The sequence below is a fragment of the Gobio gobio genome (genome assembly GCF_949357685.1).
Source record: "Gobio gobio genome assembly, chromosome: 5".
Lineage (NCBI taxonomy): Eukaryota > Metazoa > Chordata > Actinopteri > Cypriniformes > Gobionidae > Gobio > Gobio gobio.
In genome coordinates this window covers 11,639,957-11,711,804 of record NC_137101.1, presented here as the reverse complement: position 1 = coordinate 11,711,804, position 71,848 = coordinate 11,639,957, and the positions used below count along the sequence as shown (strand labels likewise).

At 38.4% G+C, this 71,848-nt stretch overlaps 5 protein-coding genes across 8 annotated transcripts; 4 read left to right on the top strand and 1 right to left on the bottom strand.

Annotated features, from left to right (window-relative positions):
- Positions 1-2,759: 2,759 nt before the first annotated feature.
- Positions 2,760-14,245, top strand: adm2a (adrenomedullin 2a). The gene is made up of 3 exons (XM_079816370.1): positions 2,760-2,860; positions 3,135-3,353; positions 10,972-14,245. Exons 2-3 carry the CDS (start codon positions 3,274-3,276, stop codon positions 11,378-11,380), a joined length of 489 nt encoding a protein of 162 aa, XP_079672496.1. The 5' UTR covers positions 2,760-2,860; positions 3,135-3,273; the 3' UTR covers positions 11,381-14,245.
- A 10,914-nt stretch (positions 14,246-25,159) lies between these two features.
- Positions 25,160-38,551, top strand: fbxo18 (F-box DNA helicase 1). 3 transcript variants are annotated; one of them, XM_079817712.1, is made up of 22 exons: positions 25,160-25,287; positions 26,375-26,420; positions 26,642-26,800; positions 26,875-27,344; positions 27,437-27,567; positions 27,920-28,052; positions 28,734-28,924; positions 29,100-29,174; positions 29,621-29,703; positions 29,795-29,963; positions 30,085-30,304; positions 30,468-30,555; positions 31,762-31,848; positions 32,025-32,161; positions 32,272-32,368; positions 32,468-32,631; positions 33,286-33,361; positions 33,573-33,776; positions 33,911-34,036; positions 35,811-35,917; positions 36,035-36,169; positions 37,526-38,551. In XM_079817712.1, exons 2-22 carry the CDS (start codon positions 26,402-26,404, stop codon positions 37,691-37,693), a joined length of 3,039 nt encoding a protein of 1,012 aa, XP_079673838.1. In that variant the 5' UTR covers positions 25,160-25,287; positions 26,375-26,401; the 3' UTR covers positions 37,694-38,551. The 3 variants fall into 3 exon arrangements, with proteins under 3 accessions (XP_079673838.1, XP_079673837.1, XP_079673836.1); XM_079817711.1 differs by lacking the exon at positions 25,160-25,287 and having other exon boundaries at positions 26,301-26,420; XM_079817710.1 differs by lacking the exon at positions 25,160-25,287 and having other exon boundaries at positions 26,302-26,420; positions 35,808-35,917; positions 37,526-38,550.
- Positions 38,552-39,339: 788 nt separating this feature from the next.
- Positions 39,340-48,485, top strand: LOC307127177 (glycosyltransferase 8 domain-containing protein 2-like). Its single transcript, XM_079818276.1, has 10 exons — positions 39,340-39,541; positions 40,739-40,773; positions 42,348-42,413; positions 42,496-42,688; positions 44,709-44,826; positions 45,139-45,226; positions 45,363-45,475; positions 46,719-46,885; positions 46,971-47,083; positions 48,204-48,485. Exons 2-10 carry the CDS (start codon positions 40,755-40,757, stop codon positions 48,368-48,370), a joined length of 1,044 nt encoding a protein of 347 aa, XP_079674402.1. The 5' UTR covers positions 39,340-39,541; positions 40,739-40,754; the 3' UTR covers positions 48,371-48,485.
- Positions 48,486-48,552: 67 nt separating this feature from the next.
- hsp90b1 (heat shock protein 90, beta (grp94), member 1) lies at positions 48,553-55,253 on the bottom strand. 2 transcript variants are annotated; one of them, XM_079818274.1, is made up of 18 exons: positions 55,049-55,253; positions 54,077-54,179; positions 53,602-53,743; positions 53,402-53,518; positions 52,513-52,844; positions 52,330-52,441; positions 52,134-52,250; positions 51,940-52,056; positions 51,715-51,852; positions 51,552-51,629; positions 51,016-51,081; positions 50,625-50,894; positions 50,293-50,538; positions 50,062-50,198; positions 49,617-49,695; positions 49,370-49,525; positions 49,185-49,286; positions 48,553-48,828 (listed from the first exon to the last, which is right to left on the bottom strand). In XM_079818274.1, exons 1-18 carry the CDS (start codon positions 55,095-55,097, stop codon positions 48,802-48,804), a joined length of 2,388 nt encoding a protein of 795 aa, XP_079674400.1. In that variant the 5' UTR covers positions 55,098-55,253; the 3' UTR covers positions 48,553-48,801. The 2 variants fall into 2 exon arrangements, with proteins under 2 accessions (XP_079674400.1, XP_079674401.1); XM_079818275.1 differs by having other exon boundaries at positions 49,185-49,270; positions 55,049-55,213.
- Positions 55,254-55,775: 522 nt separating this feature from the next.
- On the top strand, positions 55,776-66,495 carry LOC307126038 (putative tetratricopeptide repeat protein 41; the record flags this gene model as incomplete). Its single annotated transcript, XM_079816372.1, has 15 exons — positions 55,776-56,437; positions 56,553-56,650; positions 56,985-57,165; positions 57,248-57,465; positions 59,438-59,589; positions 59,664-60,120; positions 60,228-60,467; positions 60,651-60,810; positions 60,934-61,082; positions 63,606-63,733; positions 63,807-63,987; positions 64,098-64,248; positions 64,517-64,666; positions 64,748-64,866; positions 66,365-66,495. 15 exons carry the CDS (start codon positions 55,776-55,778, stop codon positions 66,493-66,495), a joined length of 3,177 nt encoding a protein of 1,058 aa, XP_079672498.1.
- Positions 66,496-71,848: the final 5,353 nt, after the last annotated feature.

Here is a 71,848-nt window from a genome sequence, read left to right as displayed (position 1 = left end):
ATTTTAAGTTATAAGTTTAACAGTTTGTTAAAAAGTATAAAACCCTGCAAACTGTCCCGTAGGTACATGTTTTGCCACTGTCTGAGTGAGAAAAGAATTGATGTAATTTGAAAGATGTATAGTGTATTGATGTTGTCTTTTTTTAATCTCACCTATTGCAATTGAAAGCAACCATGTCATCATCATATGTTTTGGGAAAATCAGCACAGCTTAATCATAGGCGGCTTGTGCTTGACGGTTTGAACTGGATTCGTTGGCTGTGGTGAGTTACTAAACTAATTGGCACGTACAGCTGATGAGAGATCAGAGAGGGACACCAATTGCTCTCGTCTGTTATTTGGCTCCAGTTCACAGTTCTGTTGTCACATGATTTTCCAGGATTATGTAAATGGAGGGACTTGCCAACCTGGTTAATTCCCAGACACGTACAACTCGCTGGTCTCTCTGCATTAATCAGTCACCTTGGTTCTTACTGTATATTCACTTTAGCTGTGTTTTCCAGTAACATAAAGTAGTGGTATGCATTTACTTTACATTTACATTAAAACTTTAATAAATGTCCAACACTGACCTGAATAAGTGACATATATTCCCATACCCACTGGATCCGTGAGACATTTCTAAGGAGAAGCAGAAGAAATGTGTCACCATGAAATGAAAATGGACAATTCTTGTTTTTTATGGGATATCACCTTATTTATTATAAATATTTATCGTCTCTTCTATCGTCTCCTCTCTTATCTGATGACATGTTTACTGGCGTGAGGGCGGGGCAACCTGTCGCTCACATGAGATCGACCAATAGCAAACCACAACCGTCCAATCAATTCCCCATGGACAATGTCAAGTCCCGCCCTACATTATTTCTTGTTCAAGAAGCCGTTTCATTCAGATATACAACTTCCATTTCATGCTGACTTTAACCTTTAGTTTACCTTAGAGAGCTGATGAAAATCAAGCATCGAGTCAGTTCGGGCAGGTCACGTTAGGCTGTCGTGACTGTCAGCTGATCACGTCTACCTATAGGAGTACGACGTCTATCACAGCATAGGCTCCTCCAGAGCTCATTTACCCCTCTCCATCCCCAGCTCCTCCTGTCGTCCAGTCAGGATTTGGTATTCTGATTCCCCTTGAATCAGACTAAATTCCCAAATTATTTTGTACATTTAGTCGACATTAATGATATCTGCAATACATTATGTTGGTTCTGTTCTGTTGGGGGGTTATTGCTGCTCTCCCTGCTCTTATCCATGCTAGGCTGCATGGATGCGCAGGGACTTCTTGCCCAGAACAGAACCACACCGCCAATCCAAACTGTATGCTAATAGTCAATTAATCATCTTCGACGATAGTGGTGGCCCTGACAGAATCTTAAATGTTATTGATGGCATGGTTGCTGCTCAAACATAGGCAAAATTACATCAAATCATTCAGAAGCTACAAGAGCTCGTGACAGCTTTTCAAGGAAAAGGAAGAATACCACAAATAGTTGAAGGCGTGAGGGCGGGGCAACCTGACGCTCACATGAGATCGACCAATAGCAAACCACAACCATCCAATCAATTCCCCATGGACAACAAATCCCGCCCTACATTTTTCATTTAGATATACGTCACAATAGGGAAGAAAATACTATTTTAAGAAAATACCATTTCATGCTGACTTTAACTGTAGTTTTTACCTTAGCTGATGAAATCTTAAATCTTTTATGTGTATGTGTTATTGATAGCACGGTTGCTGCTCAAACATGGGCAAAATTACATAAAATCATTCAGAAGCTACAAGAGCTCGTGACACCTTGATTTTTCAAGGAAAAAGGAAGAATACCACAAATAGTTGAAGTTCAAAGTTTGTTTGTCACATGCTCATCTGGCATTGAACTTGCACCATGACTGTGACGTAAGAGATCCAAGAAAAGAAAAAAAGAGTAAGTAAATAAATACTAATTATTATCATGATATAACCATTTAAAACAGTTTCACTATTCATAATAAAACATTGCTGTGAAATGAATGCATATTAGATAAGCATATTTCATCCTTGCGGAAGAATACTTGCACTAAACCCCATTCAAACAAAAGAAAGACTCACAACAAGTGTACAATTCTCCACCCAAACACATCATGATATAGGTCTCAACACTTTGCAGATAATCTCACAACAAAAGTGCAAAATAAAGTGTTTGCTTTCTGTGACACAATTGGAAGAGAATGTCTTTCCAATCAATTATCACTAAAATGCACATTGATTAGTAACATGCGAGGGTGCGTCCTGCCCTCCTGAATTTCTGGGGAAGTCAACCGGTCTCTAGCATCCTTATCCCCTCTGCACACTCACCCCAATGCTTCGAGATAAACACAAGGGAAGGGGTTTAGTGAGAATGTTCATGAATTGGTAGGTGAGGTGAAAAGTTCTTGTAAATTCAGTTACTGTTACCATTTAAAGGGTTGCATTTTGTTTTTGATCATCATAATGTGGAAGGGAAGTGTCACCAAGCAATGCAAAAACTATATTGCTTATCTCAGAAAGATAACTATAATTTTTTTGCCTATCAATGAGCAGCCCTAAAAATGCAGTATAAAGCAAGTAACGTTGAAAGTAATGACTGCATTTGACACCAATCAAGTTTGCCCATATATAACAATGACTCAGAGTAGCTGCACGCTCCAGTGTGAATAAGGGATCCGACACACCTTTGAAAAATCGCACTGTAGTCCCGCCCAGTCCATATTTAAACGCGTCAATGACAGCTGAACCTCAGACTTCACGAGAGCTTGATCTTGGCGAGCGCGTGCGCACCCGTGGGAAAATTCTCAAGACAACTTTTGCGCGTGGCACCAGATCTTAACCTGAGATAAAGGTCAGTAAAGTTTATTTGTGTGATGTACTAGTATACAAAAATAACATACTCAGAATGTTGGCTATTTAAAAAGGGAATAATGGAAAGGTGTAGGTTGTAATTAACTAATTAGAGCTGATGGACTCTTTGCAGCACTCTATTTTTGTATATAATATTTAATCACATAATTGTTTTACCAGTACCAGTAGTAGCCTATTTCATGCACAGCAAGTTATTAATCTGTGGCTCTAATAGGCATTCATTAACATTTTCCTTCTCTTCATTTTATGAACAGTTGAAACACCACAGTTCCTTGGAGTTGGGATTTTGGTCTAACTTGGAAGTTTCAGTAGCTGGAAATTCAATAGCCTACTGACCAGGTGCATTGGAAGCCCCCTCCTGACCAAGGGGGCGTGAGAACATATTCGGCCACGATGAGGGCACTTTTCCCGGTTTTTGTGTATTGCATCAGCCTGCTCTCCTCACAACTGCTGGCGCTACCGGTGAGAAACAGGTAGGAATCCGCCTTTTAATTGTCTCAGATTTGTTGTACGGTCCATTTAACGTATGATTTGGATGTTCATTATGTAATATAGCAGGTAGGTAGTTTGCCTAAATGTGTTTTTGTGGTGAAGTAATCTAACCAAGCTCTGAGGGATGAATAAACGGTTGCGATGTCTATTGGAGGAATCGTTCTTTTGAGTCGAATCTTTTTTTAATGAATCCGCTGAACCGGTTTACAAAACCGGTCTGAACGATTTGTCAGTAAATCACTGATTTTAAAGCAAAAAAATGTCTGAAAATGCACGTTTCTTTGCTTTCCGAATCGCATACATTTTACAAATACAAACGGAGTTGGCTTTGATAAATAGCATTTTATTAAAATGGGCAAAAAACTTTTTTTTTCAAGCAAGAAATGTATATTTATTTCAGTATTATTTCTTATAAATGTAAATTATATTAAGGACTTTATGTTTTTTATCAACTAAATAAGATACATAACATTACAATAAAACGCATTAACAGCAGCAAGAAACGGCTTTATTCGACGAGTCTTTAAAACGGTTTGTTCAAAAGAACCGAGTCGAAAGCGCAAATCCAATCTTTTCTTCTTTCAAAAGTTAAACACCCGTTGAAAGGCACAAAAGTTTCCGAAATATTGCGAAGTAGGTTGTCACCAGGGCTGTATTATACACAAAACGAGTTTATTACACAAAGAGAGGATGTTGTGTCGCGAGAGATAATGGTAGCAGTGAACAAGGTCAGTTAGGATGGTAGACGTGACTGTATAAACGCACGCATCCCACAATTCATTCATCAACCTAGTTGGCCGCATGCCTCTTCCTAAAGCAAACTTTTACAGTAACACTTTACTAGTCGTTTATAAATATAGCCTACAGATAAGAAGTTCATATACATTCTCATATACAAAGTTTGCATAACAGTAACTATATGCACATTGAATGCTGATGTAAGAGTCACATGAGTCACTGTTTAATTCATTCCAGTTTGTGCCTGAAAGATGACGGCTGTGTCAAAGCTCTATCAGTACAAGCATGAAACAAAATCTTAAAGGGTCTATTGTTAATATATTTTTAATGATTATATAAATCATGCCCACAAGACATAAAATTTGAGCAGTCGAATGTGTGACCATTGGGGAAGCCCAAAACCTCATTTTGGATAAGGAACTGACTATCACATTGTGTATTTATTATCGGATTTTCATTTCCTTTTCCCCACAATTGCCTGATGACAAGAATTTTTTTTTTTTTTAAGTTTCCAAATTTTTGTTATATCTTATTGTGGAACGTTTTAACTATGGTATTTCCCGTCTGTGACCAGGAATAAAACACCTTGAATCAACCTTTTTTTAGAAAAGTTTGTTTTCAAAGAGTAAATACCTAGATTAAAAGGGTTCAGATAATAAGACAGTGCCCTTTTCCATATAATGTAAGCAGCGAAAGTCATTGCATCATACAATTTTTGGCTCCTACCCTGACAGAACAAGCCGTTAGTCAATTTGTGCTCATCGTGTGATTAACAGAATACTTTGTGACCGCCATGCTTTCAGAAGCGACACAAATTAATGTACAATGGGTTTTTCTTTGAGCGGTGATAAACATTTGTATCATTTCTGAGGTTAGGCGAATAAGAAACAGCCTGACTGAAGAGTGTAGGAAATAGAGTATAATTCCTCAACAAATCTGACAAAATGGTAGTTTTTTTAATGGTAGTATGATTTTTTTTTTCCGAATGCACATTTGATTGGCAGCAAATCTCTGAAATGAGATATTAGGGTAGTTATTCTTGAAAAGCGCAATTTAAATGTATTAAAGCTATGACATGCTTTGTCAACTCATTATTTCTGGCTGATGACTGATGACGGCAGACAAAAGGAATGAATTGCAAAGTTTGAGTGTCTGTGTGCCCTCTTCTGGCTGACACCTGCATACTGTGCTATGAATTCTCCTCATCTTGTAGGAACACACAAACAAAAACTGATACTTAAGGCTTTGAAAAGCTGTAATAGAATATTGTATCCCTCTCTGTCTGAATGACAAAATTTAATGGGTAGTTTTTTCCCAGAATTTTTTTTTCATAGCAGCTCATTAATATCTTGTGTCACTCTTTCCCACCCAATACTGTCACATGACAAACCATAATGTCAAGAGAAGGACTGTATTTGTCCTTGACATACAGTATTTACAGTATAATTGTGGCGCATGCATTCCTGCTTTTCTGCTGGTCTATGCAATGGTGAGGACTGATACTGAGTCACAGACGTCTGACTAGTCGATTTACAGTTACAAAGCGACAATAAACAGCTGATAATACTGTGGTGTCAGACAGTTTCTGATTACTGCAATTATGTCAGGTGTCTTTAAAGAGAAAATTCTGTCATCATTTATTCACCCTCATGTCATTCCAAACCCATATGAGATGTTTAGTAGGATGTTCACACTGCTCTTCTGCATGCAATGAAAGTGGCCGGGGGCTTCAAATCTCCAAGAAGCCTAATAAAAGCATCGTAAAAGAAGTCCCTATCTCATCTCTGACCTTTCAATATCTCTCCCTCTCAGTTCTTTGTCTCATCTCAGAGAACTCTACGTCCTTTATTGTACAGAGAACGTACAGCAACCTTTGCAATATCAGTCAGGGATTTTTATTGTTTAACATGCTGTGACATGCTGTCCCTGAATCAAACATGGCGGTTAGTGAAGCCCGTTCTGGTGGTTTAAACATGATTTTGGTCTCTGAAAAAAGCTACGCACACATAGCCTATAGTTTTCTCTGTTACATAATATCTCAAGGTTTCGTTTCTGGGAGAAAATGCGGAGACAGGAGCCAAGAGACAAGTGGAAAGTAGATTTTTTTGACACAGCAGTTGGAAATCGGATCGCTTCACTATGGTGGGGTATATTTGCAGTACACTAAAGGTTCCAAAAGGTAGTTTCACCCTAGATATATATACGATATATACGCTATACGTAAGCCGTCCGCCATATTGGAACAGTCAATGCCGGTCTGTGAATATTTGAGAGCATCTTCAACCATACTATGAATATCGATCTGCAATAGACTTCAGTAGATGATTTTGCTAAACTAACACAAGACGAAGGCGTCACAACATTAAAAAGGTACCAGAGTAAAAGTAAAAACTTGCAATATCGAGTTAATGCATATAAAAACAGGTTATGCCATTTCTGCACGTTGACCGTTCCAAGATTGCAGGCACACCGATGTGTCTGGAGCGGTCAATTTTTTTTTTTTTGGTTTTCAAAGCAATATAGAACAACCATTTTAGGTTCCCCAAAAGAACCTTTCTGAGATCAGTTCTAAAAAGAACCATTTTTGTCTAATTGTGAAGAACATTTCAATAATCTGAATTTACACTATAAAGAACCTTTGTGCATTGGAAAGCTTCCATGAAGGTTCTTCATGGAAGATAAAGAACCTTTATTTTTAAGAGTGTATCATCTGCGTTCCATGACTGAAGAGGATATGCTCTTCAGAAGAGGTAATTCACTGAAATATGGGACATTTGAAAAGCTATAAATTTAAGGAAGTCGAGGTTACTGTGTGTTATGTTGGGCATCAGAAAAAGCAATGTTCTTCTACTGTCAATTAAGTAAAATGCTGTTTGGTTGTCATATTAAACTACATATTGACTTCCAATTGTCAATGCTGGAGGAAACAAGTCCTAAAGCTCACTCAAGTGGAAACGTGATGTCTATGATACGTTGGTTCACACTCAATGGGAAACTGGGTCGGTCATGTTTGGACTTGAGTTATGCAGTCCTCCGTTTACAACATAAACATTAGCATTTTACACCACGCCGCTTGGTCATTATTGTTAGAGGCGAGAGGGAAAACTCATCCGTCAGGCAGAATTCCGTTGTGGATTAGAAACTAAGACCTGAAATCCTTTCTCCTCATCCTCATGCGGCATGTTTCCACTCTGAACAGAAACCATAAAAAACATAAAAACAAACACACAAGAGGAGGGAGGACTTAAAAAGCCCCTAGTCAACCCCACACGCTAACCATTAACAGACTTAAATCACTTTCACTTTTTTGAGTTTCACTATTGCTATGCAGAAGAGCCTTAAAGTGCCGTCCAATCAATATCCAAGTATTATATGGATGCCTGGAGCATGCAAGGTTCATTTTCCTTCAACTTTCCCTGGTTTCATGAACTAACATAGAATTGGTAATTTAATTAGCTGTCTAAACATTTTTATTTAAAGGGAATTTCAATCTATTTCAAAGGAATTTCTATTTCAGTTTTATCTGTCGCCAACCTCCCCACCCACATTTACTGAATGTAGATTATCAGAGTGGTGTATGTAGCGTATACGCACATTATTAAATAATATTACAAAAATATTTGACAGCCTATTGACATTGCAGGTCCCCTACAATACTGAGTATTTGTTTTCATCCTACTGTTTCTGAGCAAAACATTCATATTATGTGCATTATTATATTATGTCATTATGGTTTGAATGGAACAAACATCGCATAGTAATTCGAGAAGGTCACTTGGTCACTTGAGAAGGTCATGGTCACTTTTCCCATAAAAGAGCACAGGTACTGTAATGACTTTTTTTCTGTCCAGCTAAATGTAACCAGCTGATGACCAATTCACAAACAGCCATGACCAGTTTCAGAGAGGTGCAAAAATCCCAGCCTTACGGCAAGAACCAACAATAATACTGGATTGATCTGGTCTGGAGACATCTGACCTGCCTCTCTCAGTGGAGGATCACAATCACAATCAAACATCAGATCTCCTTGTTTTCCCACAAAGGCATCAGGTTTTCGTGGCAGTCCGCCAGTACCAGGCCCGACAAGAGGTGTGCAGCAACGGGCATGTTGCATTTCAAAAGATTAAATCACTCAGACACAAAGTCCACCAGCAAAGACTAACCAGGTCGATTGCTCATTTGATAGAGCCTCAACTTTTATTTGACACAAGACTCGACTGCTCCTCTGGTTTCTGGGAGTGCCTGATCTTTTCAGCGCATTGCAAACAGAGTTTCTGCAAAACATGATTACCACCTTTATCCCAAGATGGGTTGAATTTCGAGGGGCAGGTGCTAATTTTCCTGGCTGAACACTATGCTCAGAGTAGAAATACCCCAGAATCACAGATCCTATTTCATTGTGGTCTGGTGGTTAAATGTCGCCAGGTGAGATTTTTAATTAGCACGTCTGTTCAATTATATGTGAAGTGGCTGCCCTTATCAAGTTTATTCACAGTATAACAGATGGATCACAATAGGATGGATAAACAGGACATTACTAGAAACAACTTACTCCACATCTAAATCTCTTTGGCCAACGTCCAGGCAACCTCCCTAGCGAGTGAGTTTTGCTGATGGCACATTTAGGACGAGCCATGAGACAGGGTGGTCAAGCAGACATTTTAAAGGATTTGAGAAATATGGAAGTGTGATAATGAAGCCTCAGAGAAGGTCAAAGGGCGGAATGGATGAAGTCTACGGGCAGCTTATCTCTGCTTAAGCATCTAAAAGTCATAGTTGGATCAAGCTCAAAGAGAAACCGATTCTTAGCACTTAGCTTTGATCATGTGAAGCTGCTGAGATGAAGTTTTCAGAGTTGTGGAGACTTGTGGATGTGTGGAGTTGCTGAATTCGCAAAAATTGAAATACAGCATAACATATTAGACCAGTGGAATTACATTAAAACAGGGGTGAAATTACTATTCATACAAGCCGCTTTGGGCAGATAATCATTCTATTTTAGATGTGGTATTTTGGTTGACCAAAATGCAAAGGAAAAATCTAGCCGGCTGCATAGTTTGCACACTGAGCAAGTAATCTTTCTGAGGAAAGAAAAGATAAATAAATGACGGTGACGCATTGCTGCCACATACATATGATTTTTTTCCACTCAATTTTGTCGTAATAACGAGATGTTGTGTCGTTTTAACGACATCTTTTCTCGTAATAACGAGATATGTCGTTTTAATGACATCTTTTCTCGTAATAACGAGATGTTATGTCGTAAAAACAACAATTTTCTCGTAATAACGAGATCTTATGTCGTTAAAACGACATATTTTTCTCGTTAAAACGACATATATTTTTTCCTAATAAGGACATGTGTTGTACAGTGATGTGTACAAAATATGCCTGTATATTACGACATAAGATCTCGTTATTACGAGAAAAGATGTCATTAAAACGACATAAGATCTCGTTATTATGACATAATTGAGTGGAAAAAATAATATGTATGTGGCAGCAATGTGTCACCGTAATAAATAATATAAGGATATTATATATGTATTTTTTTATATATTTATATTATACTAAGAATAATTTAAAATATAATACCAAATAAATAATAAATAGGCCTAATTATTAAAGGAACGGTACACTTTTTTTGAAAAAAGGATCATTTTCCAACTCCCCTAGAGTTAAACGGTTTAATTTTACTGTTTTCGAATCCATTCAGCCGATCTCCGGGTCTGCCGGTAGCACTTTTAGCATAGCTTAGCATAGATCATTGAATCTGATTAGACCGTTAGCATCTCGCTCAAAAAAAAAAGTTAGCCTATTTTCAGGCGCTGCGTAATATCATTACCCATTTTTTTGAGTGAGATGCTAACGGTCTAATCAGATTCATTGATCTATACTAAGCTATGCTAAAAGTGCTCGGAGATCGGCTGAATGGATTCGAAAATGGTCAAATTCAACTGTTTAACTCTAGGGGAGTTGGAAAATTCCCTATTTTCAAAAAAAGTCAAAAGATGATCATTCTGGAAAGTTGAGTTTTTAAGTTTTCAAGAACGTGCAAGCAAAAATTCCTAACACATGTCTGTGGCAAAGTCAGCATTACTCAGCAGACCTTTTCGCTAAGTTTAGTATGACACCGTGAGATTAGATGGTGTGGTCCAACCTAACAATACACCCTGTCATTTCTCAAATTTCAGCTTTAGTGTTTTTGTGTAAATGGGTTGCTCTTTTAACATGCTTTCCCAGCTTTTTTAAGATCATTTGGAAAAAGTACAAAATTCAGGGGTCTTTACAAATCACGAGGCTTAAATTTGCCACCCTCTTAGCGTGCACCTGCCATGAGCTGCCAACTGCTGCTTGATAATTCTAAGAGCAAGACCTGAATTAGTGGCCTGTGCAAAAACCAAAGGCTTCAGTGTCCAATGTGATAATCAAACAGAGGGCAGATGGCCTCGGCCATTACAGGGAAACCGGAGTAAATCTAATGTGTTTACCGTACGTTGTGTCCCAAAGAGTCATACCCTTTTTGAACAGTGAGCAGTTGACTTATTCAGAAGTGTGGTTGCAGTAAATGTGTGCACGGTTGACCAAACTGCACATTTAGTATCAGCAGTAAATGATGCTTAATGTTGGATCAAGCCTTTTATGTGCAATAAATAGTTGCATAAACCTAATTCCACCATGAAATGTGCCTTTTAAATTTTATTTTACAGTTTTATACTATAATATCCAAATCAATTTTATTTTGGAGCAATATGATTCAGATTGACTAATCAGAATCAAGTATTCCAAAGTGTTATAAAATAACATTTAAATTCCTGTTCAAGTGCAATATTTATATGTCCCATTTCTGTCTCGTTGCAGGTTGGACTTCATGACAAGACTCCATGAGCTAAAACAGGAAGACCCCATCTCTCCAGATGTTACCGAACGGCCAAACACGGACCATGGCGTCTCCATCGACCGCACCATTCTGTGGAGGGCCATCCTCTCCAGACCACCACCTCCAGACCCAACAGGAAACACACTCCACGTTGGTCAGCCAAAAGCAGGAGAGTCCGGCAAGACGGGTGAAAACCCTAGGCAGAGAGGTCGTCGTAACACGCACTCGCGAGGCCACCACAACCATCGCCACGGCCAGCTGATGCGCGTCGGATGCGTCCTCGGTACCTGCCAGGTACAAAACCTCAGTCACCGCCTCTACCAGCTAGTCGGCCAAAGCGGACGGGAAGACTCCCCCATTAACCCGCACAGTCCACACAGCTACGGATGAGTCTAGGGGGACGTCCGGCCAAAACTAAGACCAAGAAAACAGCGTTACATGTATCTGTCCTGGTGTTTATCTATTTTATTGCGATACTGCTGTAGTACTCTTTCCTGCTCTCTGCCTTGGTTTTCTGGAGTGTATACTGTGCCTTTTTGGACAGAAAGAACCGCTTGTTTCTTGATGGCAACTTTTGAACTCTGTGCCTCTGAAACACTTTGACTCTGGCCTCTCATTTTACGGTACTCAAACAGATTCTTTATTTTGATATTGTCATCTTATTAAATCTTCACATAAGAGATTATTCCGGGTTATGCCGCATTGCATCCAGATTCATCTAATGCTGTTAACTTCTACACCACTGATCAAACCAGCTGAGCCTTTAATGTGGATTTCAACAAGGTGTGCGATCGGATTTCTGTCAGTCTGAGGGCCGTGTGTTCGAAAAGACTCTGAACTCACCCACCTCGTGTCTCCAATGCACTTTTAAGAAGAAAGCAGACTTTCTCTGATGGCTTCGGAGCTTGTTTAAGACCTCCACCTGATACCTTCTCACATGAATAGTTCCTGGCAAGTTTGGGTTTAAATCTTGGGTTTTAAACAATGGCGAATTGTGAATTTACAAACACAGTGGTCTCTTAATTGAACCCGCAAACAATACAGTAGCAATCGCCGCTGAATCCGGATTAACACATTGTTGCCTTTCCATGCACTTTGTGGTCTGGCGCCTGGAATATTACACTTCACGTGATTTATAAAGTCACGAGAATAAGTTATAATCCCCAAGGTCTCAGTTAACAGTCTGTCAGAATCCTGCTGGGCTTTGCCACATTTCATAAACAGAAGCAAGACTTTTCAGAGCATTCTTAAATGATGGCTATAATTCACCCTTAAATACCCATAACCAAGGTTACAGCTCCATAACAGAGGACAAAACTAGAAGAAGGGCTATATGAAAACCATTTCTCCCATCTTGATTGCCGAAGAAAAGTCATAATTTACTTACCCTCACGTCGTTCCGAACCTGTATGACTTTTTTATTCTGTGCAACACACAGGAGAAGTCTCGCTTTTGTCCATACAATGCAAGTCAAAGTGTTCAATGTTGGGTTTGGACCCCATTGACTTGCATTGTATGGACAAAAAAGCATTCTTAGAGAATGGCACAATTCTTAATATCATAAATGCCCTCAAAAATATCCTCAACACACACTGACTGGCGCATTTAAGCAGTTCACAAGCTCATTCTTGTAACTCTAATTAAAGATTCTAGTTCTACCAAAATGTGAGGCGCGAGCGTGCCAAAGTCTTTCGGGAACATGGCCTTCCAAAAACACTCTCCATCCGTGTCATGTATTTTAAGAATTCCCTTTTGTTATAATAATCATGTCTGAATACGTGGGTGGATACACACACCAAAAATACCCAGCAGACATAGGAAAAGTAGCCGTAAAAACCAAGCGATTTAAAACTTCTAGAAACTTTTCCTGGCTTTTGGGGGGGTCTGTGGATGTTGGGGGGAATGCTGTGAGACATCAAAGTGCATGTCTGAGGATTAAAATAGCAGAAGTAATCCTAAAAATCCTATTTAAACATCAAAAACTCAATTTCTACAGGGTGTCCAGCCAGGGCCAAACTCTCAGAAAGCATTAGGTTTCCCACTTTGTGCTGTATGTTATAGGACAACTTGCTTTCAAATCGCTCCAGAAAGGCAGAGAACCGACCAAAAAACCTGAATTTACTTGATACCTTTCTGTGCATTCACACTATACTGTTATTCAGTGATCTTTTATCTTCAAACAGGCTTGACTTTCAATTGGATTTGTTGGTGTTGATAACTGTAAAAGTCTTTCTCTTTGTCATGGCTGATTCTAATGATGATCATAGGAAGTAGTAGCGATCGCTGGTGCTTTGGCGCTAATATTCTCAAAGGCTCTCTATATATCCGACACCATTCTCTCTGCTGTAATCGATCTGATTAATGTCTCGTGACTGATCATTAAAAGGCTTTTAAACTGCTGAAGGCCTGGTTAATCTGTACTTTTTGTGTACATGCACAGGAAGAGCCTCATGTTGTCTTATATATTGATCACATTCCTTTGTTTTGACTATTTAACTATCTATTTATTTATTGTCGGAAGAGTTGTTGTGACCGTCTTGGTGACATGGGTTGGAACGGAGCAAGTGCGTCAGTATCTGGCCCTGATCGTTCTTTGTACGTGTGTGTTTTTGTGTGCTGCCCCCATGCATTGCGTGTTTTCATAACCTTTACCCCCCTTTAAAGCCTTACTTGGTTCATTAAGAATAACACAAGCATTAACTTTCACACTGGGCACAAACTGTCTTCATGATGAAGGAACACAAAGAACGTTATGAATCTGTGACTTTTAAAGATGTGTGTGTGTGAGTGTGAACGTCATCCTGACCATGAGCATAAATGTTTTAGTCGATACTATAGGTCAGTTGTGTTGTTGCTACCACGCAAAGCACTTTAAAGCAGAAGCATGTTTCTATGTTTGTCACTTGAACTTCAGATTTGTGAGTTTTGTGTTATGGATTTGAGCAGGATCTGTATGAATGTATTTTAAAGGGCGTTAGCACACTGAGTTAGGATGAGGTCAGTATCATGTACACAATCTTTTGTGAATTACATTATTAGGTTTGATATTTAAGTTCATGTATTTATGTTTGCATTTATGTATCTATGTCACCAAAGACGTTATTTATCACATACAGTGTTTTCTCACACCTCAGAGGCGTCCTCTGGGTACGAAAAAATATTATATTTTGGGAAGAGGATAAAATTAGTCTGTCACGCCCATACAGTGTTCTTTTTTTTGTCTGTGAAATAAAGCACTACATAGTAGTGAGATGAAATCTGATGTGTCGTTCTCTTTTGAATGTGAACAGCGGTTGTTTGTTACTTTGAAAGGACGCACAGACATCACAAAACACAAATTAAAGGGACAGTTCACCCAACAAATTGTGTCATCATTTACTCACCCTCAAGTTCTAAACCTGTATGAATTTCTTTATTCTGCTGAACACAAAAGAAGATATTTTGAAGGATGTTGGTAATCAAACAGTTTCTGGTCCCCATTGACTTCCATAGTACAGAAGAAAAAGAAATACCATGGAAGTCAGTGGGAACCAGTAACTGTTTGATTACCAACATCCTTCAAAATATCTTCATTTGTGTTCAACACAACAAAGAAAGGTTTGAGGGTGAATAAATGACGAGTGAAGTAACCCTTTAAAGGTGCACTAAGGAAATGCATCACAGTTTAAACGTTTGGGGTCAGTAAGATTTTATTTTATATTCTTAAAAGAAAGCTGCATTTATTTGATCAAAAAGCTTAATCTTTTTTTGTGGAATCCGTACATTATTAATGAAGTATTAATTTGATCTTACTGATTATTAAATCTTACTAACCCCAATCTTCTGAACAGTATATCGATAAACATGATTAAAATGATGTACAATCACATGGGTTGAAGTTTCCAGTCATACCAGGGGTCTAGAAAAATATGTTTAATCTTGGTTACTTGACCTACTATTATTCGACACTTTTAGCTGCAAAATAAATTAATCATAAGTGACAAATAAGCCTGTAAATAGGAAATTTGACAACCCAAATAATTCGTTTTTCTGTGATGCCACATTTACACAGATGGTGTTGCTATAAATCCAGGACAACTGTTGTATCGCTCATATATATATATATATATATATATATATATATATATATATATATATATATATATATATATATATATATATATATATATATATATATATATATATATATATATATATATATATATATAAATATATATATATATATTGCATTCATTTATTCTACAGAAATCAACCCAGATATCAAATCATGTTCACTTTTCACAGATTTGCTTAAAATATAACTCAGGTCCTTTAGTCACCTTTAATTGCACTTAACATTACGTTATATAACACATGACCGCCAAATACTAACTATTAGCAAATATGTCTGTGTCTGTCAGCAATATCTGTCCAAGCTTATCCATTATCTTTATGAATCTAAAGAGCACTGGAACCACTCGAGCATATTCCTGTAACTCACAACACCCAGACTTTATGACACAACATTTTCCAATGCACAATTCTGTGCTAATAAACCAGTGATGCCCCTTGGCATCAGACACAATAAGTTAAACATTAGAATGAAGTTAGAAAGCCAATAAAAATGCCCAAATTTCCACTCAGACATGAAAAGTTGGTTTCTTACAGAGCCATTAATAAGTGACCAGGCAACTATCACATGCACCACGCAACTAACAGCTGTGCAGACAGAAAAAGCAGGTCACTGTGAGATGTGTTAACCAATCAGCTGATCGTGTGATAGGGCGACCACAGTCCGCCGTCATAGGAAAAAAATAGTATTACTTACTATGATCATCTGAAACTGGAGAATGTTCAATACAGATAATCTGCGAAATAAACATTTCAAAAGCCTGTAAGTGCACAGTTGTGGGTACAAACTAAACTAAATCTATTTCAATACAGTAAAAGGTATCAATGTTTCATTTTCAGCATGAAGTTTTCAAAAAGCTCAATGAGATTGCACGACCATCTCCTTCAAATGCAATATGGCCAACGTACAAGTCCACCAAATGCATGACCAAATTCTTATATGTCATCTGACACCGTATCTCTCATATCTGTGGACCAGGAGTGGGAATGTCGATGGAAATTTCAAGCCAGGATTGCATCATTCTTAACACGTGACTTACGCTCAGACGGTTCTATTTCTGATTCATGTCTCAGGTTCTCATAAAAGATGGCCAATTATGTTTTAATGGTAAATTCCTGAGGCACCTCAAAGTAAACAAATGTCCTAAAGTTCAAGGTTACAGAGAAAGCTGACCTCCTTTAACCTTTCAATGATTCGCAATAGAGCTAGAGATGCTACAGGGTGTGTATGAAACACACTTACGAGAAGCACTATAATATATAGCTCCAATAGAATTTATATAGGCCTACTAAATATGATTTTATTCAAATAACATAAAGGCAAGTGTATTTTGCTATTAATTCCAGTTAAGTTTAGTACTTCATCATTAGAAATATTTATTTAGTTTAAGTTTTTCATTTTATATTTATATTTTAATTTATTTAAGCTTTATTTCAATGAACAAAAAGAAGATGTTTTAGGTTACAATAACAACACTGCATTCAATGGAGGGGAAATATTCAGAAGCAGATACACTGGGTAAAATCATGCTGAGGAAATTTACCAAATCTGGCCTTGTTAAGAAATGAACAAATATTGTTCAAATGTATTTATATTTTATGTACTTTAGGATCAGGGTGGTACCAGCTAAGTGTCCAAAGAAAATGAGTCAAATATAGACGCGCCTCATTTAACTAAAGTCATCAGAACATAAACGCGGCATGCTGTATTTTGCAGCATTTCAGTTTTTTCTGAGGATGAAATGAATAATTATAGTCATTTGATGTTTTATTTAAAAACCATCATCGTTAACGACATATCAGCATCAAGCAGCATGAATTTCCATGCTGTTCCAGGCTGGTTTATTATCACCAGCATCCAAAACTCAACATATGCTGCTCTTCTCAGCAAGGATCTCATAAGATTCACTGTGAATTGGCTCAATGTGTGGGAGGGCACTCAATGGAATTAGAAGTTTGCATACAGTCATTGTAAAAACTATAAGCTTGCCCAAACAAGCAGTCATGCGCACGTGGTTGTCAATGTTAAACCCTCAGTTAGTTTGATCAGAAGTTTCGTTATTTTGCACTATAGCCTGTTGTCAGTGTCCCAGTAGGGGAACACTTGGCAAGCTTTTTTATATAGCCTTTTTCTCCTATCAATTATTTTTTGTAATCATCATATATTAGGTGTCATTTGAAAGCTTAAAGGGTACTTCAGCGCTGGGAAGATGAATGTGTATTTAAACTGGGTCATTTATGTAGTAGAAATTATTTTTTTATTTGGTGCCTTCTAGACTGAGAAAAGTGTCCAGTCTGGTGCATTTTCAGATCGCATATGGAAGCTTAACTTTCATAAGAATTAATTGAAAAGTTGAAACACTCACTTTGCTCCGCACCACTCCGTTATTAATGCCCGATCCGAGCTGCCTCGCGCATTTACATTCTGTGAGTGAGATCCCTCCCCTATGGGTGGGTTGAAAACATGCGGAACAGCTCCTTCTACTGGCTGTAGTCTTTAGCCTCTGGCCAAAAAATTCTCAGATGACGCAAAATTACGATATTTGCGTCATCGGAGGATTTTTTCCAGAAATAAAATGCATAATTCTCTCGTCTCAGGGGGACATGAGGGGGGGAAAGTACCATAATTTTAATATACTACCGGGTTTCTGCTGATACAAAGATTAATGCTAAATCGCTGAAGTAACCCTTTAAACAATCAAAATCAAAACTGTTTTGAAATTGGACATTGCGTTTCCATACAAATTTTACTTTTAAAGAGGAACTGCATTGTTTTAATGTTTTATGTTTCCTGTGATGCACTTATAGTAGTATGTTAGTATGATTTTTACATCAAAAATTGTCATTTAGAAATAAAATGCATTTTCCTACCCTGATTCTAGTCCTCTGATTTGAACGCTCTGTTTGAAAGGGCATATCTGCTGTGAGACTTCAGTGTAAACGCCCACTGCTGTGATTGGCTGACATTTTGCATATGAATATAACATGTGGAACTCTCTAGCACGTTTTTTTATTTTTAATGTTAGCACGTTTATTACAGCTCTCAAGATTAATCATAAAAAGTGTTGATTATGCATTATATTTAGATTGTTGCAGAGATTTAGAAGGTTGCAGTGTTGAGCAGCCAATCACAGACATGTTGAGCGCATGAATGAAGCGATCTCCTCATTGCAACTCGATTTCTACACACTAACAAAATGCTTTCATCATAACTAACAGTGCAAAACACAGTGTAAATAAGAGATTTGTTGATTATTACGGGAGTTTTGGCACGAGTCCAGAACTCAGTCACTGATGAACTTGCCCTGTTTGATTGACAGGTCCAGCGATTGCAAAGGGAGTGTTCTTTGATCGCTTTCTTTATATAGCCTAATTTAGTCACAGTTTAAATAAACTCATCCTCATACTAAGAGAAACAAAGTGATCGCTTAGTCAGCGGTTTGATTTACTGACACAAATAACAAAGACAAAGAATATCTGACTGGACATGAATCATTCATTACATATCAGAAATTACTGAATGTCACAAGATCAGGCATTAGAATTAACACGGTTACTTACATGTTGTGGCATTACTGTCCACAGTGTAATGTACCGAATACAAATAAAAAATGCTCACCTGAGACATTCACATTGTTGAAAATAAATAAAATAATCACATTAGCATTAGGATCCTTTGGAAGGTAATGTTATTTGTAGTCCATCCTCACATCACTTCTTCTCTCCTCGTCATCTCACTAACACGCCAGTGGGCAGGGCCAAAGTTGCAATGATGAGCCATTCACCTATCGATCACACATTCCACAACGAGTCGTTCGCTTGGCTTGCTAACAATGAAAGCTGTATTTGGACTAACAAGAAAGTTTTCAGTTCTGAAACTTACCGGATATTCCTTTAGTATGATGAACTCTTATATGTTGCCTCCGATCCTTCGAATAGTCCGATCTATTATGACCTCTGACCTGTAAAGTTGCCAGAATAATAATCATACGCTGTTTGTTAATTGGCCAGAGGAGAACTGGCACCCCGACTGAGCCTGGTTTCTCCCAAGGTTTATTTTTCTCCATTAGGTCACCTGATGGGGTTTTGGTTTCCTTGCCACTGGTGCCTCTGGCTTGGCTTGCTCAGTTGGGGACACTAAATTTTTAAACTTAATTTTGAAATAAATCTAATTATTAAACTAAATGAACCCTATAAACTAAATGACTGCTCCAATTACTGATCTAAAGCCCACACTGTCACTGTATGATAATTGAAATGAACTGATGACATTTTTTCTCCAGAATGGCTAGATGGCTGAATAAAATTATGCTGCATTATTTTCCTGTTTAACACTGTAAAGCTGCTTTGAAACAATCTGTATTGTTAAAAGCGCTATATAAATAAAGTTGACTTGACTTGATTTATACTTTAGGGTGACCATATTTTGATTACCGAAAACCAGGACACTCGGCCCGACAAGGAGATACTCAAATGATACTCGAAGTTTACTCAAAGATTCCTTATTAATTTCAATACATTTAAAGTATTCCCCCTCTGTTGATAGAAAATTGTTATATTAGGGCCAGGACAGGACTTGAAAACAGAACATGTCCTGGGAAGACAGTTTGGTCACCCTATTATACTTTATGTCAAATGGCTCAATTTTTATGATATCAACTCAAATGGCTTATAAAACTTATAACGACATATGGCTTTGATTTTCAAGCAATTGTAGAGACCAATAAAAAATAGTTCAGTACATTTGCATTTGCTTTACAGCAAACTTTTATAACTTTTTAACACTTTCATTGGTCACTTCATTTTGGGGAACACATATTCACTATCAACTACGACTTTTGCCTCAAACTCCTTATTAATAGTTAGTACGGTAGTTGTTGTAGTTATTAAGTTTAGGTATGGAGTAGGATTAAGGGATGTAGAATATGGCCATGCAGAAAAAGGCATTAATATGTGCTTTATAATAAACAGCCAATATGCTAATAATATGCATGCTAATAAACAACTAATAGTGAGAATAGGACCCAAACTAAAGTGTTACTAAAGTGCTTTCACTACAGCAATAATCTGCTGAGTGTCTTTAAAAAGAGACTTACCTTTGTATTCATGAACTACAACCATTTATTTTCACATCTATGCTCAAAAATGGGGTGACAGTTAACAGGTTAAGCAGTAAAAGGCAAGGTTACTAATAACTTCTTTAGAAAGATTGCAGATTTCACCACCAATGTCTTGACGCATTTGCAGAAGCAATGAACGTCACAGTCATGTCAAATGCTGTGGAGCTGTTCAGGCAGTAGTCTTAAAAGAATGAACATGTTCGAGTCAAAATAATGGCTTCATGTGGTTAACATTATTAAAAAGGACTTTCACGTTCTGTTCTACAACATAAATTATACAGTCAGACCTCAAAAGTGAATTCTCGAACTGTTGTGTTATTTATAAATGTTAGTTTCCATATAAGGACTAGCTACATCTTAGTATGACGCACTTGTGCTTTGTACTAAACCGTGTAGTGTATGAATTTTATATGGTTATTTTGTCATCCACATCATACTTTTATAGCCCCTTACCCTTAAAGCTGCGACAGTTGAGAACATGAAATGTCCAACATTCCACACTTCGCATACTTCCCTACTATATAGTAGAAAAACATGTGACAAAAAAAGTATGTCCAAATTCACAGAACTCATAAGAGAGTAGGCAAACGTACCCGGATCACTGCTTCAGGCGAGACTCTGAAGTGTGCATCAATGGACACTTTACTATCCCATGAGGCCACGGGAGAGGATTTGTGAATGGAGGTGAAGCGACGCAATTGATGCTGGTAGGTCACATGATAATGACAACATGGCGAATATAGTGCATCCAGATAACACTACAGACTACATTCATATTTTTAGCGGTTGTGAAGTAATTACTAAATTCATAATAAGTACCTACTCAAAAGAGTGATTTCGGACAGAGCCTTTATTTTTTCAGGTTATTAAGTGCATCATCCATGTTTTTAAAGAGTACATTTTCTATTTGGAATTTTCAGTGGGAACGCACTCGCACTATTTATACTACAAAACATCATAGTCAAGTGCATAAATTCACTAATTATGACACACTTTATTGACTATTTGATCATCCCAGCTAAAAGGGAATGTTCTCTTTAGCAAACGTTCTGGCAAGGTTCTCTCAAAGTTATGAGCAAACGTTCTTCAAGTGTTTGTCTTTAATAATGTTGTCAGAACGTTAGCACAAAATCTTTTATGGTTTATGGTTTAATAGTTTATCTTTGTTGGACGTTCATAAATGTTACTTGTTTAAAATGTAAAAAAAAAAAAATGGATGTTTTGAATGTTGAGAGAACATTCCAAAATAACTTAATGGGAACATTAGAAAAATGTTCTTACAACATATTTTTGTAAGATGGCAAGAATTTATCTTTTTAATCAGAAAATGATATATAAAAAATGTTTGTTTGATCGAATAAAGCCACTTGTCTGGAGGTCATGTGACAATTATGCTGTATTAAACCATTTTAAACTGTAATATTGTTTCACAATTTTTTTAATCATATAAAAGATATACTAAATCCATCAAGAATGCCAGGAAGATCCAGTAATTTAAAAAGAAAAGCACCTCAGAATCAGATTTACATTGTGAAAAATTGTCTTGAGGAGTACATGCTAGGACACTCTTCCTAAAGGTGATGTCATACAGTCAGCCACGTGGGAACAAAGCCTGACTCTTAACACACACACACACACACACACACTCTCTCGACAGGATTCTGAGCAGAGCCGAGTGTTGGAATCATTCTGCATACGTGCAGCTTCACACGGGCAGGAATTCCCAGTCACGAGCAGCAGCATATGGAAAAAACGACAAAAAGGAACCAAACAGCACAGGGCAGCTATTAATATTATTGCTCGATTTGAATCCCCCCCCCCCCCCCCCCCCCACAAAAAAAAAAAATGAGGTTGGAAAGATTTGATAGGCTTTGGTTAAGTTAGCATGGTTTGGTAATGACTAAACAAGGGTCCAAACTTTCACCAGAATTGAATAGCTATAGATGTTCTGAGAGAATATTGACAAGCTTATTTTGTGGTTAATGAAAATTATGCGAGACAAATTTGTTACCTGGAGTATGACAATGATTTAGCTTTTTAAACCTTGAACTTAAATCAAATAAAGATTTTTGGAGTACGTTTTACAATACCTTTTCAGTGTTTCTACTTCAAAATTTTACCTACACAGGAACAAATAAGTAAAGCAATATTAACATTCTAGTAACCACTATTAACTAACAAGAATATTAAGTGTTTAGTTAAATGTGGCATGTGCTGTTCTTTCATACCTTCCATAGAGGACTACTAAGAAAATATATATAGGTTTATAATTAATACAAGTAATGCATAATGTAGAATAAATTCTAAAGTGAAGATCATGGTAACCCACTAGTAATGACTCGAGTATTATACCAAATCCATCGGAAGGAATTACTATATAAAAACCTTACAAAAACCTCAAAAGGTTACAATGACTTCTGTCATTACTAAGGAGTTATCATGCTTTTCACTTTAGAACACTGTTCCATATAATTAGTAGTTAACACTTGTTGGTTTACTATACAAAAAGGTTATAAGTGACATGTGAAGGCCAAGTATGGTAACCCACTGGGGCGATTGGGGGTTAGGTGCCTTGTTCAAGGGCGCCTCAGTCATTTTCTGCGGGTATTTAGAATCACAACCGCAACCTTCGGGTTGCCAGTCTGACTCTCTAACCATTAGGCCACGACTGCCCCAAAAGCTGACAACGACTTCAGTCATTACTTGGGAGTTATCATGCTTTTCACTTTAGAATACTATTCCAAATAACGAATTCATTCTAAAGGATGTAGTAACACTAACACTTATCATTAGTGGATTACTCCTAACATTACCGGCAACAGTAGAGTTTTGAACACAAAAGAAGTTCTGAAAAATTGTATTCACTCTTTTCCATTTAATAGCAGTGAATGGGAACAGTGCAGTGACCACTGACAGGTGAAGTGAATAACACTGATTATCTCTTCATCACGGCACCTGTCATTGGGTGGGATATATTAGGCAGCAAGTGAACATTTTGTCCTCAAATTCGATGTGTTAGAAGCAGGAAAAATGGGCAAGCGTAAGGATTTGAGCGAGTTTGACAAGGGCCAAATTGTGATGGCTAGACGACTGGGTCAGAGCATCTCCAAAACTGCAGCTCTTGTGGGGTGTTCCCGGTCTGCAGTGGTCAGTATCTATCAAAAGTGGTCCAAGGAAGGAACAGTGGTGAACCGGTGACAGGGTCATGGATGCAAGTGGGGAGTGAAGGCTGGCCCGTGTGGTCTGATCAAACAGACGAGCTACTGTAGCTCAAATTGCTTAAGACGTTAATGCTGGTTCTGATAGAAAGGTGTCAGAATACACAGTACATCGCAGTTTGGGGCTGCATAGCCGAAGACCAGTCAGGGTGCCCATGCTGACCCCTGTCCACCGCCAAAAGCGCCAACAGTGGGCACGTGAGCATCAGAACTGAACCACGGAGTAATGGAAGAAAGTGGCCTGGTCTGATAAATCGCATGGATGGCCGGATGTGTGTGTTGCTTACATGGGGAACACATGGCACCAGGATGCACTGTGGGAAGAAGGCAAGCCGGCGGAGACAGTGTGATGCTTTGGGCAATGTTTTGCCATGTGGATGTTACTTTGACACGTACCAACTACCTAAGCATTGTTGCAGACCATGTACACCCTTTCATGGAAACGGTATTCCCTGGTGGCTGTGGCCTCTTTCAGCAGGATAATGCGCCCTGCCACAAAGAAAAAATGGTTCAGGAATGGTTTGAGGAGCACAACATCGAGTTTGAGGTGTTGACTTGGCCTCCAAATTCCCCAGATCTCAATCCAATCGAGCATCTGTGGGATGTGCTGAACAAACAAGTCTGATTCATGGAGGCCCCCACCTCACAACTTACAGGACTTAAAGGATCTGCTGCTGACATCTTGGTGCCAGATACCACAGCCCACCTTCTGGGGTCTAGTGGAGTCCATGCCTCCACGGGTCAGGTCTGTTTTGGCAGCAAAAGGGGGACCAACACAATATTAGGAAGGTCATAATGTTATGCCTGATCTGTGTATATTTCAAGTCTTCAGAAGTGATGTGATAGCTTCAGTCCCCATTCACTGCAACCGCATGATCAAGAGAGACCACAGACTGAGCAACACAATGCACTTTTCACTGTGCACAAAAGTCACACTTTAACCTCACAAAAAGGCTAAACACGTCACTGTCCTTGTGTTCAAATGCTGAAACATGCCTACGTGCCTGTCCTGGACAGCAGAAATCCTCCTAATCTTCAGGCAAGACTTATCAAACAATACTTTGGACATACTTCGATTTGAAAAAAACCCTGTTGACTTTATTTGTATTAACTTGTAGTAGTTTTATTACGTCATGCCTCCTTTTTCCCTGGCAGGAATTGCATGCTTACAAATTGAATTCCACTTCTTTGTAAAAGCTCTGCGTCTCTTAAAGCATCTCCATGTACACATAAGAGTCTTGAAGTCTTATCTTCAGAATGGCTTTAAGACGGCTTGAAGTTCAAGTGCAAAATGAGAGCTTTTGATTCATGATTGGAGCAGCCTAGAGATGCAGACAGTATTATGTGGTGATGTTGAAGAACAAGAACCACCCTTGAACATTTACTGACTTTAAGTGGTGCGTTATGTTCGTTTTTTCATTTTGTTTAAAATGCTCAATTTTAAGTTTTAGCAAAAGCAACACTGACACACACACACACACACATTTTGTTGTATTATGTTTCATGGGGACTCTCAGACATACTTTTTTTATTCTGAACAAACTGTATATTATTTCCCTTTATACCCCTAAATCAACCCATCACATAAAACATTCTGCAGTTTTACATTTAGTATGATAAAGCTGTTTTTTTCATGGGGACCAAAACATTTCGGATTGGCCATTTTTGTGTGGATTTTGTACCCATAAGAGTATACCTGAACCACACACACACACACACACACACACACACACACACACACACACACACACACACAAGCAGGCTCAGACTAAGATCATTACTGCAAAAACAAACAAGGTCAGTGAACCTTTACAAAAGCCCTCGATTAAGTACACGCTCCACGTCTGAGGTAAGAGATTTAACATTGCCAAATGACAATGTGTAACACATATTTGCAAGAAGGTAAATAAATGTTTATAAAAATTTACTGTTAAACATATCGATAAAGTAACCAATGAGTTAACAGTTATCATAGTGTGTGTTGTAATATAGTCCACTGTAAGTAGGCTACATTGTTCACTTACACCAGTAATCAGCTCATTATCAAATGAGTTACAATTAAAGTTGATAAGCGTTTACCTCGATTACAGCCTGTACAGAGTTGTTAGTTTAACAATGACAATTTATAGAAAACGGCATATTGAAATTGTTGCAGTATTATTCTTCATTATAGTCTTCGTAAGAAAAAAATAAAATCGATTTGAACTACTGTATAAACATTTTATTGAAAAACGTGCCGGGCGGGGCTAAGCGAAGCGTCAATTTCTCTCTTTGCTGCCATCTACTGGTTATTTGAATAATATAGAAAACAGACAGGTGTTTTTAAAGAAGTATAATAACAACAAACAGATAATAAATACTGTTTTTTTTTTAAAGGCAAAAAATTAATTGTTAGGTTGTTTATCTATATGACCGGCTGAGGATTCTGAATTATATTTGCCTTAGTTAATGCCCTCAAAAAACACAACCATAAGTAAAATAATGGTCTTTTTTTTCAGTTTTCAATTTATTTTAGTAGGCTTCATCACGTTAAACTAAATGAAAGTAAGACATTTTGACAACTAGCTGAAATAAAATAAGTTGCGTTTTTTAAAATGTTACTTTATTTCAGTACATTGTACATTGTCAAGTGGTCGGTGTGTTCCTGAATGAATCAGTGAATGTGAACAAAACGCTTGTCGTCACCGAAAGGGACGTTAACAAAATACAGCACCACTCTCCACCAATAAATGTCGAGTATATGAATTTACTTTTGAATACTCATAAATATTTGAACCCTGAATGCCGCTTCGGAGAGCCCTGTTAAAATCGCTGAACTTTTAGAACTTTTATTTTGAAATAGCGCGTGAACTTTAAATTTTAGGGACGCAGACCGGAAATGGAAACCTTGTGAAGTTGTTGTTTTTGTTTCGGTGGACGCATTCTACACATTTTAGGTTGAAGAGGCTCGTCGTCTGCATATCATGGAGTCGTCCATGAGAGGTAAATATTTTCAATTACATTTTTTTTAGTTTTGCACTTTTCTCTTTGCGCGTAATGTTTGTCGTAAGTATATGTTTTTAAATGAATGAATACAAGCTCCAATCAGTACTGAGGTCCAAGTTCGTATTCAGCCCAGTTCTTGCGAGTTTTGTCTGTGTGTTTTATGTAATGTAAATGGCTTATTAGCTGTGTAACGTTTTCTGTTTTCTGGTTTTCTGTAGGAAGGGCCAAACGCAGGCACCTGGGGCCATCAGAATGTGATGATCTGGTGCAAAGCAACACTGGGAATCCAGCTCTCACACAGCCATTTAATGTCAACCTCAGCAACAGTCCAAACCGAAGACTTCAGCCCAGGACACCCACTAAAAGAAGCAGACAAGGTATTTATCAGTGCGTTTTGCATCTTTCTGCACAAAATAGTGCTATTTTTCCACTTTAACATCTTGCTTTTAAGCTTCAGGTGGTGTGGATCAACAGAGGGGTATCACTGATTTCTTCTCTGTCACTGGAGTCATAAGCACCAGCCCTCAAAAAGGAACCAAGACTCCAGTGAAGGAGGAGAAGGAGGAAGAAGAAGAGGAACCCAATGGACCTCTCATCCCAGAAGAGGAAATGGTAGAGGACTTTATGGAAGGAATCACTGAAGACATGTTCGATGATGACTTTGAGGTGGGAAGTACATTGGTCAAAAAAGAAGAATTGTTGGACAAAGAAGGGCATGAGGAGGACCTGGTTGAAGCCCTTCCTGATGCCCACTACGGGCTGCTGGGAGTGCAGGGAGGACAGGAGGTGCCCCAGGGTCAGATCCAGGACCTGCCCGAGGAGATCCTCCAGATTGTGTTCGCTCACCTCCCTGCAGATGATCTCTATCGACACATCAGCCTGGTGTGCCATCGCTGGAGGGCCGTCGTCATTGACCCCCAGGTGTGTTGTTGATGCATTTCAATCTTTACACTGAGATAAAAGTGAGTATATAAATATAGACATATTGTGACATCCCATGGTTTCTTCCTTAGTTTCTACCTTGGAAGAAGTTGTACTGCAGATACCGTAGACGGGAAAAGGAGGCACTGAAGGAAGTGAAGTCTATCCTGCAGGATAATCAAATTATCAAAAAGGAAGACCTCTGTCTTCTCAATATGGTGAGGTAAGAATACACAACAGCACAAGAATCTGTCAAAGCAAAAAAAGGAGGGTCCACAACCCCCACTTTCACACCCTTGAAGGTGTGAATTTTGTAATCTGCAACAGAGCTGCTGATAGAGATCAAACCTGTTAGTTGGGACGTTTGTACATCAGGGGGTCAATTGTAGTTTAATTATTTGCTGATAGTTTATATTCAAAGTAATTATAGTGCCAAAATGGACAATACAGAAAATAAAGGTGAAAAGATATTGGGGCAACATAACTAAAATAATAAAAAAAACTACAGTAAGGAAGGATGAATTCACATGTAAAATATGTAATATACTAAATCAAACACATGCATGATTTTCCAGGTACATGTCGCAGTTCAAACACAGTAAACGGGTGAATGTGAAGGACGTGTTGGAGTGTGTGAAAGTACATCGGCTCTACCCACACGCTGAAGGCTGCATCAAAGACAGACTGCCAGACATGGCGGGTGATGAGGTAATGTAAACCCACAGTTAAAGGGATAGTTCACCCGAAAATGAAAATTCTGTCATCATTTACTCACCCTTGTGTTGTTCCGAGCCTGTAAGACTTTCGTTCATCTTCGGAACACGAATGAAGATCTTTTTAATGAAATCCGAAAGCTTTCTGTCCCTCCATAGACCGCTACGCAACGACCATTTTGACACTTCAAAAAGTTCATGAAGAGATCATAAAACTAATTCATATGTTTTGAGCAGTTTAGTCCACATTTTCTGAAAAGACTTGAGTCGCTTTTTATGATGAACAGATTGAATTTAGGCTTTTATTCACATTTAAACATTGATCAGCGAACATAGACAGGAGCTCAACCGAACCTGCTTGACGCGGGAGGAAGAAAACTCATTGGTTCTTGCGGAAAGCTCAACCTGCTGCATAACACACGAGAATGAACCTCACTAAGCTAATATGCTTGAGCTGCCGTTTACCAGAACGGGTGTGTGAGTTGATGAATGTCTATATGTGAAATAAAAGCCTAATTTCATTCTGTTCATCATATTAAGTGATCGTGTCTCAAACTACTAGTTTAGTGCCTTTGTTTTTGTTGCAACAATGTGCATTAACTTTATTATAATTTGCGTCAGGTACCACTTTTTTGACATTTTTAACCAATTAATTTAGTTTCGACTTGTATTACAGGGTCTGAATCCTTGGTCTACCATGGCCCTGATGTTGATTTTGGCTGACGGAGTGAAGGATGTCTTGGATCTGGTAGCTCTCTTGCGGAAGTCTGGGTGTCTGCTGACAGCAGGAGGAATCTCTGAGTACCTGTGGGCCATCGCTACTTTGCTCCTGGCCATGAGACAGAATAATATTAACATAAGCAACAGGTGAGAGACAAGGTCCATGTGAAACGGTAGTCCAGAAGATTATATCTATTTATGGCAGCCGAGAAGTAAAAAAAAAAAAAAAGGTCATGTGACTACAAACACTTAAAAGAGACTGTTGTTTTTATTTTCTGGGCTGATCTAAATGATTCTTCACTTTTTGAACCTCCATCTTTAGGTGGCATTACAACATCTTCTATGTGCTGCACTTAATGGAGAACGCGCCTCCTCCTCCGAGCTTGCATGAAAACAGGTAGGCAGGATATATTATTTGTGTATTAATTACACAAATCTTTGGGGTCAGTACGATGGTTTAAAAATAAATTATTCCGCAAATACACATTAAATTGATTAAAAATGATGGTTATTATTTATAATATTACAAAAGATTTTTGTTGTTCTGTTGAAATTCAAATCATCAAAGAATACAAAAAAGTATCATGATTTCCATAAACTTATTTATATATTTTATAAATATTTATAAATTGAAAACAATTTTCAACATTTAATAATAAGAAATATTTCTTGAGCAGCATATTAGAATGATTTCTGAAGGATCATGTGACACTGAAAACTGGAGTAATGATGAATAGATTACATTTTTAAATATATTAAATTAAAAAAGTAGTTATGATGTGTGTGTGTATATATATATATATATATATGATATTATTTTAATGATCTTCTTCATTTTTTCAGACAGCTTACCACTCACGAGCAACAGCAGATACTCAACCATGACATCCAGACTCATCACGTTGTTAAAATAATGGCTTTTGCAGGTGAGGAAAAATCATTCATATTTTTTTTTTTCTGCTGTAAAATAAAGTGAGTAGTATTATGTTTATATAATTCCATTCCTGTTTGTCGCAGGCACTGGAAAGACGACCACACTGGTGAAGTATGCTCAGCAAAGACCACGTATGCGCTTCCTCTACCTGGCCTTCAACAAATCCGTGGCGATGCAAGCTCAGCGTTTATTTCCGCACAACGTCGAATGTAGTACCATCCATTCAATGGCCTTCAGAGCTGTGGGAGTGAAGTCAGTACACTCACTGTCCAGACAGCAGAGAAACATTAACCAAACAATCAGCTATTTTGAAGAATTAATATTTAGTGAGTTTTTATAATAACCAGGATATTTTGTCTTTTCTGCTATTCAGGTATAAAAATATGCGGAAACTGTCCAATAATTTGCAGCCATTTGATGTGGCGTGGGTCTTGCCTAAAGAACATGGGGGATTCGTCAATGCTAAAGTGGTGACGCAAACCCTACACAATTACTGGGCGTCCATAGATCAGCGGGTTGGCCCCCAACACGTTCCACCAGAGTACAAGAACACACACAGCAAGATTGTGCACCTAGACGAACAACAGAGAATGGTAAAGTGAAGAGACGCAGTTCTATCAGTTTACATGTGTGAATACAGCTTGTGCTTTTGGGAATGTTGTTTAAAGAGTTACTAAATGATAGTCAATTTAAAATCGAAATGAAAATAGTCTAAAACAAAATGCCAAAAATGCATTAAAGTCTTTCTCTCTCCAGAATTTTGCAGGTATCGGGCAAGATTTATGGGACAAAATGGTAGAGCTGCAGTCCAAAAAAGAGAGAGTGTACAACATGACCCATGATGGTAAGCACTAAAATGTGTATATACAGATATTTAAGTGTATAAACTCCAAATAATATAATTTCCTATCACACTCACAATACCAAACAAACCCAAAATCTGTTTTTTGTTTTTCTTAGATGTTTCTATAGCTAAGTTTCCATCCACCTATCAAATTTTTGGTATATTGTATAAACAAGCATCAAGATACGCATAAATTCTAGGGGTGTAACAATATATCGTGCCACAATATATCGCAATACAAAAATGCATCAATATGTATCGTGGCCAGTGACAATCTGTATTGTGTATAGTTCACCTTAAATTACTGTGTGAGGAAAAATTCAATTTCACAGAGTTTTAGTGTCAGTACTACATTAAACTACTATATATAATGCAGTGGGGGGATATTTGTGGGTCCTGATAATGCCAAATATCTTATGTTACCAGTAAAAAGTGGCCTACATTCATTTTAAATATATCTAGTCAATGACGGAGTGCATATTCATCTAAAATAATTCTGTATTTCCAGCTTCAGAATCATGACTATTTTCATTCTGGTGTCCCCATTGTCTTTCATTGTCTATTAATTTCCACCCCCGATGTTTGGCATTACATTGGGGGTGGAAATGAATAGACAATGAAAGACATTTAACCTTTTAATCAACAGTAAATGTCTTGGAGTATCGCAATAATATCTTATTGTGAGTTCAGACATGAGGGTATACACCCCTAATAAATTCTAAAAATGTGCATAAAATCATATGCACGCTTTTGAGGTGGACTTTTTTTTTTATTCAAAAAGAAGACGCATTTAGCTAATAAATCCATTGATGTGCAACAAAAAAGTAATGTGACTTTACCCCAAAAGATCATGTGAGATGGCATAACTGGACTAACCAGTGGACCAATTTCATTGCACAGCATCTAGAATGTTGGTTTGGTCATTCTGAAATACCTGAGCCAAAGTCTGTCATGAAAATGATTTGGTATAATTACCTCCCAGAACTGTCTCACACAATTGCTTTCCCAAACACCAGGCATCCGCCTCTTAATGCAAGATAACATGACATATTTTGTGCCAACTTCCCAAATCACGATTTTGTTCTCTTAAGCACATAGGATGGAAATGGTGCTGCAAATGTTTTATGTGATATTCCAGTTTTGCACATAAGTTTTAGATGGAGGCATAGCTTATGTTAATAATTTCTTTTGATTTGTTGCAAATAGGATACCTCAAACTCTGGCAGCTGACGAAACCAGAGCTGGACCGGTATGATGCCATATTTATTGATGAAGCTCAAGACTGCACACCAGGTTAAACAAATTACCCATCATTGTTTTGTAAATTCATCCAGATCATTTAAGTTTCCATTAAAATGGAGAAGTCTTTGGTTCTGATATTTTATTTGAGTTTTTAAATTTAATTTGCACTTTTTTTTGTAAAGCTGAATTTCTTAATTCTGTTCTGCTTGTGGTCTTGTTTTTTCCAGTCATCGTGGACATTATGCTCTCTCAGAGCTGTGGGAAAATCCTGGTTGGAGATCCTCATCAACAGATTTACACTTTCAGAGGAGCGGTCAATGCTTTGCACGCGGTTCCTCACACACACATCTACTATCTCACACAGGTAGAAAAACACTCACAAGGAAATTCCACAGACTATTTATAAACAAAGTGTACCTCACATATTGTGTTTATGGGTAAATGTTCAATTATTACCACTCATATTTTTCATAGAGCTTCAGGTTTGGCTCTGAGATTGCCTACGTTGGTGCTACAATATTGGACAGTTGTAAAAAAGTGAAGCAGATATTGGTTGGTGGGAATCAGGATGGTAAGTTTAGGAAATTATATTTGGGTAATTCTTATAATGTGAGATTTTTGATTAAAGTATGAAGCACGCAGAATAATATACATATGCACACATTTTCAGGGAGTGTAAGAGGAGAGGACACTCAAACACTGCAACGTCTGAAGCTGGGACAGAGGCTGCCAGAAGGGAGCGTGGCCATTCTGAGCCGCTGTAATATCACTGTTTTTAGCGAGGCTGTCCGACTCACAGACATCAACCCCAGCTGCAAGATCTACATTGTAGGAGTGAGTCCATTATGGTTTATTTTTTTTACACGTTGCTGTTTGAGCATGAAAAAGGTCTGCAAAGTTACAAAGCACAAAGTTACTCTAAAAGGAGTTATTCTCTGTATCAGTGTGCATTGTTTCTGAACTCTCAGAAACGCCTGGACTGCTGTCAAGTTTTCTTCTGGGAATGAACACATCATAATATTCTTCATTTAAACAATTCCCACCCAAAGCCTATGCCAAAAAAGGTTGGTTGAGTCTGGTTGGGTTGAGTTAGTAGTGTGTTGCGGTTATTGTAAGGGATGCGACATTTCCGAAACACGCTCCAAACGGTTGACCGGCCGACCAATCAGAGCGCATTGCACTTTTCTTCATCGAGACAGGAACTAAATAGAGCGTTACTGATAGACTGGGAAGGGAGGTGCTGCAACAATGTAAAATATGCGAAAAATAATGTTTTTTTACAAAAAAACCTATTCTAGTAGACCCCAGAAACAACTCTAAGGGCATAATATGGCCTCTTTAAACATTTGTCCTAAATGATATGACAATGCCAATGTTTATCTTAATGTGTATTTTAAACTTCACATATATTCTGATTGGCTCTGATTTGTTTTGCGCTGCATTTTTCATAACTAACTTGATGTTCAAAACCATTTTTTCTGATTTCAGGGTGTTGAAAACTTTGGACTGGAGAAAATTATGGATCTCTGGGTCCTGATGCAACCAGAGGAAAAACGCAAGAACGGTGAGTCACTTAAGCTTTGAAAGTTTTATCTTAGTCTCCCTGTTTACCAATATATCATAATTGAGGGTTTCTGTTGCAGTAGTTTAGTTTTTGCTGTATGTTTATTATCTGTAAATCTAGTAAGTTATTTAAGACAATTATTAATATCTTGTCGGATTTTTGAAACTGATGGTTAAGTTTTACTAAAGTTTGGTTTGTCTCTCTACCTCAGAGAGGCTTGTGATCAAGGATTTCTTCATCCGAGGTTTCTGCAGAGATAAGATGGGTGGATTCTTAGGTCTGAAGGGATACGCCACGGCTTCAGAAGACCGTGAGCTGGATGCCAAGTTAGCCGTGGTGGAGAAATACAACAAACGCATTCCAGAGCTGGTTAAACGGATCTACGATCGTGCCCAGAAAAGCCAGATATGCGCAGGTGAGTCAAACAGAAATAGAGAGAGGAAAAAGAAGACTTAAGCACTGGTTTTGAGGAATACACACCGTAAAATCACTGTATGCATACAGCCTTCATATGCAAGTTGAAAGCTTTCATCTCTCTTATTGTGACAGATTATATCCTTGGTACGGTGCATAAGTCAAAAGGCCTGGAGTTTGACACAGTGGTTGTGACAGATGACTTCATGAAAGTACCATGCGCTCGACACAACCTGCAGAGAGTGGGTGGTTTCAATGCAGGTTTGTGGTCATTTACTGAAAATCATTTGTAGATAAGAGGTAGTATATTATGGTTATATATGACAGAAAACAAATACATGTTTGTTTAATAATTTATAAAAAAAAATTTAAAAAAAAGATGTATGGATGTTATGCATTTGTGAAACATTCTAATGATCATCTTGGATTAATATTTAAATATTACTGTCCCACATGATGCTTAAAATGGTGCCACATGTTGCACCCCATATCTAGAATCAATAAATGATTAATGAATGTGTCTGCATATAACAAAATAAAGCCAAGCTCTTAAAGTTACGGCAGTCTCTGTATCTGATCCTGAATCATCTGTCTGGGTTTTAGCCAAGTGACATCTGGTAGATCAAAGTGTACATTTGTGATGATCTGAAATCTGTGGGCACATCTTGTAGGTTCAGTTTTGCCCTGTCGGTTAGATATTCTTAAAAAAAAAAAAAAAAAAGGCATTAAAAATAAAATAGGAGTGTTGTATTTTTATCACACACATTTCACTGCAGTGAGTAGATAGAATCTTATCACTTAAAGGTTCAGTTCACCCTAAAATTGAAGTCATAATTTACTCACCCTGGTGTTGTTATAATGCCAAATGCCCTTTCTTTCTTGTAACACAAAAAGATAATTGTTAAAAGATCCTTTTTGCACTTGTCCACATAATGGCAGTGAATAGCGACCAGCATAAAGCTTTTTTTCAAAAGACGCAAAAGTATCACAGAATGATGTATATTCCCAGTGTTCTGGGGACGTACGATAGGGTTTGGTGAAGTTATCGCTTTCACATCTGTCAGCTGTGATCAGACAAACGTAGTTGTGTTCCAGAGATATTTAACTCGGTGAAGAAAGAACATGGATACTTTTTGGGTATTTCTAGGCGTTGTATTTTGTGTTGCGTATTTATTAATCTGGATTTCTCACAGCTTGTCTGCTTTTTCTGGTCAAGTCGGAGAGAACTGCGGTGCTAATAGAGTCTCACGAAATTATATTTTATTAACAAAGTTTGGGAGGAGCATGTTTAGATAATTAACCTAATTAACACAGAAGAAGCACATTTAATCAAGTCCTTTAGCGAGATAAGAGGTGTATACATACAGCAGACTTATCTCTGTTCCATGACAGTTTTCAGGCATCCCTCCACCATCTTCTCACTCCTAACTATACTCTGGGGTAGTCAGGGTTTGGGCCAAATTCCGAGCTTTGACTCAGAGCCCTCCTCTCGGACAGCATGCCAAATATGCATAACCTTTACTCGGGGCTCATACAAGGTGCTTTAAGTACTTGAATTTGAACTTTTGAAATTTAAGTCCTGGAAAACCCTTAAAAACAGCCATATTTACGAAGAGTTACTTGAAAAGTAACTTGCCTTATTTAAATACAATATATATTAAATTATATTAGTGTGTCATTTAAAAAAAAAAAAAACACAAATATAATCTTTTTTCACGCAAAAAACACTGCAGCCCATCTGAAAAACCCTCATCAGACTGTTTTTTTCAATACGAAGTATGCAAAGTCATAATATAAAATATTATATATTAAAAAAGGGTGCATAGACCACAGGAACAACACCAGGGTGAGTAAATGATGGCTTAATTTTAGGGTGAACTCTCCTTTTAATTTTAATTCTGAGATGGATTTTTGAATTTAATTGATTTAGAGATCATGTACAGTCTCTTAAGTGCAAAAATATTTGCCTAATGTTCCAGAGAGTTCTAAAAAATCCAGATATGCATGAGTCTGAATCTTTACTCTCTGCCAGCAGCAAACGTCCCAGATGACGAGTGGAACCTGTTATATGTGGCGATCACGCGAGCCAAGAAAACGCTGTACATTACCAAGACCATCAACAACATCCTGACATTCCCTGGGGTGAGTTATTGCGGTTTCATCTTCATTTTGATCTTTATAATCCAAAGAACATCCAGGTATCATGACATTGAAGCATTCTTATTATTCCTAAGTTTCCTGCCTCTTCCTCTTTCACAGGAGTACTTCCTGAGGTCCGAGCTGACCAGCACCCTGCTGAGTAAAAACCCGTGTCTCGTCTGCTCGACTGACGACTGTCAGAACCACATAACCCCAGACTCTGTCCTCAGCATGTGCAGACTCCCTGTCAGATATGTAAGTGTCTCTTTTCTCAACCATTCGTCTGTCTGTTAAAGGTGTAGTTCATTTCAGAATTAAAATTCCCTGATCATTTATCCACCCCCATGTCATCCAAGATGTCATCAGTTGAAAAGAAATAAAAATTTTGAGGAAATTATTCCACGATTTTTCTCTATATAGTGGACTTCAATGGGGTACAACGGGTTGAAAGTCCAGATTGCAGTTTCAATGCCGCTTCAAAGGGCTCTACACAATCCCAGCAAAATCATTTTCTCTTATCTAGCAAAACGATCAGTCTTTTTTTAAAAAAATATAAAAATGTATAACTACAAATGCTCTTTTTGCTCTGATCTGCGATGCGCCATGTCACGTTGGAAAGGTCACGCGTGAAGTGTGTACAAAGAGAACGTGCAAAGACTAAGTCAAACACCCTTCACAAAAAAGGTAAAGTAACGATGTTAGATGATTTTAAAGTTGGAGAAGAAAATCCCCTAACGTGGTACTTCCGCCTATGTCACACCTGACCTTTCCAACGTGATTACGTAATGCGTGGCGCATCGCAGATCAGAGCAAGAAGAGCATTTGTGGTTAAAAAGTATATTCATGTTTATTTGTTTTCTTAGAAATGATCGTTTTAGATAAGACCCTTATTCCTCGGCTGGGATTGTGTAGAGCCCTTTAAAGCTGCATTGAAACTGCAATCTGGACCTTCAACCCGTTGTACCCCATTGAAGTCCACTATATGGAGAAAAATCCTGGAATTTTTTCCTCGAAAACCTCAAATTCTTTTCAACTGAAGGAACAAATACATTAACATCTTGGATGACGTTGGGGTGAGTAAATTATAAGGGCTGCGTTCCACAAAATTTTTAGACACATACTTGCAAACTTCCTTAAGCACTTCCCCTCGGGGGAATCCTTGCCGCCATTTTGAAGTGCGTTCCACTTGATTTTTTTTTTATCTATTTCTTTTCCCTTGCGAAATTTTTTAATACAGCATTCTATATGTATATAGGTGTGTTTGGGTTGTTTTAAAGTTAAAGTTGTTTGTGGTGGAGTAAATAAAACACGATAAGCGGTGACGTCACAATCGTCTTGCATTGTGGTGGTATATGGAGCTGCCTGAAGTGTACACTTTGTTAAGTGTGTTGCGTTCCACTCCGTGAAGTGCGTTGCGTTCCACTCCGTGAAGTGCGTTGCGTTCCACTCCGTGAAGTGCGTTGCGTTCCACTCCGTGAAGTGCGTTGCGTTGCGTGGCATAATAAAAACGAACTGGAATGCAGCATAGGAAATTTTAATTCTGAAGTGAGCTACTCCTTTAAGTTCAAAAACTCACTTCCTGTATTGATTCATCCAATGTATGTGTTTCAGATGGACAGCGTGGATGCGGGCGGCGTTCTGTGTTTGACCTGTGTGGAGCAGCGCGTGGGGCCGACAGCATTCCTGCTCTCTCCTCCTGAACGGGTCAGATCCATGACCTATACCAATGAAAGAATTGAGCTGCCCATCAACGTCGCCATGCTGTTATCTTTACTTTAAACGGCATTGTTTAAGTGGCCTTTTGTCTGTGTGTCTTTTGTGGTGCTTTTGCAAAGTTCACGTTTGTGGATTATTCTAGTCTGCAGTGGATTATTATTTTTATTTTTTTTACATTTTTAGTTAATTTTATTTAAGAAGGTTCAGTAACCATTTTAATACTTCTAAAAAAAAATATATTAACGTTTTTCATCTGCAAATGTTTTCCCCTCTCTCCTTTTATTTTACTGGCTCTCCCACATTGTGACTTGCCCTTTTCGGAATACGGTAAACATTGACGTCACTGTTTTTAGGTGGAGAATAAGCAGTGTGTCTTTCTCTGCTTTAGAAGGGCCTCTTCAAGCCTTTGATACCTACAGTATTACAGCTGTTGTAAATGACACAATAGTTGATGAGGAACACTAATGTTTAAGATTGTGTTTATGTCTGTGTTTGTAACATCAGTGAAGTGTGGGAAGAAAAAAGACCATTCCTATATATTGTTTCACATAAAGACGGTTGGTGTAATAGACTAACTTAAGTTTTGCACTTTTATTCTTCCACTGTTATATTCATTGTCTAATCTTTTTTCCCCCCAAAGATTTTTTTTATGTATAACTTTTTGAACAAGCATGATCATAATTTATGTCATCTGTAACTATTTTTGACCATTTGAGAAAGTGTTGAATAATTTTCTAAAAATAGTTTTTGTTTAACTTTTTTTTATTTTTTTATTATTCAAAGTGACCTATTTGAGACTGTATAATATGTATATGTATGTGGCATTTCTAAAGCATTTTTTCTTTGTTTCATTAGACATTTTTTATTCGAAGTGATTTGTTTTAGAATGTATACAGACTAAAGTATCCAAGAAACATCTCAACAAAATGCAGTGTTTTTCTTCAAGCTTAGTTATTTCTTGTGAACTTGGTTGGACAAAACGTCTGTCTGTCTGTCTGTCTGTCTGTCTGTCTGTCTGTCTGTCTGTCTGTCTGTCTGTCTGTCTGTCTGTCTGTCTGTCTGCCTGCCTGCCTGCCTGTCTGTCTGTCTGTCTGTCTGTCTGTCTGTCTGTCTGTCTGTCTGTCTGTCTGTCTGTCTGTCTGTCTGTCTGTCTGTCTGTCTGTCTGTCTGTCTGTCTGTCTGTCTGTCTGTCTGTCTGTCTGTCTGTCTGCATAGTAAAACATTAAGAAGATTTTATATATATATATATATATATAATTAAATTAAAGGGCCATTAATTATAAAAAATAATTGCTTTACAGTATTATGATTAATCACATTAGTTTATAAAACATTCATCTTTTATGATATCAGTTGTATAAATATTAAAACAGCATTCATGATTATGTATTCTTCAATATTTATATCATTATAAAATGTATATAATAATAATTGGTAAAATAATATAGTATTATATTTTGATTAAATTAATAAATGAAAGGGCCATTAATTATATACATAATTGATCTACAGTATCATGAACAAAGAGGATTATAAAAAATAATAATCTGAATTGCATATTAATACATAATAATATATTGATTGTTTTTTTGCAATACTAATATTATAAAATGTATGTAATAAATAGTAACAATAGAATAGTAGGCTATTACATTTGTATATGCCACACCCACTTTTGGTATATCAGAAATGCTCGGGACGTCCCCTGTAAGACACAGTTAGACTTAACACAGTGGCGTGTGTGGACTTTAGAGATATTAGGAAGAAACCTGAACAAAAATGCATTGCTGGGTCTCGTGAGGATAAAGTGGGAAAAGCATTCGCGAGTTTAGCTGGACGGCTCGTGCGTTGGCCTCGCCCACTCGACCCGAACAGAATAAATGAACGTTAACGCGCGACTTCTGGAAACTGGTAAGTGGCTAATATAATTATAAACTATTAAATGTAAATCGTTTACAATGGTGTTTTTGCTCTTATTTTCCCCCTTGCGCACCCCTAAGCTTTACTTATACAGTCGACATTAGCTATATCAGTGATATTTGATTGTGTCATTAAGACTTGAAAACTTATTTTGCGACATTGTTTCTTTACGATGCCAGACATGGAGAAACTCCGCCATCTCTTTTTCTATAAGGTTTATGTTTTTTTTTTTTTTTTTTTTTTTTTTTAATTTTATAATGTTACCTGTACATTAGTAGCCTATACATTATCTAATGCAGATTTAATCATGTTTGTTATTGTTATTAATGGAAATTGTGTTGCCCATAATAATATTTTAGTTAACGCGAACTGTCTGAGGGATACGGTTTTCCTTCACCATTTGTTGATGTTTCAGTCGATGTTGTTCTTACATTTAAGATGCTTTCTGCTTTTAAAATCTGAAAACCACACAAACTGATTACAATAAACTGTATTTCTAGAGAAAGAACACAAGAAGTTGTGTATGTAAGTGGCATGTGAGAGCTTTTTAATAGTTACATTCCTAAATAAATCAACAGAATAAGAGCTCAAGATGTGCTTAGCAATAGTGTTTTGTACACTTAGTCTGTTCTTCATTTCAGCAAAGCCAGAGTGAGTTTTCTCTGTGTTTGGAGGACTTAGAAAATGTGATCTTTAATGTGGAGAGAAAGAAATGAAATAGATAACTTTGAGTTCCAGGCTTAGTGAAGAATGCCACCAGGAAGGAAAGACCAGGAGACTTCCGATAAACAGTCCCACATGTGTGCAAGAGCCTCAAGAGACCCAAAATCCACTTAGAAATGTGTCCTAAACACAACCAAAAGACTGGGATGACATTAACCGAAAAAAGAAACAAAAAAATCACTAAACACGTTATAAATATAATATAACAGAATATAATATAATATATCAAAGATAACAATAATTGAATAGTTTAGTAATTGTAAACAATATCATTTAACTTTTAATAATAATTAATATAATTTGTAACAATCTTTAAATTATTTGGTATTGTCATTTAAAATTTGACAGTGAAAGCCCTAATATTTTAAAGTAGGCCTACTCATTTTTGTTTTCTAATTTTAACAAAAACAAAATACATCTCCAATTATGGAACAGTTCTAATATCTTCTTTCTCTCCGTTTACAGATGCTGATGGGGGAAAATGTCATTGTTGAGGAAAAGTAAGTAACAAATGCAGATGGTCTCCATGAACCAGCCTATGCAGTTGTTTATTGAATCAATGTTTCATAATACATGGAAAAACATCCAAGGAGTGATCATGGCCAGTGTATGAGTCAGACTCTTGATACAAAACTTAAAGTCTTACGTACAAGATGGTTCTCATCGTGAAATCTTGTGGATAACTGAGAGCACACGGTGATGTTTTAGTGCCTCGCTTTGCGCCGATGTCCTGCCAAACTGGAATGTGTCCAGTGTTTGCGTGTGTTGGAGGATGGGTCAGTCCCACTGGTCGTCCCAGAGTAAATGAGGTAACCAGGCAGATTCTGACCCATAAAAGTGATGTATAGCAGGGTCTCTGGAAATCCCACTCAGAACACATTTACTGAAGCCAGAGTTAACCTTTAAGTGTGCATATGTATTTGCAGGCCTTTATATTGTAGCTTTGAGTCATTATTTGAATCATAAATGCAATATTCTCTTCGAACATTATTAATGATAAATGCTGTGTCATTGTAATGACACAAATAAACTTTGTTTTAAGCAGAATTGGTCAGTTTAAGTAACCCTTTTCTATTCTTTTTACTCAGTTTTACTAAGGACTTGACAGGACATAATGACATGTTTTGTATTAGTTAAGGAGTTAAATGCTAAGAAATACACAGAAGTTTGTTTCATCTTTGTCAGCTGACCTCAGCACTAACCTCCCCCAAAGACCCTTTTGTACTATTTATATACTATTATAGTAATATTTTGAATTAGCGTTTTATTAGAATATTTAAATTGCTCTTTTATATGGATTCATTTATATTTATTTCAGTTTTAATTTAAGTAATTTGGGTATTTCAACTTAAACTCATTTCAGTTAGATGCCCAGGCAATATTTTTTTCATCTAATATTTATATTTAATTTCAGATTTCTTTCTTTTTATTATTATTTAAGTTTTTTATTTAATTGGATATATTGGCTGAAAGAAAAAACTAAATATGTGAAACAGAAATTACATCCATAATAGTAGTATCAAATATTATACAAATGGGAAATAAAAGACATAAATTCTGGTAACAATACAATATGTTGCAAAATAATGTTAGCTGTTACAGTAATAGAGCCTTTTGTAATTCAATAATATTTCGGATTTTATTTCAGTTTCATAGTTTTACTTAACAATAACAACACTGCATACAAATGGTAGCTGACTAATAAATATTCATTACTTACTAATGCTTTTTTTATTATTAGTTACTAGTAATAATTAGAACAGTTTTAAAGGAGGGATGATGTAAAAATGTACTTTCACCTCATCCCAAATTCTTACAGTGACCTCTAGTGGTTATCATTTTATTTTATAATTTACAGCATAAGAGTTGCAATCTAGTGATCTCTCTCTCTCTCTCTCTCTCTCTCTCTCTCTCTCTCTCTCTCTCTCTCTCTCTCTCTCTCTCTCTCTCTCTCTCTCTCTCTCTCTCTCTCTCTCTCTCTCTCTCTCTCTCTCTCTCTCTCTCTCTCTCTCTCTCTCTCTCTCTCTCTCTCTCTCTCTCTCTCTCTCTCTCTCTGTGTATGCGTGTGTGTCAGTCAATCGTGGGCTCCTCATTCTGCTCGTTCTGGTGGCTTTTGCTCTCCTGTACAACAAGTATTCAGGTAAACATGCAAGGCACTGATATGCAAGTATACGCATGATCTTTAGTTTTTTTATTAATTGATCTTATTGTGGTTTATGCAGTGCTCAAGAAAGATGGAGCCAAAATGGGTATGGAGGACGAGAAAGAGCTGGACACTGACATCCCTGTGGTGATCTGTGCTTCAGAGGAGCGTATTGGTGCTTCCATGGCCACCATCAACAGTGTCTACAGCAACAGTCCTGCTAGTGTTTTCTTCTACATAGTTACCCTGCGAGATGCCATCAAAAAGATAAGGTGCTAGGTCTAACCTTTGACACTAATATACCGCCTTCTGATGACTGGTACACCTCACTTTGTTTCTCAACACAAAACACAACACTATATATAGTTTATTGTACAAAATGCCAATAAAAAGCATTCTTAAAATCAAATATTGAAAGTAATATTACCATAAACCTTTTTACGTAAAATACTGGAGTGCTTACAGTTTTTCTCGATTGCTAAGACACATTTCTTGAAAGCTGCTCTCCTTTTCTCTAAACTGTGAACACAAAACCCAATTTTCAAGCTACATTCACAAAACCTCAGACTCTTCTTTCAAAACCAAACTTTCACCTCAAAACAGTTCAATCTGTGCTCAAAACTGAACTATGTTGTCAAATCGTGCCCCGCGTCAATCAAAATTAAAAACACTACTGAACAGTCACTAAACACTACGTAGAAAAATAGAAAACACAATGCTCAGGACATGAAGCTGGAGAAATAAATGTTTATTGTTCACTGTAGGCTAAATGCATGTTGCAAAACAAAAAAAAACCTGTTCATTTAGCACTTGTACAAAAAGACAAAACAGAAATCTTATGCATTTGCCACTTGTGTACAGTAAGCCCATGTGAAAATAAAGTACAAAAATATACATGGAATACTTGGCCTACGAACAGTTAGACCAACCCTCCAATACAATACTACAGTATATTGGTACAGTGATGTACTGAAACATATATTTACTTACAGTATACTGTGGTACAGTATTGCAGCACGGGTGCATCACAATGAAAATGTGTTGGCAAGTTGTGTCTAAACAGGTGAAAAGTGCTTATGGTTTTGCCAAAAGAGTGATTGATTCAATCAGTGGGTTCAGGCAACTGAGCATTTGGTTCAGACAATAGGGTTTAGTGTTTTAGCAATTGAGAAAAACTGTAATTGGACGGTTAATGTTTGACATCAACAACAAAATCTATGAGAAGCATATTCTCCTCCCTTGTGAAAATAGATGATTTATTATGGTTAATTTTCTTTGCAATCTATTTTTTGTAGTTTAGAACCTCTGCAATTGTGTATAAACATGCTCACTGCATTTCTATTTTTAAATGATATATATTTGATATATGATTTTTATTTTAAAATTATATGTATATATTTAATATATGTTTTTATTGTATATTAAAATATTAACATTAGAATATCTATATACTGTATATTATTTTAATAATTCAGTGAGTATTTTTATAGCATGTTTATATATATATATATATATATTTATAAGTTCATTTGTACTGTAAAAATAAAAATGCAGTGAATATATATATATATATATATATATATATATATATATATATATATATATATATATATATATATATATATATATATATGTATATATATATGTATATATATATATATATATATATATATATATGTATATATATATATATATATATATATATATATATATATATATATATATATATATATATATATATATATATATTATACATATATACATTTAAAATTTAATAAATAATATTAATAACATGTTATTATTGTTAATTAACCCAATACATATCTTGTGCATCTACTAGTGTTATTTTAGTATTTAAATAACACCGGTATGACTGTATGACATATTCTAATGTCATTCTAATTATTTATCAATATGTCAATCATTTTTAGTTTAAAAAAAAAATAATTAATATTAAATTCATTTTCAGTTTTAGCTTTTATTTATTTGCAGTTAGTAAATTTGCTTCAAATTAAACATGTTTTAGTTAGTTACCAAGGCAAAAGATAATCTTATCTTTCATTTAATTTCAAATTTTGTATCTAATATTTATATATTTTTTATTCCAGCTTTATTTCTGTTAACAAACATATTTTAATAGTTTGTTTTAATTAACAACATGTAGATAATACTATGTGAATCAGATCTATTAATCCACTCTTTACACATCAAGAGAAATGACAGAAATGTGCTCAATCAATAAATATTTTCCCAAATGCCTTAGTCAGCATTTTCTCTGGACTCAAAATACAGGGAATATATAGAGAAGACCAAGCTGAGAAAAATCAGATACAAGATCCTGGAGTTCAATCCGATGGTATTGAAGGGGAAGGTCAATCCGGACTCGTCCAGACCAGAACTGCTGCACCCTGTGAGTTCTGCTGGGTTCTGTGTATTTTTACATACAGTTGAAGTTTTAGGGAAACTCTTCATTATTTCTAACAGGTGTGGTCACTTGGTACACTACACGACCAAATGTTATGTGGACACCCCCTTCTCTTCAGCTACACTCTAAACTAACAGGTGCATTAAATCAAGCATACAGTCGTGTCTTTTTCCTAGACAAACATTGACTGTGGGTGGTGCTGACAGACTTTTGGCCAGGTAGTGTGTGTGATCTTGTAGGTCCATCATAGAACTTTGCTTTGATTGTTTCTCGATCCTGGTTTCTTTGGTGTTGCAGCTAAACTTTGTGAGGTTCTACTTGCCGCTTCTTGCCATTGAAAATCACGAGCGGATTGTTTACCTGGATGATGATGTCATAGTACAAGGTGAAATCCATCTGAAATCGATACTAACCTTACCATCCTGGGAGGATGATCTCTTATGTCAAGTGCATGAAATGAAACCACTTCACTGCAATAGTCACTGTGATAATGAATTATTTGTATTATATCTGACTTACAGGAGATATACAGGAACTGTATGACATGAAGCTGAAAGCGGGGCACGCTGCTGCGTTCGCCTCAGATTGTGATCTGCCCGACACTCACGAGATGGTGCGAAGTGTGGGGATGCAGGTGGGTCATTCTGGATCTATGTTAGTATTTTGGATATGTTTTCAAGAGGCCGATATTAAGTATTGATATTGTTTTAGGGGTCTACTTGAATAGGTTCACATGGTTGAATGTTAAAAAACATTATTTGTCACATATTTGAGATTATTGCAGCACCTCCTAGTCTGTAAGTAACACTCCGGGATGCGTTTTCCGAAGCCAGCTAAGGTCGCAAGTTCTCAACACAATTCAATGGAACTTTTGACCATAACAATGCTTTTGGGAAATGCACCCCTGTTTAGTTCCTGCCTCTTTAAGTCCCTCTTTCCGAAAAGTGTGATTTGCTCTGATTAGTCAGCTGGACAAGTGTTTTGTGTTTAGTGAACCACTTCCAGAAGTATTTCGGTAATGTCACACCTATTACCATAACCACTACTAACACAACTGAACCTTTTTTTTTTGCCTTGGGCCGGAATTACTTAATTGAGAAATACTGTTATGTGTGCGTTTCTGTAAGACAGGGGTCTCCTGTCTCGGTCCTGGAGGGCCACTGTCCTGCTGAGTTTAGCTCCAACCCCAAATAAACACACCTGTCCCAGTGGAGGTTGGCGTCCGCACCTGGTGGCCATCATGTCACAGTCAGCTCGCTCACTCGTAAAATTGTGTTTTAATGGTGCATGTACTTTTTAAATAACCATAACTTGCTCAATTTTCTACCGATTTTCAAACTGTTTGGTTTGTTATAAATGTCAGAGATGTAGTTATGACACTGCATACTTATGTATACTAATTAAAGGCAAGAAAGCTTGCCTGTGACAAGATGGCCGCCGGTGATGACGTTAGAGACTCCGCCGCAAGACATCTAGCACTTATTATGTATATCTATGCTCACAAGGCCCTGGTAAGACCCTGATTAGCTGGTTCAGGTGTGTTTATTTGGGGTTGGAGCTAAACTCTGCAGGACAGTGGCCCTCCAGGACCGAGTTTGGAGACATCTGCCATAAAAAAAACTCAAGACTACAATCGAGGTGTTACAGGGAGTTCACAGTGTGCACTGATATAGAGAATAACTCCCTTTGGAGTGATTTTGTGGACCTTTTTAATGCTCAAACTGCAACTTTATCTACAACTGCAAACATTACACACTAAAAAAAAGTTGAAAATGTAAAAAAGCATAATAGGTCCTCTTTAAGTGAATCGCTTTAGTCACTGTTACATGGGTTGATTTTCCTCTTTCATTTCATCAAAACACAACTGCCTCTCACAGACAACCTATATGGGCTTTCTGGACTACCGCAAAGAGGAGGTCAGAGAGTTGGGCATCAACCCCAGCGACTGCTCCTTTAATCCAGGTGTTTTTGTGGCAGACATTGGTGAATGGAAAAAGCAAAAGATAACTAAACAGCTTGAGAAATGGATGGCTAAGAATGTCAGGTGATATAATGGTCCATAATGATTTTTACGAGATTAAATAGTTCAGTAGAAACAAACTTTTTTCCCATTTTTTTTTCCAATTTAGAGAGAACCTGTACAGCAGTGCTGTGGCAGGGGGTGTGGCCACCCCTCCAATGCTGATTGTCTTTCATGACAAATACACAACCATTGATCCACTGTGGCATGTCAGACACCTGGGTAACAGACTGTCTTCTGGCTTTTTTTCTGCCACATCTCACTGAATAATGACTTATTTTAGATCACTTTGTTTTTGACTCAATTAATGGATTTCAGTTACTTTGGAAAGCAATCACTCCCTATTGTCCATTATGGTGCAATGCAAATGAAACCACACTTACGTTTATTACATCTGAAAAGTACTTGGTTAAAACATTGACCACTATATATATATATATATATATGCATGCACATAGTATAGAAGAGTACACAATTTACCAGGCAGTTATTACATAAATTATAAAAATATACTACCATTCATGTTTCAAACACATTCAACAAGGACACATTAAATTGATCAGAAGTGTCTGTGAAGACGTGGCATTACAAAGAGTTCCATTTTAAATAAATGCTGTTATTTAGAACTTTCTATTCAAAGAATCCTGACAACAGTTTTTTATAAAAATTTAACTGCACAACTGTTGACAGTTAAATGTTTGAGCAGCAAATCTGCATATAAAAATGCTTTCTGAAGGATCTGTAATGTCCATTGAAAATTCAACTTCGCCTGCAATAAGTTACATTTTAAAATACACTTAAAAAAAAAAGTTATTTAAAAATTGTAGTTCACTATTAGTTTTTACCCCAAACTTTTGAACAGTAGTGCACAAAAGCAAAATTAAGACTTGTCAATCTGGATGAGTAAATTCACCATTCTTTAAATACTGAATTGGTCATGTTAAAATATTCCCTACAGAAATCAATGTGATGCTTCATAATCCTATACATTAACTATTAGCCTAGGGCAGGGTTATAGTTAAACTAAAACCACAAAAAACTAATGTTAACTGAGATAAGTGATTTTAATTTCAGCTATTTATAAAGGCAACATCTCATTTTAATTTGTTGTAAAAAAAAAACGTTATACACAATTAGTAATATACAATTACTAAAACTAAAGTCAAAATGAAAAATAAAAACTGAGTTAAAATATTACTATAATAATCCCAATGATGCCAAAATAACACTGGCAGAGGGTCAGCTCTTGAACGTCAAGGTCTCAAGAGAAAAATGAAGAATTGTGAATGCATTTGCAATATAGTTAAGTAAAACAAAACCCTTGTTCTTGTGTTCTATGAAGGCTGGAGTCCTGATGCCCGTTATCCCAGGTCCTTCCTCAAAGACGCACACTTGCTACACTGGAATGGCCGCTTCAAGCCCTGGGACTACCCCTGTGTCCATCTGGACCTTTGGGAGAAATGGTTTATCCCAGACCCCACAGGAACTTTCACCCTGGTACGACCATAAGACTGAACAATAGCTGAATTTAAATTGTCGTCATTTCACCTTGAGACAATAGATTGGATACCATTTTGGCAATTAAATATTACGATAATAAATTAAACAGAACCCTGTTATTTTTGAAGGGAGTCTGTAAAATGGGTAAAACAAGGCAACACAATGAGGTAAAAGACGAATTACACACAAGGTCCTTTTCCGGAAACATTTAATAGTTCTGTGGACAGGAGTCAGCACTCCACAACTGGGTCAGTTAAATATTAACAAATTTACAATCATGGAGGAATGTAAAAAAAGAAAATCAAACACAAAAACGCAGCATCTTAAAAAAACATCTCCGATCTCCCAACCCACCCACACAGAGAAAAAGACAACCAGCTGAGATCGGCATCTTCACTCTGCACCACAGTCCGACACCCAGTCCCTCCCAGATTTACACTTTACAGCTCATCTCGGTCTGTGGTACCCTGAAACAGAAAATACACGTGTTAGGACAAAAGAAACAGCATCTCAAATGGTAAAAGGACAGTCCTCCCATTTACCCACCCTTATGTCATTTCAAGTCCACTTTAGACATTCTGCTAACTAGAAGTAACTTCGCAACTACATGTCAACTCATTCTACCAATCCTAAAACCAACCTAACAGCCTACTAATACTCTAATGGGAGTTAGCCGACATGTAGTTGCAAAGTTACGTCTCATGTGACCTAAAGTGGACTATCAAATTAATGTGTAACCCTCTTAAATTCTCCATTTGCATTTCATGAAAGAAAATACAGGTTTGGAACATGAGGGTGTGCAAGTGACAGTATCCACACTCACCAAATCTTCTTCTGCCTCCTCATCTGCCTGGACCTCCTCTTCATCCTCAGCATCGGCTTCCTCGGTCTGTTCTTCTGGTTCCTCCTCTGGCTCCTCCTCAACCTGTAGATGCAGTAACAGGATATTGAGCCAATCTTCATTTGAACATCTCCATTTCGTAAACCAGTGCTGGATTGAGCGTGTACCTGTGCATCGAGGTCAACATTCATGCTGAGTCGCAGCATGCGCTCTATTCTCTCTCCGTATGCTTTGGTGTCTGAGAGCTGGTATCCAGATCTCAGTGTGGCTGTCTCAAAGAGCACTACGGCTAAATCCGCAGCTGTCTGGTCCTCGCCGTCTTCCTATGAGACAAAGCACAATACATCAGACTATTTAAACTCAATTTGTGTAATATTTAATAAGTGAATTGAAGCAAAATGAGGTTTGACTTACTTTGACTCTCCTCAACATCTCCTTGATGAGAGGATGTTTGGGGTTGATTTCTAATGTCTTCTTTTGACTTGCGTAATAACTAGAATGAGAGAAATTGGTTTACTTATGCCCAGATAAATGAAAATATTAGCCATCTCTCCATTTTCACATAGCAAGCAAAGTGGATGGCATTGTCATGGGCAAACTCCAGTCATTTTGTGTGAGGGAGAAAGATTCACACATTTTCAATTGTGGGTAAATGGTCATGTGGGGGATTGAGCAAAAGTGGCTTGAGCTGTGCTTCATACAGCGCTACACTACTGACAATAGTCAGCAATATTGTGCAAAAAAATAACAGCTAAAGATGTTGGTAATGGTTGCCAGGTCACTGCTATGCATTTGCCAAGGTGCTCATCACTAGAAGCTGCCTATCCACAGATGTGTTTGAGCTATTTAGAAGACGTACTTTGTTGAAATGTCTTTTCCTGTCTGGTAAGCCTGGGCTTTCATGATCCTTTCCATGTTGCCAGACCATCCGTACTGACTGGCAACCAGGGCGCATGGAGAGTTTGTCAGCCTCTGAGACAAAATGGCCTTCTCGATCTGAAACATGACACAAGGACAAACTTGTTTAAATGTATATGCCACTTCAAGTCAGCCAGCTTATAATATGCAATACAACATAATGAAATCATACGTTGTCCTTCAGGGCCTTGTCTTTCATCCAGGTGGTGAGGGGTTCGAATTCCTTCTCCAAAGCTTCCCTGTTCTCCTTGGCCTTATCGCTCTCGTCAAACTTCACACCCTCCTTCGCCACATTCTGGAAGCGTTTGCCGTCAAACTCGGGCAGGGCCTGGATGCAGTACTCGTCCACTGGTTCAGTCAGGTAGACGACCTCATATCCTTTCTTAAGAAGCCTTTCCACGAATGGAGAAGCCTCAGCCTAAAACCAGATTAATTATATGTTACTACAGAAATAGAGAAGTGGAGTACCTTAGAAAGCACAGGTAAAAGTTAACACTTAAGCACCTCCTTCCTGCTGGTTCCAGCCATGAAGAAGATCTTGTCCTGCTTCTCCTTCATCCTCTCCACATACTGCTCCAGACTAGACAGCACGGTGTCACTGTGGGAGGTCTGGAAGCGGAGCAGCTTGGCCAGGCGGGTTCTGTTGGAGTGATCCTCAATAACTCCCAGCTTGACGTTGGTGCCGAATTCCTTCCAGAACTTGTCATTGTACTGCTCTTCTGCGATCTTCTTGATCATATCCAGGGTCTTGCGGACCAGCTTCTTACGGATGACCTAAAGAATGATAGAAACCAACATGAGTTATGAAAATTGAAACTTGCCTGTACAGCATGGATAATTTCATCATATCATTTAACAGAAGTCAATGTTACTTTGAGTAACACGATGAGCTCACCTTGAGCAGTTTGTGTTGCTGTAGAGTCTCTCTGGACACATTCAGAGGCAGATCGTCAGAGTCCACCTGAGAGATGAGCAAACATTGAGTCACTGTCACCAATTTAAGTGATTATACCATATACCTTCCTGCATTGGTATGGGATAACAATCAAATGTTTCATTTTTTTTTATAAGTTGCATCTATATGAAAAAAAAACCTACCAATTCCCAGCAAATTATTCAGGGGTTAAAGTATTAAATTAGAATTGGTTTATTTTAAATTTATGCTGAAAATAGATTTTTGCTAAATAAGCACATTTGTACCATCCAATATATTACATGAGATGTTGCGTTATTGCACATATGCAATCTGTTCAATAATGGAAGTGCTCTTCACTAATCAGCCAATATGCAGGAGGGTTATCGCTTCTGGGGAAATGCAGTGCAAACAATATATTTCTGTACATGCTGAACTAGGATTGTAAAGTTGTCAAATTCCAGTGCATCCTGAAAAACAATGGCTGTCTCTTTTTAAGTGTAGCCAACAGCACTTACAACGCCTCTGATGAAGTTGAGGTACTTGGGCATCATGTCATGGAAGTCGTCTGTGATGAAGACTCTACGCACAAATAGCTGAGAGAAAAGAATAAAATTAGATAGTTGATACAAAAACATAAGAGAATGTGTCCTTTTCCCACTTAAAGGTTATCAAAATTACCTTGATGAAGTCATTCTTCTTGGTCCCATACTCGTCGAAAAGACCTCTGGGTGCAGCTGCCGGGATGAAGAGGATGGACTTAAAGGTGACCTCGCCTTCAGCAGTGAAGTGAATGTGTGACAAGGGCTCATCTGTTTCCTGAATGAAAGTAGAATTCCACTTGAATTAATCCAAGAGGCCACAGATCATAAGAGTTGATCTTGTGTGCAAAGCACAGGTTCTCACCCTGGAGAAGGTCTTGTAGAAGGCTTTGTATTCATCCTCCTCCACTTCCTTTGCATGCCTCTGCCAGATGGGTTTAATGTCATTCATCAGCTCCCAGTCCCACACGGTCTTCTCCACCTGAAGGGAGTGAGGGATCATTGAGAATACACATACAAAACACAATTGCTGTTGGGGATTATTTGCATATACATTACCTTCTTAGTCTTTGGTTTGTCCTTGTCTTCATCCTCTTCCTCAACCTCAGCTTCATCTTCAGTGGTCTCTTCCTTCTCTGCCTCCTCATCCTCAATGGGCTCCTCTACAGTCTCAGTCTGGAAAACGACAAATCGATGAGTTTATGAAGTTCATTTAAGCTACTGGTGAACTGGCGAGTCTTTGGTGGACACTGACCTTGCTGCTCCATACATAAATGGGGAAGTTGATGAACTGGGAGTACTTCCTCACTAGGTTCTTGATTGTCTCCAGCTCAAGGTAGTCCGAAGCTTCCTCTTTCATCACCAACCTGATGAAACAAGAGTTTAGTTACAACGTCACAGTCTAAACATTTGAGACGTCTGAAGTTCAAAGGCTTACGTAATGGTGGTGCCTCTGCCCAGAGTGTCCCCACGAGGGTCCTCGCTGACGGAGAACTCGTTAGAATCGGATTCCCAGATGTGTTGGGTGCCGTTGTTGTGCTTGGAGGTGACAATTACTTTGTCAGCCACAAGGAAGGCAGAGTAGAAGCCCACACCAAACTGACCGATCAGCTCAGAGGTGGACTGACTGTCATCCTGGATCTCAGTCATCTTGTTGAGGAACTCGCTGGTTCCGGACTTGGCGATGGTACCAAGGTTCTTCACCAGTTCTTCTTTGGTCATTCCGATACCAGTGTCAGTGATGTGAAGCATGTTCTTTTCTTTGTCGGACTGGTGTGAGAAAAGACACAGGACTAAATATTGAATAACCTTGATAAAAGCAAGTACAAATATTGCCCAAATGAATTAGAGTGTTTTAACACCATGCCAGCTTCATTGGCTATTTATGGTGAGTAACAAATTAGAACTATAAAAGAGCAATTTAAAAACCTATATAAAAAGGCCTTTAAAAATTTGCTTAAGATTAAATCTCTAAAATGGATACAGGGTTGACTGTTGAATTCTTCTAGTGTGTTTGCAGAGTAATGTTTCCAAAGAGAACTTAACCAAATATATTTGATACTGGACTTTACCAAATTAACTAATAGATAAAAATGTAATCCTTTGCATGGTTAAACAAGGTGTCGAGTATCAAAATTAAGATATGAAAATGACAGGAAGGAAACACTCCACGATTTGCGTCACACATGTTTGAATTCCTTTTGCAATGCAAATGTAAACGTGATGTTATGTCGCTCTCCCTCTCCACTGGAAATGTTAAAAACTGTTGGTACAGTAGACAGGGTTGATCAGAAATGGCGGGTCTCAGGACTCCTTTTTAAACACACCTTAATTTTAATAGTAAGCTCTTCATTTCCAGCAAGGGCATCGTCATGGGTCAGAGACAACAACCGGATCTTATCCAAGGCGTCAGAAGCATTAGAGATCAGTTCTCGAAGGAAGATCTTTAGGGTGCAAAAATAATAATTATGAAGCGTCAATCTGACAAAAACAACCTTTAATATCTTCTAATACCTCCACTACTCACCTCCTTGTTCTTATACAGAGAATTGATGATCAGTTTCATCATCCTGTTCACTTCCGCCTGGAATACATGCTTTTCTGCTTTATCGCGGATTTCCTTTATTTGGGAGGCGTTCAAACCATCTAGCTGAATGGCTTCTTCCTCCCTGTTAGAGAATAGATGGAGAGCGCAAAGGATGCTTGTGACATGTTTGTTCCTCTGGGGACTTATTACTATTTACCCCTGGGTATTGTGAAACAAGACTAAATAAATGCATCAACCAGATGTTCAACCCCCATTGGGGATCACTTATGGTCTTCGAGGAGCTTAAAGTGAATATATCCAAATGTAACCTCGTATGAGATAAACAAATGCATTTAAATGCGCTAAAAATAGCAGCTAAGATCACTTTAAGTCTAAATGAAGGGTCAGGGTAATTTTCCACAATCTTAATGTTGAATGTCCAAATCAGTCAAGTGCAGTTCAAGTCCATACAGACCTCTGAACAACCTCGTCATCTGTGCGGGATCCGTCTCTGCTCTTCCCAAGGTCCTCTTCCACTGTGCCGTCAATGTCAACATCATCATCAGCCTTCACTGATGCTGCAATCATGCAAAACAAAGATTATAAAAACCACAAATAATGTGAATGCAACTGGTGATAAAAAAAAAGGCACTTCAAAGATATACAGAGTCTATGGTGTTACTCAACTTAATGATATAACAGCACACAGCACCAAAATGCTTAACTCTTATTTGAATCACAAGTGTTTTAGAACTTAATTCCTAAGTGTATTTGCTCAAAACAGCTCTATTGTGCCCAGCAAGGATGTTTGTTCATTTTACATGAATGTGGACATCTGTGAAGAGAAATTTGATTAAAATTGCCCAGGTAAGGCTCTGAAATGTGTGAAATGCTCCTGATTTGATCCAGAAGATCCTAGTTAGACAGTAAAATGCCTTGATGTGACAGTTCACATGGTTCAAGATCGATGATTCAATTGCTCTTTAAATATGCAATTAGACTACATTGTTCCATTTCGCTCTTGCATTACTATATTAGGCGTTTTTTTAATCGTACACTGCTAGACCAACTACTTCAATGCAATTAGTCGTTATATAGCACCATATAACTATCATTATTAAATGGCTTCTGAAAATATGAAGGCCATTTCAATCTTAAGGAAACTTCCAGAAGCACATGCAAGTCAAATCCACTCTCCATGTTTTATTTCCTGTTCTGAATCATTCCCATTTAGGAAGAGTTAACATTTCTGCAAATGGAGTATTATATAATCAAAAAAATAAAATAACACGATATAAATGTATAAAATACTAAATCTACATGGCAGAAAGAGGAAGCACACAAAGACATCAGCATTACTGCAAACACTCACTGAAGCTTTGTCAAGTTCAAAGCCAGAGAACTGCATAACGTTGCATTTCATGGCCATTTAATCAAATGTACTCACCGAAAGCCAGTAGTGCACAGAGTAGACCGATAATCCACAGTCGCCTCATTGTTTTAGAAAGGAAAACGGTTTATTAATGAGACTCAATAGCAGATTAACGCCTTGAGCTGTTGCTGCACCCTGAACGCTTCGATGAACTCTTGCAGTGCGTGGACACAGAGCGAGAAGTCGGCTTTATGAACCCATGCGCTTTAGGGCTGTGCTCAGCCCTCATTAGCCAATCACAGCACCCCACGCACATCACCGCACCAATCCGAGAGCGGTCCGCAGCCGGCGTCGTCCAATCACCGCCTTACATGTCCGATTTTACACGTTCCGATCGTGGCTCGCGTCGATTGGCTCGACGGGATGTCAATTCATAGAGGGAGCGTTATGAGGGGATTGTGTCATAGACTGTAACAACTGACCTGGGGACGGTGTGGGTTTTGTTTACTGCTTTGAGCGGGTAGGGGGAAACGGAACTAGGTGATTCAGAATCAGATTAAACCTATAATCACGGTTACCTTAGCAACAAGTTGTTGACATGATAGACCACAAGAAAGTCCGGATAGGATTGGTTGACTTAAAGATACACTGACTGGCATTTTTAGTAATGGAGAGATTAAAATGATTATTTATACCTTTTGTTATTTGTGCATTTCTTTTTTTCTCTCTGTTGAATGTACATATTTAGAGTTCTGGAAAGTGTCACACTCTAAAAATGCAAGGAATAAACATCCAAGAAAAAATGGTTGGCGTTTCTGACAGCCTTGTGTTTCCTCTTCAGCCTTATCTGTGCTATTTTCCTGGTGATCTTCAAGACGAGTTGTCTTACCTGAAAGCAAAGGTGTTTCCCCACCTAGATGCGCTTTGCCAAACAGGAGGCACCTGTTTCAGACCCGTGGACTTGGAGCGAAGCAAACAAGAAAGGGGTTATGAAAATAATCACGGTGATGGGCATCAGATAAATAAGCCAGATCTTTTCGACCAGCAGCTGAAAATCAGCTTGGATCTCATCGACCGCTCATCTTTCTTCATCTGTCTTCTTGGACACAGTTATGGACAATGTCTGCCAGGGGAGAATGTTTCTCAATCTGATATCGGACCATGTTCTTTGTCTGAGGTGGCTAGGAACGTGCATGTTGCTGCAAAGGCTGGTTACCCTTGGGTCATGGAGGACAGGTATCGCACCTGTAGCCTGACAGAGCTGGAGATCACCAAGGCAGCCTTCATTGACAACCACAGAAGCTGCTTCTTTTATTTTAAAGACTATACCCCACAGGACATAGAGGATGATGGCAGTGATGAAATGCGCATCTTCTTGAACATGCTATCCAATCAAAGTCAAAGTGAGAGACAGAGAATGAGAGATATAAAAAGAAGGATCATAAATCATTGTCTTCCTGTCAGGTTTGAGTACACAGACCATAGTGTCTTGAAACACAAATACAGATTTATTTAAAATACTCCAATTGTGTGTGTGTGTGTTTAAATGCATCCTTTTTTTCTTTCCACTGTGTGACAGATTCTTCAGAAACCTTCATGAACTTGAGGAGATGATAAGGGTGGACTGGGAAGGAGTCATTTGTAAATTTCATGAGGATCCAAAACATCCCATCATAGGTATAGGCCTATAAATCTGGACCAGTTTTTGTTACCTAATAAAAGGCTTTTAAACTAATTCTGAATTAAGCCTAGATTTTATTTTATTATTTATTCAAATTTTATTTTATCACTTAATTTTTTATTGATTACATATCTACATGTATATTTTATTTATATTTTGGTCTCAGAGACTTAAGTAATAATAGTAATTTTGAACCATTTTTATTTTGTTTTAATTCTTTCCCTGGCCTAAACCCAGGGAAAGGTTATGAAGTATCAGCCTGGCACTTTTTGAGTTGTTATGGCTTTGGGTTTCTCCAAAACAGAATATGAAGGTTTTGTTTTGTTTTAGGACGGCAGGATTCATTCGATCGGCATTACCATGAGAGCCGTGCATGTGGATTGTGTGACTGGTTTGTGCCCTCAGGACCCACCACAGAAATACTGAATGCATTAAACAAATTTCTGCATTCTATAACCCATAATACAAAATCTGAGAAACACACAAGTAATCCAGGTGCTCATTTCACATGGTAAGAAGATAAAAAACAAATACAGCAGGCAAACTGAGTTTGATTAACATATTGTATAGGTCAAATGATTGTTTGCTTCCAGTGATGTTGACCAGAAAGACTCAGAGAAGTCTATCTTACTGGTATGTGGTGAAAGGGGTTGTGGGAAGTCCACTCTGGCAGCGTGCTGGCTGCGGGCCTTCTGCCGACAGAATCCTGGATTTCCAGTCATCTCTCACTTCTGTGGAACCAGCACATCCAGCACTGATGTCAGGTCTATGCTTAGACAGTGTACTGCTCAACTTAGAAGAGCACATTATGGTAAATTTCTTCATTTTTCCAGCAGAAGTGTGTGTATGAGTCTTGGAGCTTCCTATATATACACTCACCTAAAGGATTATTAGGAACACCATACTAATACTGTGTTTGACCCCCTTTCGCCTTCAGAACTGCCTTAATTCTACGTGGCATTGATTCAACAAGGTGCTGAAAGCATTCTTTAGAAATGTTGGCCCATATTGATAGGATAGCATCTTGCAGTTGATGGAGATTTGTGGGATGCACATCCCGGGCACGAAGCTCCCGTTCCACCACATCCCAAAGATCCTCGAGTCTATTGGGTTGAGATCTGGTGACTGTGGGGGCCATTTTAGTACAGTGAACTCATTGTCATGTTCAAGAAACCAATTTGAAATGATTCAAGCTTTGTGACATGGTGCATTATCCTGCTGGAAGTAGCCATCAGAGGATGGGTACATGGTGGTCATAAAGGGATGGACATGGTCAGAAACAATGCTCAGGTAGGCCGTGGCATTTAAAGAATGCCCAATTGGCACTAAGGGGCCTAAAGTGTGCCAAGAAAACATCCCCCACACCATTACACCACCACCACCAGCCTGCACAGTGGTAACAAGGCATGATGGATCCATGTTCTCATTATGTTTTACGCCAAATTCTGACTCTACCATCTGAATGTCCCACAGAAATCGAGACTCATCAGACCAGGCAACATTTTTCCAGTCTTCAACTGTCCAATTTTGGTGAGCTTGTGCAAATTGTAGCCTCTTTTTCCTATTTGTAGTGGAGATGAGTGGTACCCGGTGGGGTCTTCTGCTGTTGTAGCCCATCAGCCTCAAGGTTGTGCGTGTTGTGGCTTCACAAATGCTTTGCTGCATACCTCGGTTGTAACGAGTGGTTATTTCAGTCAAAGTTGCTCTTCTATCAGCTTGAATCAGTCGGCCCATTCTCCTCTGACCTCTAGCATCAACAAGGCATTTTCGCCCACAGGACTGCCACATACTGGATGTTTTTCCCTTTTCACACCATTCTTTGTAAACCCTAGAAATGGTTGTGCGTGAAAATCCCAGTAACTGAGCAGATTGTGAAATACTCAGACCGGCCCGTCTGGCACCAACAACCATGCCACGCTCAAAATTGCTTAAATCACCTTTCTTTCCCATTCTGACATTCAGTTTGGAGTTCAGGAGATTGTCTTGACCAGGACCACACCCCTAAATGCATTGAAGCAACTACCATGTGATTGGTTGAATAGATAATTGCATTAATGAGAAATTGAACAGGTGTTCCTAATAATCCTTTAGGTGAGTGTATATACAACTAATATGATTTCTATCTATTATTTTATGGGAAACACGTTTGTGCGAAAATTTTGAGTGAAAATATTATCTTTGAAATAATTGTACTGTACTGGCCCAACCAGGCAAGGAGAAAAAAATAATCTAAATAATATTTTAAAGCAGGGGTTGTCAACTCTGGCCCTTGAGGTGCATTACAATTGCCCTCGGAAGTAGGAAATTCCAAGTTCCCAGTATGAACTTTAACTGGTGGGAGTGATTGAAAAACTCTTAGGAACCACAACAACCCAGACTTCAGAATCCAACATGGCTGCTCAGTGCATCAACTGTAGTGCAACTGCAGTAATTTATTGTTTATTTGGACATGATACTTTTTTATGTGTTTTTATTCTGAAAGAGCAATTACAACAAAGGTTTGCTTAGACGCGTCCATGTTAGTTTTCCGACCTGTGTACTGGAATGTGGTCAACTCAGGTGCGACGTCATTCCCAGCTTCGACATCCCTCTTCCGAGGTAAATGGAATGCAGCATTAGTTCCAACCCTAATAAAACACACCTGAGCAAGCCAATCAAGGTCTTTGCATATGAGTTAGATCAAGATTGGAGCTAAACGCTGCAGGAAATTGGATCCCCTGTTTTAGAGCATCATAAATAAATACCAAATGCTATAATATTTTGCATCTAATTTGCTTCTGCAGGTGATTTTCCAGATTGGGAAGACGTCATCGAGTTTGAGTACCTCCATCGAGCGGTCCAGGCATTTACGGCAGCAGCCAATCTCGGGCCTTGTATTATTCTTGTAGATGGTATTGACCTTCTGACAGAAACACTTGGACTCTCAAAGCAAGAGGTGATCTTCCAGTCCCCTGTGCTGCCTTTTACTTCTTTAAAATGAACACTTTATTCTTATGTTTTGTTTTCCAGGTGAAGGCACTACGATGGCTGCCAGATGCTCTGCCTCCCTATTGTAAAATGATCATCACAACAACCTTTACTGACCTCACTTACAAAAGTCTCACCAGCAGGACCGATGTCCAGATTCTCAGCTGTCCCCATATCTCCGATCCTAGTGTTCAGCGGAGCATTTTGCTCAGACATCTGGCTTTACCTTACAAGGAGCTGCCATCCAGAGTTTTGCAAAGAATCGTGTGTAAGAAGCAGTGCCACCTGCCAGCCTTTTTAGCGCTCGTTGGCACGGAGTTACGGACGTGTGCAGTGCTGAGGGAGAAAGAGCAAGAGATGGAGCTGTTGGATGATTATGTAGAAGCTGATTCGGTTCCAGAGCTCTGGGTGAAGGTCATACATCGCTGGGTTAAAGATTTCAGCCGAACTGCTCCAACAGTCACTGAGATTCATGCAAGCACTGCATCACTCAGGGAGGGTAAGTCCTTTTTACTTTATTATATAAAACCATGCTTGTCCTGACTTTCAGATTTCATTAGTTAGCTAATAAGCATTTCTTCTTCCCCTCTCTCTCTCTCTCTACAGATCTCTCAGGCTGGGTGTGGGACACACTCTGCCTCATTCATGTGTCTCGTGCTGGCCTGACTGAGGCTCAGGTTCTGGCTTTGTTGGAAGATCTAGGTTACTGTGGTAATCTGAGAGTCGAGGTTTTGGAATGGGCCCGATTACGTTCTGCTTTTTGGCCTTGGGTTCAGGAGAAAGACAATGGTCTTCTGACCATCATGCATCAGTCCCTCAGCCTAGCTATGAATCTATTGTTGCATGGTGAGGATGTTTGTTTTTGTCTCATTCGTCTTTATTATATTTTTATTCCTTTGTCACCAATAAATTCTTGAATTCACTAGGATTCTTGAAATAGAGTACAACACTTTTAAAGAGCAATATCATTTCAAAACAGACCAGGCATTTCAAATCACACGGTTGTGCTCTTGTCTCTTTTACTTTAAGGTACGGAGGGTCAAAATTCCTGTCATCAGATCCTTGCTACGTTTTTTCGGAAGTCCAGTTTAGAGATTTGTAGCTGGGCAAGGAAGATGGAAGAGATTCCTTGGCACCTCAAGCAAACTGGTTCATTCAAGGAGTTGCAGGACTTCCTTAGCGATCCAGCGTACGATAACTGCAATTTATCTTTGATTAGAAAATCTTTGTGTTTTCAGTCCGTAATTAAATAAATAGATCATATCTAAGTCAACACTGACATATAGATATCATATCTCCATCTTTTTCATAGTACCATGGAGTTTTTGTCAAGCAGCCTGAAGCAATACCCACAGATGACAATTGATGTTGTACATTATTGGACACTACTAAGGGAGAGAGGATTTGACTTTGTGGCGTCATTTCAGAATCGGATGGCTCAGACGTGGGAGCATCTTAATGGTAAAACCCACCATTTTTACTATCATTATCAAATAAAATTTAAAAATCAGCTTCTGTCACTACCAATAACTATACTCCATATCCATGTAAATATAAACAGAAATATATGGCATTACAATTACAATAACTATACTCCATATCCATGTAAATATAAACAGAAATATATGGCTTACAATTACAATAACTGTACCCATTATCCATGTAAATATAAACAGAAATATATGGCTTACAATTACAATAACTGTACCCATTATCCATGTAAATATAAACAGAAATGTATGGCATTACAATAACTACACTCCATATCCATGTAAATATAGACAGAAATATATGGCGTTACAATAACTATACTCCATATCCATGTAAATATAGATAGAAATATATGACATTACAATAATTATACCCCATATCCATGTAAATATAGACAGAAAGATATGGCATTACAATAACTATACCCCATATCCATGTAAATATAGACAGAAATGTATGGCATTACAATAACTATACCCCATATCCATGTAAATATAGACAGAAATATATGGCATTACAATAACTATCCATGTAAATATAGACAGAAATATATGGCGTTACAATAACTATCCATGAAAATATAGACAGAAATATATGGCATTACAATAACTATCCATGTAAATATAGACAGAAATATATGGCGTTACAATAACTATACTCCATATCCATGTAAATATAGACAGAAATATATGGCGTTACAATAACTATCCTCCATATCCATGTAAATATAGACAGAAATGTATGGCGTTACAATAACTATAAGCCATATCCATGTAAATATAGACAGAAATATATGGCGTTGCAATAACTATACCCCATATCCATGTAAATATAGACAGAAATATATGGCGTTGCAATAACTATACCCCATATCCATGTAAATATAGACAGAAATGTATGGCCTTACAATAACTATATCCCATATCCATGTAAATATAGACAGAAATATATGGCGTTACAATAACCATACTCCATATCCATGTAAATATAGACAGAAATATATGGCGTTGCAATAACTACACTCCATATCCATGTAAATATAGACAGAAATTTATGGCGTTACAATAACTATACTCCATATCCATGTAAATATAGACAGAAATGTATGGCGTTACAATAACTATATCCCATATCCATGTAAATATAGACAGAAATATATGGCGTTGCAATAACTACACTCCATATCCATGTAAATATAGACAGAAATATATGGCATTACAATAACTATACCCCATATCCATGTAAATATAGACAGAAATATATGGCGTTACAATAACTATACCCCATTTCCATGTAAATATAGACAGAAATATATGGCGTTACAATAACTATACTCCATATCCATGTAAATATAGACAGAAATGTATGGCGTTACAATAACTATATCCCATATCCATGTAGATATAGACAGAAATATATGGCGTTGCAATAACTACACTCCATATCCATGTAAATATAGACAGAAATATATGGCATTACAATAACTATACCCCATATCCATGTAAATATAGACAGAAATATATGGCGTTACAATAACTATACCCCATATCCATGTAAATATAGACAGAAATATATGGCATTACAATAACTATACCCCATATCCATGTAAATATAGACAGAAATATATGGCGTTACAATAACTATATCCCATATCAATGTAAATATAGACAGAAATATATGGCATTACAATAACTATACCCCATATCCATGTGAATATAGACAGAAATATATGGCGTTACAATAACTATACCCCATATCCATGTAAATATAGACAGAAATATATGGCGTTACAATAACTATACCCCATATCCATGTGAATATAGACAGAAATATATGCCGTTACAATAACTATATCCCATATCAATGTAAATATAGACAGAAATATATGGCGTTGCAATAACTACACTCCATATCCATGTAAATATGGACAGAAATATATGGCATTACAATAACTATACCCCATATCCATGTGAATATAGACAGAAATATATGGCGTTACAATAACTATACCCCATATCCATGTAAATATAGACAGAAATAAATGGCGTTACAATAACTATACCCCATATCCATGTGAATATAGACAGAAATATATGGCGTTACAATAACTACTCTCCAAATCCATGTGAATACAGACAGAAATATATGGCGTTACAATAACTATACTCCATATCCATGTAAATAATATATATTTTAAAATATTCAACATGTAGGACTTGTTAATTTTTTAAAAATATTCAACATGTTCTTGTAAGCCCGGCCTCTTGAAATAATACTAGTTATTCGGACGTAGTTGTAGCAGTATTTATGGCACAATATTTATTTGTATTTAAAATATTAATTAAATATCATAGCATTCGTGTAGTCTCGGACACTTGAAAGGATACTTTGGTAGCTGTTTGAAAGTAATTAAATTGTATAAGTAAACTATAAATGATGGCATAATTATCACTTTCTTGTACATGTTAAATAAGTTCACCTGGTCTTTCTTAGACGCTCACCCTCCAGATCACAGCAGCGTGTGGCGATCATCATTGTTCTGCTGTAAAGTTCTGCTCTGTTTGGGTGAGATGCAGCGAGCTGAGGAGCAGCTACTAAAAGCGGATCACATTTTCCAAAAGGTAAAAATAATACACGATTATATGATTAGCTAATCATTGTCAGAAATTGTATGCATTCTGTTTTCCTCCACAGGGAATGGAGCAGGATAGTGACAGTATGAGGTTACTGCTCAGAGTGCAGCATATGCTGGCAGAGCTTTACGTCCAAATGCATCTGCTGAAAAACACAGAGATGCACTGCCATAAGGGACTTGAGATTGCCAGGTCTCTTACAGTAGCCCATCTTGAGAGCACAGAGGTCAAACTGATAGTTGGTAACAAGCATGTCATATTTCATGTCACATTCACATAACTTTTATAAAAAGACAAGTGAGTTATATTTTGTCTAGTGTATTTATTTGGTAGCTCCAATCTGCTCTCACAGGACAGCTGCTTTGTCGTCTGTGTCTGGCATTGGTGGCGGATGGACGGCTATGTGCAGTGCCAGGGCTTTTCAAAGAGATCAGCTCTTCTAGATACATTTCTGTCCATCCTTGTGCGGAAGGCACAGCCATGCTACTGAAGGCCATTTACAAGTAAGAAAAAAAGGTGTTTTAAAATTTTTAAATGATGCTACATCTGCGTCAAATGACGACTTAGGTTGTAGTCTTTAACTTACTCTCTACACCACTTTCTGTCCGATACTAGTAGAAAAGTATTTCGCTGTCCATTCTTTGTTAAACACGCAACATCCACAGTCCACTTTACTTTTATTCGCCGTATAAGGCCTTTAGTAACTACTGTTTGAACCAGCCAGTAAAACATACAAAAATTACTTGGTGCATATTTTCACATAATATTAAGGTTGAGTCTTTGTGAGCCCAATACTGCTGAAAGATGCTTCCAAGCTGCACTGGCCAGCAGGAGGCGCTGGTATGGCCATGATCATCCTCTGGTAGCAGAAGTGGAGGAGCAGCTTGCAGATCTCTGGGCCAGTGTTCAAACATATACAGAGTAAGGATGGACTTCTGCTTATCTGGTTGCCTCAATCTGTCATCAAACCTCAAGGTCACAAAATTTGATTTGCACTTTTAGATGGACACAGAGGAAGATTGTTGAACTGTACCGCCATGCTATAAGCACTAAAGAAACTGAGGCTTGGACATTGCTTCCCACCACGCAACTCAACCTTGCTGTCGTTCTTATGAAGCTTGGTGAGTGACTAAATGGCTGCTTGAGCACAACAGTGACCACCCACTTTTTGAGTGGCCTTGGTTTCAGAGGCATATTCTTTATTAAAAGCTTTGAACCAAAGCAAGCTGCTCCAAGATGAATCGCAACTTTAGAAACTTTGATTTGAAGGTAAAATGTAGTTATAATTAATTTTAAAGGGACAAAAAGCCTTTTACTGTGTGTGTATAGAGAGAAAGAGAGAGAAGATGCATACATGCATATATATACATATATATATATATATATATATATATATATATATATATATATATATATATATATATATACCGATCAGGCATAACATTGCGACCACCTTCCTAATATTGTGTTGACCCGTCAAGGCATGGACTCCACTAGACCCCTGAAGGTGTGCTGTGGTATCTGGCACCAAGATGTTAGCAGCAGATAATTTAAGTTCTGTAAGTTGCGAGGTGGGTCCTCCATGGATCAGACTTGTTTGTTCAGCACATCCCACAGATGGTTGATTGGATTGAGATCTGGGGACTTTGGAGGCCAAGTCAACACCTCAAACTCGTGCTCCTCAAACCATTCCTGAACCATTTTTGCTTTGTGGCAGGGCGCATTATCTGCTGAAATAGGCCACAGCCACCAGGGGCCACCACTTCCATGAAAGGGTGTACATGGTCTGCAACAATGCTTAGGGAGGTGGTACATGTCAAAGTAACATCCACATGGATGGCAGGACCCAAGGTTTCCCAGCAGAACTTCCGCTGGCTTGCCTTCTTCCCATAGTGCATCCTGGTGCCATGTGTTCCCCAGGTAAGCTATGCACACGCACCCGGCCATCCACGTGACAAAAGAAAACATGATTCATCAGACCAGGCCACCTTCTTGCATTGCTCCGTGGTCCAGTTCTGATGCTCACATGCCCACTGTTGGCGCTTTCGGCGGTGGACAGGGCTCAGCATGGGCACCCTGACTGATCCGCGGCTATGCTGCCCCATACGCAAGAAACTGTGATGCTCTGTGTATTCTGACACCTTTCTATCAGAGCCAGCATTAATTCTTGAGCAATTTGAGCTACAGTAGCTCGTCTGTTTGATCGGACCACACGGGCCAGCCTTCACTCCCCACGTGCATCAATGAGCCTTGGCCGCCCATGACCCTGTCACCAGTTCACCACTGTTCCTTCCTTGGACCACTTTTGATAGATACTGACCACTGCAGACCGGGAACACCCCACAAGAGCTGCAGTTTTGGAGATGCTCTGACCCAGTCGTCTAGCCATCACAATTTGGCCCTTGTCAAACTCGCTCAAATCCTTACACTTGCCCATTTTTCCTGTTTCTAACACATCAGCTTTGAGGACGTAATGTTCACTTGCTGCCCCACTAACAGGTGCCGTGATGAAGAATATAATCAGAGATATGCCTGACCGGTGAATGTGTGTGTGTATTATATATATATAAAAATTAAATACACACACAGTCTATTTTATTATTTTATGCTGTCTGGCAGGTAAAGTGTTGTTGCGTAGCTGCAATAGAGTGGAGAGGAGAGAGGGGCTGGATCTCCTCCAGAGGGCTGCAGACATAAGGATTCACCTCCTGGGCCCTGAGCACCCACCGACCCAAGACCTGGAGCAGTGAGCTCGATTTCATTACAGTACAACTGCTTTTAGGAATCACACAGTGGGCTACAACAGTCTACAGACCAGGAGCTTCTCTGCAGAAAGAGCATCACCTTGTAACCAGGATGAAACCCTATAAAGACCGTGGACGGCTTTACAGGTTTCAGTATTTGGGCCACGGAGTGACATTTGGACGCTGGTTTCTGGTTTCTTTTTTTTCTGTCACATACTCAGACCAGCCAATTATTCTATTCTATTCTATTCGGATAGATAATTTTTCTGTCCATATTAGCATAAAGTCTGTCCATGTTTGCATAAAGATATATGTGGGGTTTTTTATAGGACGTGGACATTCAGAAGATGTTTTTACTGTGCTCACCATGGCTGCATTTCTTTAATCAAAAACTAAGTAATATCAACAATATTGCGTTCATAATATGTCAGTTCATAATGCTTTTAAGTTCTGTATAGCCCATTGATATTTGCCATCTAGAATTATTTTATGAATTATTTTATTCCATTTATGACTTTTATTGCTTTTGGTTTCTTAGGCCTATATAAAATGTGATTTAATTTTTTTGTTTGTTTAACGCCTTAAATATTTTACGCAATTAACGCAGCATCAGTTTTGTTCTGTCATCCTTTGGCTGCGTTACAGTATATGATCACGCTATCATTCATTCAAGTGCTATTAAACCATTCAAGCACGATAAGGCACAAAAATAAGAATGCATCTGTGAATCTCCACACAGAGTGTTGCTTCAGACAGCGCACGGCGAGTTCTCTTTCACGCTTGTACGGACAAAAACACACAAAAGTATGCCAAAATGTCCACTTTGTCGAGTATCCTCGTCAGCAGTCTTAAATTAGTAAAAACAAGTGTTAAATGAGTTGTGAGGACATTGGATACATGTCCAATCCGGATCCAAAGTGACAGCATCCTAATAATCCTGCTGCTGTGATGTCTGTCATTAATGTTAATAAAACAACAAAAGACAAAGAGAAAATCACTCACTGCTCTTGAAAGAACTTTTGTAGATTTAATAAGGAGCACCTAACATTAAATCTATATTTAATTTATGCAGTGAAGTCTGTGAAGTGTTTGATGACTTTATTACATTTCTGTATATTTCCTACCTGTGAGATCAAATATTTAAAATATAATTTACGTTGTTTCTACATTAATTTGGAGTTTAAATGTGAAATTGTTACAAAATAAAAATATATTAAACTTTAATGTTAGGTGCGATTTAATCACGATTAATTAGTTTTAATTGACTAAATGACAGCGCTAATTCCTATATATGAATATATTAGTGCTATCACATTGATTAATCGTGATCTATTCAGCCATGTCATCTTTGGTCAGGACAGTCTTGTTCACTTCAACCATGAGGAAAGAGCCGATTCCATAAAATGGGATGTTCATTCCTTTGCTCGCATTTGCTTTATTCTGAACGCAAGTACACAGTGTTCTCTGTCGCCATCTTGCGGCAGCTGATTGGAAGATATTTACCTGAAGACACTGCTGTATGAGGACTGATGAACCAGATGTTATATTCCATTTGAACTGAACTGGATCCACAGGATGATGAATTGCAATGTTGAAGGGATTTGGTACGTAGGTGTTTTTTTATAGTTAATTTTTCTTATTCAATAGTTCAAAACTTTGACACAGTACCACAATATATTTTCAGATAACAGTGATAATAACCTATAAAAACACTAACAACAAATCAATACCAATAATAAACGTGTATCAGAAAGTTAGTTTATTAAATAAAAGGCATAATTTATAGAAATAAATATTTATGTAGATATTTAGAGATTCCAATTTTCTGTACATTGTACTTTAATACACAGCAAATCCAGTGAAACAAGCATCAAATAAATGCACCAAAGAAGCTGCCTAAAAGTAGCCTAGATCGTTGTTTTATTTAATTTTTTTAATTACAAAATATCCACTAATAAGAGTAAAGTATAGAAAAAGTCTTGTCTTTAAATTTGTCAATTGAAAAAAAATTTTTAAAACAAACCTTTATCTGATTGTTTTGTAAGAAAAAGTTGTATTATATACCCATTGTCTTCAGCCATAAATTGTGGAAAATATGAATTATATATGTTGTTACAATGCTACTGCCTTAGTGTGTGAATTTAATCAGTGCAGTGACAGACTGTTTATATGACACCAGTGCTAATTAATGTGTGTTGTCATTGACAAATAAATAAATACACAGTTTATATTTCTTTTTTTCCCCTTTTTTATTGTACATGCATTTATATACAGCATGCACTTAAAATGACACAACATTTTGTGAACATGTCACATAAATAATCCATTTGGTCTATGCTGCCTGGATCTGACTGCTTGTCCTTGACCTCGATTGCCCTCCGCTGCTTTTTTGTGGAGGTTGGCTGGTCCACATCTGCATTGTCCTGTTGAAGGAACAGACATAATCCAGATTTAATGAGTGATTCTTAATCTAAAGACCACTTGCTTCTACCATTTCAATATGAGGGGTCTGTTTTTTAAAAAAGGATTAAAGCGTTTAATTTCTAAACCTAAGTAAAACTGAGAGATAGGAGAGACTAACCAAAGCTCTTTTCCAGGCCAGCTGGGTCCTGGGCTGAAGGCTTCTCAGAGTCCTTTGGTTCAGTTTTGAAGTGTTTATCTGTGGAGATTAATAGTTGTCAATTTCCACACATAATTTTTGTTGAGGTGCCCGTTGAGGGAACCGATATAATCGTGCAATACTGGACAGGTTTGTGCTTCTTACACTAAATCTAAAGCTGTATCTTTTTATCGTTTTGAAATATAAAAGAATTTAAAATAGAGGACCTAATAAACATAGTAGCATAGTTGAAGGCAGTGTTTACTTTTTAAAACAAATAAGTAAATACAAGAGATAGAAGGGACTTACAGGAGCTTCTGTGCTCCAACTGGGCATGGGCGCTCCCTGGAGAGACCCGGGTGGTTGCTGTGCTGAAACAAGTGTCAACTGTGGGGTTTTTGCAGGAACAGACACTTCCTTTGGGATGTTCTGCTCCTGCTCCCACTTTTCCCTCTGCTGCCTAGGTTGGGCTCCCTGTGTGGATCTGGTAGGCACGGGTGTTTCTAGAGAGGCCTCTCTCAGATGTTTAATCAGGTACTCTGGGATCCTGAGTTTCCCTCTTTGTTGGGACCTGATGGGCACATGTGGCTCCTGGCGGGACCCAGCAGGCACAGGTGCTTCCTGTGGCTTTTTCTGAGTCCACTTTTCACTTTCTCCCTGAGTGGATCTGGCGGGCACAGATGCTCCCTTTCTGGACCTGGCGGGCACAGGTGCTCCCTGTCTGGACCTGGCGGGCACAGGTGCTCCCTGTGTGGAGTTGGAGGGCACAGGTGCTCCCTGTCTGGACCTGGCGGGCACAGGTGCTCCCTGTCTGGACCTGGCGGGTACAGGTGCTCCCTGTCTGGACGTGGAGAGTACAGGTGCTCCCTGTCTGGACCTGGTGGGCACAGGTGCTCCCTGTGTGGAGCTGGAGGGCACAGGTGCTCCCTGTGTGGAGCTGGTGGGCACAGGTGCTCCCTGTGTGGAGCTGGTGGGCACAGGTGCTCCCTGTCTGGACGTGGCGGGTACAGGTGCTCCCTGTGTGGAGCTGGAGGGCACAGGTGCTCCCTGTCTGGACGTGGCGGGCACAGGTGCTCCCTGTGTGGAGCTGGAGGGCACAGTTGCTCCCTGTCTGGACCTGGAGGGCACAGGTGCTCCCTGTGTGGAGCTGGAGGGCACAGGTGCTCCCTGTGTGGAGCTGGAGGGCACAGGTGCTCCCTGTGTGGAGCTGGTGGGCACAGGTGCTCCCTGTCTGGACGTGGCGGGTACAGGTGCTCCCTGTGTGGAGCTGGAGGGCACAGGTGCTCCCTGTCTGGACGTGGCGGGCACAGGTGCTCCCTGTGTGGAGCTGGAGGGCACAGTTGCTCCCTGTCTGGACCTGGAGGGCACAGGTGCTCCCTGTGTGGAGCTGGAGGGCACAGGTGCTCCCTGTGTGGAGCTGGAGGGCACAGGTGCTCCCTGTCTGGACGTGGCGGGCACAGGTGCTCCCTGTGTGGAACTGGAGGGCACAGTTGCTCCCTGTCTGGACCTGGAGGGCACAGGTGCTCCCTGTGTGGACCTGGTGGGCACAGGTGCTCCCTGTCTGGACCAGGCGGGCACAGGTGCTCCTTGTTTGGACCAGGCGGGCACAGGTGCTCCCTGTGTGGACCTGGTGGGCACAGGTGCTCCCTGTCTGGACCAGGCGGGCACATGTGCTCCTTGTCTGGACCTGGTGGGCACAGGTGCTCCTTGTTTGGACCAGGCGGGCACAGGTGCTCCCTGTGTGGACCTGGTGGGCACAGGTGCTCCTTGTCTGGACCAGGCGGGCACAGGTGCTCCCTGTGTGGACCTGGTGGGCACAGGTGCTCCCTGTCTGGACCAGGCGGGCACAGGTGCTCCTTGTTTGGACCAGGCGGGCACAGGTGCTCCTTGTCTGGACCAGGCGGGCACAGGTGCTCCCTGTCTGGACCTGGTGGGCACAGGTGCTCCTTGTTTGGACCAGGCGGGCACAGGTGCTCCTTGTGTGGAGCTGGAGGGCACAGGTGTTCCCCAACACTGGCCTGAGATGAGGTCCCCATACTCCTCATGGATGGGATCTGATACCTCCATGATGGCCCACCACCGTCCTGCAGCAAAGGCCGCCGTGAGCTCATCCAAGTATTCAGATGATTGCTCTGTAACGTTATTCTCAAAAATGGTGGACATAGTTGACAGAAAGATGAACTAAATGTGAACAATACTCTATAACTGTAAAACACTATGAAATAAAGAGAAAAGGAAGCGATGAGTTGAGTAAACATACAGTATACATACAGTATCTGCTATCGGTTGGTCAATGAAATATAAATGATCAACATTTACAGAAAACTGGTTTGATCATTATTGGTTTACATATCAGCCTCACATTTTCACACAAACTGCCACTGTGTAGCATTTATTTATCTAAATGTACAGTACATCGAGACAATAACATCCCAGTTTAAGCAGATTCTTCTCAGAGTTATTAAAACATTAAAATTCAGATCCCAAACACTGATTAAAAAGCACAGCATACTCACACACTCGCCGACTCGCTACAAAGAGCATAAGCCGTTGCGCTCACCATTATACTCACCGAACGTTCTAAAGGAGTCTGTGACGTTACAATCGAACGCGATTGTTTGTGAGTTGGATTAAAACTGAACATGCAATACAAATACCAAGAGTTACAAAGCATTTTTAAATTCATGATTGTTCATTCAAAAACTAGTGTTAATTATTATTAATTGTATCATTTGCAGCTGGTGCATAAACGGGAGCAAG

Bases quoted from the DNA above. Each gene is read 5' to 3' on its own strand.
- fbxo18 (XM_079817710.1), top strand. The intron at 28,053-28,733 runs GTAATGTAAACC...CTTGTATTACAG, and splicing joins CAGACATGGCGGGTGATGAG to GGTCTGAATCCTTGGTCTAC. The intron at 32,162-32,271 runs GTAGAAAAACAC...TATTTTTCATAG, and splicing joins ACATCTACTATCTCACACAG to AGCTTCAGGTTTGGCTCTGA.
- LOC307127177 (XM_079818276.1), top strand. The intron at 45,476-46,718 runs GTGGGTCATTCT...TGCCTCTCACAG, and splicing joins TGCGAAGTGTGGGGATGCAG to ACAACCTATATGGGCTTTCT. The intron at 46,886-46,970 runs GTGATATAATGG...TTTCCAATTTAG, and splicing joins TGGATGGCTAAGAATGTCAG to AGAGAACCTGTACAGCAGTG.
- adm2a (XM_079816370.1), top strand. From the start codon at position 3,274: ATGAGGGCACTTTTCCCGGTTTTTGTGTATTGCATCAGCCTGCTCTCC. The intron at 3,354-10,971 runs GTAGGAATCCGC...GTCTCGTTGCAG, and splicing joins GCGCTACCGGTGAGAAACAG to GTTGGACTTCATGACAAGAC.
- hsp90b1 (XM_079818274.1), bottom strand. From the start codon at position 55,097: ATGAGGCGACTGTGGATTATCGGTCTACTCTGTGCACTACTGGCTTTC. The intron at 49,526-49,616 runs GTAAGTCAAACC...TTTGTCTCATAG, and splicing joins AGATGTTGAGGAGAGTCAAA to GAAGACGGCGAGGACCAGAC. The intron at 48,829-49,184 runs GTGAGTGTGGAT...TTTCTGTTTCAG, and splicing joins AGGAGGCAGAAGAAGATTTG to GGTACCACAGACCGAGATGA.